At 50.4% G+C, this 70,389-nt stretch overlaps 5 long non-coding RNA genes across 6 annotated transcripts in view; 2 read left to right on the top strand and 3 right to left on the bottom strand.

Moving 5' to 3' along the window:
• Positions 1-586, top strand: part of LOC138430359 (uncharacterized) — an 18,170-nt gene extending 17,584 nt beyond the window's left edge. The window contains exon 8 of the long non-coding RNA XR_011253121.1: positions 1-586. This exon is cut by the window's left edge and continues 423 nt beyond it. This is a non-coding gene — a long non-coding RNA (uncharacterized lncRNA).
• A 14,262-nt stretch (positions 587-14,848) lies between these two features.
• Positions 14,849-17,485, bottom strand: LOC138430361 (uncharacterized). The gene is made up of 3 exons (XR_011253124.1): positions 17,275-17,485; positions 15,439-16,399; positions 14,849-15,137 (listed from the first exon to the last, which is right to left on the bottom strand). It is a non-coding gene; the product is annotated as an uncharacterized lncRNA (long non-coding RNA).
• Positions 17,486-36,871: 19,386 nt separating this feature from the next.
• On the bottom strand, positions 36,872-48,208 carry LOC138430362 (uncharacterized). The gene is made up of 2 exons (XR_011253125.1): positions 48,003-48,208; positions 36,872-37,879 (listed from the first exon to the last, which is right to left on the bottom strand). It is a non-coding gene; the product is annotated as an uncharacterized lncRNA (long non-coding RNA).
• Positions 45,477-60,438, top strand: LOC138430360 (uncharacterized). Of its 2 annotated transcripts, none has more exons than XR_011253123.1 (4): positions 45,477-48,234; positions 48,391-48,485; positions 49,271-49,365; positions 55,183-55,926. It is a non-coding gene; the product is annotated as an uncharacterized lncRNA (long non-coding RNA). The 2 variants fall into 2 exon arrangements; XR_011253122.1 differs by lacking the exon at positions 55,183-55,926 and adding an exon at positions 59,111-60,438 and having other exon boundaries at positions 46,181-48,234.
• Positions 59,022-60,747, bottom strand: LOC138430363 (uncharacterized). Its single transcript, XR_011253126.1, has 2 exons — positions 59,602-60,747; positions 59,022-59,299 (listed from the first exon to the last, which is right to left on the bottom strand). It is a non-coding gene; the product is annotated as an uncharacterized lncRNA (long non-coding RNA).
• Positions 60,748-70,389: the final 9,642 nt, after the last annotated feature.

Raw genomic sequence — 70,389 nt, 5'->3', positions numbered from 1 at the left:
GCTGTGATGGAACCTCCTTCCTCCTGGACCGGCACAAAGATGACTTGTCCATACCCGTGAGGGGGCGGGTAGGAGTGCACAGCGGCCCCGAGGGCCCAGCGCCCTGGGATCCTGGGGGTGGGAGCGGTGAGGGAAGGGGCCTGCAGGGTGGCTCGCCCGGGGTGGGGGCCGGGACGCCAGGCTGCTTCCAAGTGGCCACACCAGCCACAGACGCTGATGGGGACAAAGTGCTCCGGGTCTATGCGAGCCAGTCACGCAGCGAGTGCTCTCAGAACCAGCGCTTATGGTAAAACACCTGTGCTGATTGGCAACAGGGGAAGGGATGCCTGTGACCCAGGAAACTCTCCCCTAACCTTCAGGAAACACTCTGACAGGGTCTCTGAAGATGCAAAAAAAAAAAAAGTCTGCTTTGGTTAAGAAAACGTGGAAGGAATTGAACTTTGGCTGCAAAGGTACATTTTTGAAGAGGTAGAAAACAGCACCATTTCTAAGTTAAAAGCCTGTGTTTAGAACAAGCTTACTTAGATGACTAACTGTATACTTCAGGCATTGGTGAAAGTAAAAGCTGTGTTGTAGGCTGTTGTAACTCCCGCTTGCATCTTCCTGAATTCCGCGTTAGTCTAAGGCTGGGCGCCGCGGGGAGGCGCTAGTTCTGCGCCCGTGTGCTTCACTCTTTGGAAGTGATCACACCTGTTTACACCAGTGTGAGGCGTGGAGCACAGGGGGCTGGGGCCCCTGGGCTGTGGGGACAGAGGGAAGGGGGTTGGCCAGGGAGGGGGGGTCCTGCCCTCGGGCTTCTGCTTTGCCCAGGCACTCAGGGGCCCCTGGTTCGCTCTTGACCTGCTAATGGGGGAGACAGACAAGAAGAGCCGTAGGGGGAGCTGTGGTCGGCGCCTTCCATATACCCTCCATTTACCTCTTGGGCATCGAGCGCTCCCGAAGCTCTTCGGAGGCCCCGGTTCTTTGGATGCCTTTGGTCTTCACTAGTCTTCTCGCTCAGGTGTGTGTGTGCGCACCCATGCTGTAGCTGCAGTCAGGTCTGACTGTGCCGCTCTGTACTGTGGTCCCCCATGCTCCCTGTCCACGGGGTTCTCCAGGCAAGAATACTGCAGTGGGGAGCCGCTCCCCTCTCCAAACATCTCCACCCGGGGCTCGAGCCTGGGTCTCCTGCACTGCAGGCAGACTCTTTACCATCTGAACCATCAGGGAAGTAATTACTTAATTGTAGTTATTTTCCGGAAACACTATTTGGGGGTTGACCTCAAGTGTACCCCCGTGTTTTCCTTTCCCCTGTGATTTGAAGCCGCTGCTGACACCCTGGTGCTCCCACTGGGTACCTTATTATTCTTCGCCCACACGGCCTGCCCCAGTGCCGCCCCTGGCCAGAGACACTCTGTGAGCTAGCAATGGAGTTCAGTCAATGACCTACCAGCAAATCTAATGAAAACTGCCCATGAACTCATGGTTTTCAACCCATTCCTGAAATGTGAATTGATGCAACTTGAAGGACAAACTCTCACACAGCAAGAGCTCTGGGAAGGGCATGGGGAGAGGGGACATGGCAGAGACGCCCACCGGGCTCCTAGGAGGCTGGCCCCGTCTCTCCTGGGGGGACTGCACACTCAGCTTTGAACTGAGCACATGGCTGCCCAAGACTACAGACATTCCCAGCATCCTCTGAAGCGGGGATGCCGGTGAGACCAGCTCTCCCTCCAGGATGGAGGGAAACCACGTGTGCTCTCCCTTCTCCTGCTGTCTTGCTGTGGGAACGTCAGCCGAGAAGGGGAAGCTCCATTCTGCTCCAGGTCCACCCTGGAGGAGGCAAACGCCCCTGGGATGACAGAACAGTATTCCTAGGACAGGAGTGGAGCTTTCTGGAACAGCCCTGCCAGACCAACCCTGGGCTGCCTCCCTCCACATCTAAACGGGAAACAGAGGCACACTTCTCCTGGCTGTAATTTGGTGGGGACTTTTTTTTTTGTCCACAACCTTGACTGGCACGTCAGGCTCTGAGGGGTTTCTGTGCAGCAGCCTTGTCAGGCTGCCCAAACATGCAGAAGTCTGGTGTTTTCAGCTCTCCTTTCTGTGGGAGGACAGCCAAGCTCAGCTCCATCTGCTGTCCTCTCCAGCTGCGTCTCTGAAAACCTACGTGGAAAATAGATGCTCCTGACTCCGTGAATCAGGAGGTGATCCCTCTACCTTCCAGGGAGATGGACTTGTTCCTTCCCCCGCACTGCGCACCCCCCACTCTCCCCTAAACACATAACTGGCTTTGAGATGTGTGCTCTTTCCCTGATAATAAGGGCAGTTTCTAACTGCACAGCCTCGAGGCACAGGAATCTCATGTGTGGTGTAACTGGATTATCACAAGGAAGATGAGTTTCACTCTGGTAGGTCCCTTGCTAAACTGATGTATTGAAAACTTGAAGTGGAAATATCACTAAAATCCATTTTCAATATTAAACTAAAATGTGGGAAGTTGCTAAGTTTTGCCCTAAGTTCTCAGGTCAAGGAGACAGATATTTAGGATTTCCCAGGGGTCTGATCTTGTTTATGTAATTTCTTAGATGTCCTTCACCCTTATGGAACCTGCTGGTTTATAGAGAGAAAAAACCCATAGAGTGAAATATTAAACTGCTTCTGAACATGGTAATAAGTTCGATTATTCATTTGTGCTTGTCTGAAGAGTGTCTTCTCTTTCAGGGCTAGCTTAAAATATAATTTGTTAATAGAAACTGTCCTTCAGGTCAATGTGAGCCTTAGAAGAGGCATGTGGGGATGAGAGTTGACTCAGGCCAAGCTGTTCTGGATGATTCTCTATGAAATAGTGACAGTCTCACCCACAGATTACTGATGTCTCCAGCATCACAAGACAGGGCTGGTCTTTCTGGAGGAAGCTCACAACCACATCCTCACAGGTCACCGACTCCTGAAAACACAATGGGTGTTCCACATCAGGGGGTACTGTTGCAGGAAGGAGGCCCCTTCCAGGGCCCGAAACTGGGCTCCTGTCCAACACTCGGAAGTGAATTGTCCGAGGAGACACATGTGCTGACAAAGCAAGAGAGTTTATTGGGAAAGGGCACCAGCATGGAGAGCAGGAGGGTAAGGGAACCCAAGACAGCAGCTCTGCCACACGGCTCGCAGTCTCGGGTTTTATGGTGATGGGATTAGTTTCCGGGTTGTCTTTAGCCAATCATTCTGACTCAGAGTCCTTCCTGGTGGTGCACACTTGGTTCAGCCAAGATGGATGCCAGAGACGAGGATTCTGGGAGGTGGTCAGACATGTGGTGTCTCCTTTTGAGCTTTCCCAACCTCTTCCGGTTGGTGGTGGCTTATTAGTTCCGTGTTCCTTACCAGGACCTCCTGTCATAAAACAGCTCATGCAAATGGTTACCGTGGTGCCTGGCCAGGCTGGGCGGTTTCAGTCAGCATGCTTCCCCTAAGAGTCCCACTGTGGTTTTATAGATCAGGCCACAGCACCCTGCATCCCCGGGTCAGATTCTACCACAACCTGTGCTGGTTGGACCCACAAGCTAAGAATGATCTTTATTATCTTAAATGTTATAAAGTTGTGAGACATATGAATTCTATGGCTGCCAAATTTCAGCGTCTGCAAAGATACCTGGGGCTGCTTTCCTGCTGCAATAACGGAACTGCACAGATGCCGCAGAGGTAGTAGGACCGTCTAAGATACTCACTATCTGCCGCTTAGGAAGACTTGCCAACTCTGGCTCAGGAAAGTGGTATTTTAAATACGGTATGCCAGAGTTTTGCTTGAAGAAATGTAAAGTGTTAGTAAATTTTGCCCCATGAAATAAATCTTTTTTAAGTAATGTAAAACTGGCCACCTTACTCAGTAATCTCAGAATAAACACAAGGACAGCAAATATTTGTTAATAATTGAAAATTTGTTAAAGAATCAGGTCATTTAGGTGATCTTATTCTGCATGACACATTGACATGGTTGATTCCAGAGTTACATTTTCCCTTAGGATCAGGTGGATTCTATAGCCTCTCCTGTGTGTGTGTGTGTGTCTGGCCTGAATGATTGCATGCTGCTTCTTTATTCTTGCCACCCTGGCATTGCTTAGAGACCCTGGGTGTTTCATGAAAGCAATGGCCAACCATGCTAAGAGGCCTAACCCTGCCTCTGTCTCGTGTCTTCAGGAGCTAAGTGCATGCCAAATGCGTATGAAAGGTCCAGATGTAAAAGGCCAGGTGCCCATTGACCCACACCTCATGTGTAAAGGGAGTGTCCTTCTTTTACCCTCATGGGGGTAATTGGGGCCAGATGTGAGGACAAAGTGTACGATCAGTCCAGGTGCGAAAAGTCAGTTGTCCGCTTGCTTCACAGCTGCTGTGTGAAGGGAAAAGCCTTCCTTTGGGAAAACAGCTCAGATCTCATAGAGACAAGGGCTGCCCCCTGCAGAGTGGGGTCAGTAGCCTCTGGTGAGGAAGACTGGGGTGATGACTGACTGGCTGGGGGCCTCCAGGATGAGGCAAGAGGCTGAGGAGCCCAAGTCTGCAGAGCCAAGGTCATACCAACCCCTCCTTGGATCTGCGTCAATCTGAGTGGAGCCCTGACTTTAAGGGGCTAGGATGCCAGCTGCCTGCCTGGAGGCCACAGGAGGAGGGGGCCCGAAAAGCAGGCGGTGTGGCTCATCTTGGTTTCTGAAGACACTTCTTTCTGGCACCAGGTGCCAAGCTATGGCAAAGACTGTATTCTTTTTATAAAACTGCTTTAGCTGTCTAATTCATTTACCTTTCCATCTTAGTTCATGTAGAAGATAAATGTACAAATGTGTATATTTATTCTCTTAGCACCAGTGGAAATCCTATAACTTGGCTATTTTTATCCAACAATTCATCACACAGATCTTTCAAGTCAGTACCGATAAAAATTCCCTTACCAGATCCCTCTTAATGGCTGTTTCCTGAATGTTCTGTTTTTATACTGATACTAATATCAATAATCTCATTACACAAGTATTTGCACAAATGTTCCTCCCGGGCTGATGTGTTATCATGGGACCTTCCGTGTGGAATATGAAAAGGTGGGTTTATGGCTGTTTATCATTCATTCTTTGATGGCTTCTGGACTTAAAAAAATGTATCATGAGTCCATTCTTTTATTCCACAGAATAAAAGTCATTCATGCATGTTTTTACCGAATCCTTTCACGGTTTCAGCTTTACAGTCCACACAGTCTAAGTCTCACTAAATTCCCAAGTCCGCCCGGGAGCAGGGACCTGCCCTTGGGCCGCCTGGGTCCGACCCTCGGGGATCGCGGAGGAGCGCGCCTTCTCCCGCAGCTGCCCGGGGAGGTCTCCCCAGCTGCCGCCCTCCCGTCTGTTGTCTGGGTCTCCGCGCCCTGCGGGGCCGGGAGCCGGCTCCCAGGCGGACGCCCGGGACAAGCGGGGCGTCAGGGCGGCCCGGCGGTCGGGGTGCGCCCGGGGCCGTGTGCGCCGCTCGTCGGGAGCCACCCAGCGGCCGCCGCCAGCCGGTCCCTTCCTGGGGAACGCTGGCGACTCCCGCGAAGGCTTCAGCCTGTGACTTGTGACACCAGGCTGTGACTTGGAGTTCCCAGGAGGTGATTATCACTCAGGTTATGTGGCCAGTGGCAATAGGGCCTGACCCTCTGGAAGCGAGTGGAGAGAAGCCCAGTGCTCTCCTTCAGTGCGGTCCTGGCACCAGCTGCGTGTCTCTCGCTGACACCCTCACTGCTTCACCCAGACATTCCACTTACCACTCGTGTTCCAGGCTGGGATTCTAGCGGCAGCCTTCCCGGGGTTGCAGCCTTTCCCAGTGACCAATCCCAAGTACCTATGCCTCAACCTCTGCACCCTCACATAGGTAGTACCGCTATCAATGCTTCCTTCGGGTTAAAAGCAGCAGATCTCAGACGCTGAAGACTTGTCCTAGGTCTTGCAAACAGCTCAGAACTGAGGTCTGGGTCCTTTAATGCTGTGACCTGAGACCACGCCATCTACCAGCAGACACGTCAATCTCCAGATAATCAGAATCAGAGTGACTAAGTGCAAAGAGGGACAAATGTGCCATGTTGGGAGGAGGGGGGTGGGAACAACACCCTCTGCCTTTGTCCCCCTGCTCCCAGCTGCCCAGGGCCCCAGCCGTCTCCTCAGCATCCTGTGTTCACATGCGGTTCTCTTTTGACTCAGACAACATGGAGGGTCCCTGCCCCTCAAGTAGTAATTTTCTCAGTTTTGAGGGGTACACTCATGAAATGTCTTCCAGTGTAAAAATAAATGAAAAGCTAAAAATCGCCCCGACCACTGGAGTTCCATATGAGGTGAGGGTGATATAAGGTCCCTGGAACTTCTGTTCTGGAAAGAGGGAGGGAGGAGGAAGAAAAAGCTAATCTTCAGTGAATGTAACCTTCACCTGGACTCTGTTTAGTCATTTTATCTCTACAGTTATTCAGCCATCATAACATTTACTCAAGGTCTTTTCTCTTTCGGGCCTGATGTTCTCATGGAGCTCACAGGCTGAAGAGATACTCAAAGTGAGCGAGTCACTTCCTAGGCTGGTTGATAAGAAGTCCAGGGGTACCCGAGGAGAGAGGGGTCTGGGGTTCTCAAGGAGGAGGAAAGAACAATCACCTTTTTTCCTCTTTTTTCCTTAGTCTTAGTCACTTAAAACGTTTGTTTGTTTGTTTGTTTTTCTTTCTTTAGGCCCGGAACTGATGATTACACAACTCAGTTTAAACTCTGTGGAAGAAAGTGAACTTGCTCAGTCGTGTCCGACTCTTTGCAACCCCATGGACTGTAGCCTACCAGGCTCCTCTGTCCATGGGATTCTCCAGGCAAGAGTACTGGAGTGGGTTGCCATTGCCTTCTCCAGGGGATCTTCCCAACCCAGGGATCGAACCCGGGTCTCCGACATTGTAGGCAGATGCTTTACCATCTGAGTCACTTAAACTCTGTACTAGGGATTGTATACCAACAGTGTATCTGCTTGGGGACAGTTTCTCCTTCCTGAAAACCTTCTGATTAATCCTGATATCTTAGAATGTATATTATGGGAATGGGTCTGGCAGGATCTTTCTGTTAAATTCTAATCCTGTTCATCCTAAGACGTTAATTGTGAGAGTGGCTCTGGTAAAACTTTCACAACCCTGAGACCTTCTTTTGATTTAAAGTGAAGTCGCTCAGTCGTGTCCAACTCTTTGCAACCCCATGGACTGTAGCCTACCAGGCTCCTCCCTCCATAGCATTCTCCATTCCCCACTGGAATGGGTTGCCATTTCCTTCTCCAGGGGATCTTCCCAACCCAGGGATTGAACCCTGGTCTCCTGCATTCCAGGCAGACACTTTAACCTCTGAGCCACCAGGGAAGTCCAGTAACTAATTTTAAAAGTATATACAAAAAAAAAAAAAGTATATACCTCCCTTGCTTCCCGGGGTCCAGCCCTGGTGGATCCAGGGTGATTCGAAGGTGGGGACGCGGAGTCTGCGTCTTTGGAAAAATACATATTTAATCACAGATAGAGAGAGATTAGAAACGGATAGTGTAGTAGGAAGATTAGTGGAGAAAAGGAGGCTGAATAACTTGGATTACGTGGAATAGCATCCATGCTCCAAGATGGGAATTCAGCCAGAAAAACAGGAGCAAGAAAGAAGCCACATGGGGGAATCAGTCTTTCCAGAAACTGATCCGATTTCTTTATTTTTGGGTTTGCTTATATACCTTTTGTTACACGTAGGGATGAATACAGAGTCACGTGGGGGTCAGCAGTCCTGACCTTTATCAAAATCAGGTGCTTCGCATAAATGTATAAAAAAAAGGTCTTAGGGATATTACATCATCTTCTGGCCATGAGTGAGACCTGCTTACATTTTATGATCCTTTCTTTCTGATAACCAAAAAACTTATTTCTTCCAAGGGTGTTTTTTCTTAAACCAGGCACCACCCTCCAAATAAAGTTACATTCCTATAGGGTGAGGGTGTAGTGAGTTACAATCAAGAAAGGAATTTAACTCAAGGTTAACATGATTAGTCTTAAAGGTTAATACTTATTTCTTCCTATATGCTTAAAGGTTAATGCTTATTTCTCCTATAAGTTAGTTATATTCATTATAAGGGTGGGGAACATGGAGATTTAGCAGCAAACATCAGCCCAACAAATGAAAATCCTTTCACCAATGCTCCTCTTAAGATCTGTTTAGTCTTAAGATATGATAAAGTTACATTCTTACATAGCAAGGACACAGTGATTTATAACAAAGTACAGTGATCTATTACAAAAGAGAAAATCCATTAACTCAAAAAGTCTAGTATTGCTAACATCAAAAACTACTATATTTCTTTTACTATATTCCAAATACATCGATTAATATATTCCCAGGTGCCTAAGGATATAGAGGCCTGGCGGCAATCATTGACTCAACCAGAAGAAAAAGTCCTATGCTAATTAAGACTCTCAAAATACTCCAAAACTCTCTGTGCTGTTTATGGTTAAGAGGTAGTAAACAATCATGCGCCTAGTGGCAGCAGTATGGATAATCCTGCCACACAAGCTAGTCTGTCAGCAGAGAGGTTTGACCTGAGACATCCTTGTCCCACCCAGAGCAGGGAATTAGCAGCAATTATTGACAAAACAAATGAAGAACGCTTCACCAATATAATTCCTAACCAACACACTATACTAATAATTTCCAACTCCCCAAAAGATTTTGCCTTTAGTAAGTCTAAAACATCTCGTGCCTCTCAGGTTGGGAGGCTGTAAACAATCACATGTGGCCGGACGAACCTATACAGGCGGGCTAGATAACCTTCAGAGGAGTCCGTAAGCTGAAACACTCTTGTCACGCCCAAGAATTTTTATTGCCTTGGAGCTGCACGTTTACTCCTTCTCCGAGAGAAATGGTTATGGGGGAGAGCCCCCCGCAAAGTCAGAGGTGTAGGTGAGAGCATAAAACAGACTCTGGTTTTGGGGTTAGCTGCTCGGGAACAGGAGGTTTCCTGAGGCTTGATCACGCCTTTGCGTGTGCCAAGCCTCCTTCCTCATGACCTTTGCCATGGGCAGAGTTCCTCACGCTGGCCCCCGGCACTTGCTAACACTAGCAAGGGGGGCACTCTCCACCCCCCTTCTGATATCTATGTAGAAGCTTTCTCTGACCTTTTCCAACGGTAATAAAACTCTGCTACACAAACACTCTTGAGTGATCAATCCTGGCCCCTGGTCCTGAAGCTAAATCTTCTTCAGAGATCATGAATCTGACATCGTTCACAGTGAGCTTGACTGAATCTATAACAATCTCTTAAAAGCCAAGTATAATCTTAAAATAAGCTATGCTGCTACTAAGTCACTTCAGTCATGTCCGACTCTGTGTGACCCCATAGACATCAGCCCACCAGGCTCCCCCATCCCTGGGATTCTCCAGGCAAAAACACTGGAGTGGGTTGCCATTTCCTTCTCCAATGCAGGAAAGTGAAAAGTGAAAGTGAAGTTACTCAGTCATGTGCGACTCTGAGCAACCCCATGGACCACAGCCTACCAGGCTCCTCCGTCCATGGGATTTTCCAGGCAAGAGTACTGGAGTGGGGTGCCTTCTCCAAAATAATCTGTAAGCCCTATTAAAATAAAATAAAATTCAACTGAGTAAAAGTTTAAAATCTTAGTGCCTCTATTTACAGATTTGTGAATCAGGCAGCATCCAATTCAGCAGTTAGAAACTCTGAGGAGTTGCACACAATAAAAGACGTGTATAGGCTGAGGGATCAGGAACAAGGACGTTGTGCTGGGCCAAGAATCCAAGTGGCTACTGTGAAGTTACTTTCCATTAGAGGCTGGAAAGCTTTCTCAGGCAGATGGCTTAACTAGAGATAGTCAGAAGATTCCTGGCTGACTGGTTCAAGAGTTCATTTCTGGAAGAGCCAAAACTGCATTTCCGCCTATTCTGCTGGCATGGCTCCCAACTAAGCAACTCCTCTGGGGCTGTCATCTGGTTTCTAACAGCCCCCTGGGGGCAGCAACAAGGCTTACCGCTGCTGGTTCCCTGCTAAGCACGGTGGCGGGTGTGTCCGTCCCCAAATGCTGAGAGCGCATGTGCTCTGTGCCAGGCCGGGGCTGGGGGCAGGGGCCCAGCCACCACACCTCACAGCCCTTGACACGGGGCTGGTGCCCTGGGATGACCCAGACAGATGGCATAGGGAGGGAGGTGCGAGGGGCGTTCAGGGTTGGGAGCTCGTGGACACCCGTGGCGGACTCCTGTCGATGTGTGGCTAAACCGATACAGTATTGTAAAGTGAAATAAAGTAAAAGAAAAAATAATAAATAAATAAATAAAAGAGGAGAGTAAGACAGAAAACCCCCACACTTTAAAAAGAAGCGACCCTGCTGCTCCCGCAGAGCTGGCGCTGTGGAGGGAGACGAGGAATGAACAGAACCGCCTGTAGAAGAGGCAGCTCCAGGGAGCGAACGGCGGACGCGGCGCAGCGGGAAGGGGCTGGGGCGGGGGGCGGCGGGGAGGAGAGGAGAGGCGTCCCGGCCGAGGACGGATGGCTGACGAGCCCCAGCGGCGCTGACAGGGCCGGCCCTGGGCCGCGAAGGACCGAGGCGCGGAGGGCAGGAGACGCGGGGGAGCCGCCACTGCAGATGCACGTGGGGACGTGTCTCCGAGGAGGTGACATTTACGCTGCGCTCCGGGCCACCATCCCCTTCCCTCGTCACCCAGAGCCAGACGCCGAGGATGGCTGCTAACATCACGCACACTGGCCGGTCCTGAACCTGCACACCCAGCTCGCTGTTCCCTCCTGAGGAGTCACAGGAAAGGCCCCTGTACTGAATTCCCCTCCCTCCCTCTCCGGACAAGTCCAGTCCCTTCCCGTGTGGCCCAATGGCGTGGCCTGTCCCTCCTCTTGGGAACTCTATGTCATCAACTCTCTTCGATGACAGTTGTCTCCTGATCTGTTTGCCTCATTGTGCCTCCAGTTTCCCATTAATACACTGTATTTCAATTTCCCGTTAATACACTGTATTTTAAATAAGCGAAGAATGACAGCGCGCTCTGTAGACACAGAGCATCTTAACTGAGCACACTCAATTAGCTGTGGACAAAGGGAGAATGAATTATGACACTTCTTGCAATGTCCTCAATCAATTTAATGTCTTGTTGTGTGTTAAGTGTGTGTTTTGGAGAAGGGAATGGCAACCCACTCCAGTATTCTTGCCTGGAGAATCCCATGGACAGAGGAGCTTGGTGGGCTACAGTCCACCGGTCGCAGAGTCAGACATGACTGAGCGACTTCACTTTCACTTTCACTTTGAATCAGTAATTCTAAATCCGTTAACCATATGTTTGAAAGTATCTTCTGCTTCATTTTCTCTGTTTTGCTCTTGCAAATGTAAAAACAAAACCAAATATCAAGAGACACACTAAAACAGGTTTTGTTTTGTTTTTCCTGGTTGAACTTTATGCCAACAAATCCTAGGTAAGGACTTAGGAAGCTGCAGTAAGTCAAGGCACCAGCAAGGTCACAGGATCTGCGATCAGCAGGGGTCTTAATGGTGCCAGAGAGCCTTTTTTTCTTTTTCCATGCCATAGGAGGTGGATGCAGTGGCTGAGGGACCAGAGAGACCCCGGGGCCTTAATGACACCAGTGAGCCGGCTAAGATGCAGGAAGCTGGGCCAGGTACACCCATTAGGCCAATGAGAGCTGAAACATATTTAATTCTGAATTTCCAGAACCATTACCCCCCAAAAAATGTTCACCTTCTTCTGATACTCACATAGAAAGATTGCATAGACTCTTTTGCCTAGAAGTTCTGCTTCCATGGAAGAAAGCCACCGGGAAGATTGCTTGGAGAATTTAAGAGATGTGTGTTTTTTAGGTGGAGAAAAGGAAGTGAGTAAATGGCAAGTGCGGTTCAGAAACGGAAAGGGGTCTGTGCGGACCCAGCAGGCTCCCTGCGGTGGAAGGCAGGCCGTGCGCTCACTCTCCTTCCCCCTTTCGCTGAGGTCACGTTTATCAGGACTTAGGTAGCTCCAATGAAAACTTCAAGTACAGGGGCTGCCCTGGCTGTCCAGCGGTTAAGAATCTACCTTGCAGTGCAGGGGACACCGGTTCGATCTCTGGTCCCCAGAAGATCCCACGTGCCACAGAGAAATGAAGCCATAAATACTGAGCCCAGGCATTCTAGAGCCCAGCGCTCCACAGCAAGAGACGCCACCAAAGTGGGAAGCCCAGCCACCGCAACTAGAGCACAGGCCCTGCTCGCTGCAGTAGGGAGAGCCTGCAAGCAGCAAGGAAGGCCCCGTGCGGCCAGAAAGAAATGGAACTATATTTAAGCAAAACCCCTCCAAGTACAGTGACTCTCAGTGGCGCAGGTAACTCCTGCCCGATGTTCTCAGCACCCTGGCGTACGGGGTCTGCAGGAAGCCCTCCTCCCGGGAAGGCCCAGAGTCTCCATCAACCAGTGTCTCCCCACTGTGCTGTGCCATCTCCCCGCTCACCTCGGCGCAGAGCTGCTTCTGGTGGTGCCACTCTCTAGGCAGGGCAGTCATCCTTGTGAATCCTCATCTAAGAATTCATATCATCTCACCTGCACTTATTTCCATATTCCCTAAAAGGAGTTCCTTAAAATCCCAATTGTATTCCTTGCGTTTTGACACAATCTTGATTTGAACACCTGTGTTTTTATTTATCAACTTCCATGTCTCCTTCATTGTGTCCTGCTCTCTGGCTCAGCCTCTCTCTTGGGCTCTGCTCTTGGCCTCTCATGAAACAATGTACATTTAAGTCGCTTCAGTCATGTCTGACTCTGTGCGACCCCAGAGACGGCAGCCCACCAGGCTCCCCCGTCCCTGGGATTCTCCAGGCAAGAACACTGGAGTGGGTTGCCATTTCCTTCTCCAATGCATGCAAGTGAAAAGTGAAACTGAAGTCGCTCAGTCGCGTCTGACTCTTAGCAACCCCATGGACTGCAGCCTACCAGGCTCCTCCATCCATGGGATTCTCCAGGCAAGAGTACGGGAGTGGGGTGCCATTGCCTTCTACAACAACGTGCAGGATGTATTAATTGCATCCACGCTCCCCTCTCACTGGCTCCGTTACACTCTCCCTCGTCTCTCCGTGACCTGTGTCACTATGTGCACATCACTGTTACCGTGACACCCTCCCCTTCCCTTGGGAAGCCTGTTATTACTTTCCTGCTTCTTTCTCTGCTGCCCCATGTGTGCCCTGCCCAACATACAGCGGCTTCACAGCAGGCTCTCCCCCTCACTCTTCTCTTCAGGGTTCCTGCTGGAATTTCTGGACACCACCTCCCAAGTATTTACCTCTGACTCTGACTCCTTCTTCCCTGGTGTGGGCCCTGTAGCTTCTTCCCCTGAATGAAGACCACAGATAAAACCTAACTTCTCCTTCTTCCCCCGCTACCTTGAACTCCCCTGTGGATGTCTCCTTCTCATCCAGGCTCAGTGATTCAATATCATCCATGAACCATTTTTCTATACTCAACCACCTATCTGGCCGCATTGATACAGTCTCCAGGGCAGCGGGGGCAGTGATGCTGGACAATGCTGAGACCGCAGGGAGAGACCAGGCCAGGCGATGCGGGCGGCGAATGAAGGACAGTGCTGAGAAGAGCAGATTATAGGGAAGTCACAAGGGGAGAAGAGGCTGGAGAGTGTTTCTAAAAACAGATGAGGGAGAAACCTGGGGGAGGAGAGGTCGAGTCTCAGGGAAAGAGAAGTGATCATCGCATAGCTCCTCGGGGGCAGGGGGTGGGGGGATCCAGCAACGTGCTACTTTCCCAGCAACGTCCTATCAGATGCTATATTTCAGTTAGAAATCCTTCAGGCTACAAATCCATTAGATTTGTAGAAATTCCTAACGCCTTAGAAATTTATACATTTTCCTGCAATGGAATAAATTAGGCTAAGGTTTTGCATTACATTGCTTATTGTGATGTTAAGATGTCATTTTATATTAGTGTTTATTCCAGTGTGGACCAGTAAAGCCTATTATAGTACATCATCTATTCAGTGGACTGGTTTGTGGAAAATAGTGTCCCAAGAGAGACTATTCCCCAAGATATTGTCAGCTGAGTATAAGCAAGACACCATAAAGCACTGTGCTCAGTATGCGACCGTTCATGGCTTTAAATGTGGTGTCCTCAGCCACTCAGCCCTGCCCGACACTGTGTGACACCGTGGACTGTGGCCCACCGGGCTCCTCTGCCCACGCGATTCTCCAGGCAGGGATGCTACAGTGGGCTGCCACGTCCTGCTCCAGAGGATCTTCCAGACCCAGGGATTGAACCTGAGTCTCTCATGTCTCCTGCATAGGAATCCAGGCAGGGATGCTACGGTGGGTTGCCACGTCCTGCTCCAGAGGATCTTCCAGACCCAGGGATTGAACCTGAGTCTCTTATGTCTCCTGCACAGGGAGGTGGGTTCTTTACCACTAGCACCACCACGGGGAGTGAAGAAACAGATATTCACAGTTGCTTGTGCTTACACAGAGTGACACTCTGGGGCGTCTCTCCTGATCCAGGGGCTAAGACTCTGCACTCTCATTGTAGGGCCTGAGTTCAACCCCTTGTCAGGAAACTAGGACCCACATGCCACAGCTAAGAGTTCCCACGGAGAAGGTCCCGCAGGCTCAGCCAAATAAATACTTAGGGAAAAAAAATAAAGAAATAAACCTCTGGAAGGTATTCCTGAGAACAAAACACGTGGCTGACTGTGGACGCAGCAGGGCCTTGACAAGAAGGGAGGGGGTAGGAAGAACAATGCAATGTGAGCTATTTTATATTTCTAGTTCTTGAACCTTGTACATGTGTTATAAGTTTCTCAGAAATGCCAAGACATTACAAAAATTTTTAAACCTCCAAAGAATAAAACTCACAGCTTTATTTCTACAAACTGAATGAAAGTCAGGTTTGTTTTACTATCCGGCTTCTCTAAAACATCTGCTCAGGCTTTTCCCGCGCTGCCCAGGCAGCGGTCCATTCGGCACTGTCTGCATTCTTGCCATAAATTGAAGTGAATCTTCTACGTTCTCCTAGGTCCTTGCTGTCCGGCAAACGAAGGCCGGCGTCATCACGTTCCTGCAGCAGGAGCCCACTTAGGCGGCACCGGCCTTTACTTCCCAGGGGAGCAGTGCATCTACAGAGGAAACAGTGGTGGCGCCTGCATTAGGATCCGAGAGAGCCTGGGAGAAGCTTCTGTGGGCAGCTCATGCCACCGTTGCCCCTGAAACCCCAGCTGCTGTCCCTGCTGCGTCCTCCAGGAACCCTCGCCAGCGAGCCGAGCTGCTTTGCTGCCGCCACTCCTCTGCTCGGCCGCTTCGCTCCTGGAGCCTCCACTACCCAGACCCAGGCAGCTTCCAGGAGCCAAGACTCCTGCTGGTTCCGATCCCAGGGCTGACCGCCAGCCTCTCCCAGAGGCATGCCTGTGAACTTCTTACCATCGGTCTGTGTGACACGCGCTCTCCTCTGCGCTCTGGAGACCACCCATTCCCGGCAACCAGGGAGCTCAGTCGGTGGGTCTGACTTGGCGGATGCTCGCAGGGAAGTTCTGCCCGTGCGCGGCACCGTTTCCTGTGAACACTCCTGGGAGGTCGTGCCTGATCTCCACGTCTGCAGATTCTGAAGAGATTAAAAGGGGAGAGCAGGTGCAGCTGAGCAGGCTCTGAGCAAGGAGGGCTTCACCGTGAATGGGTCCCTTCAGCACCTGAGTGCAAGGCTGCTGGGTCTGAGGGGTGGCCTAGTCCACAGGCGGGCAGGCGAGCTCGCCGCCTGCTCCGCAGTTCCCCCTGAAGGCCGGCCTGCAGCGCCCACTGCTCAGGCCACTGGACGGTAGGCAGAGCACTGCGTGGGCTTCAGCTCTTCTTTCCCAGGCTCTTTTCTTGGGTGGGGGCTGTGCTGGGTCCTTGCTGCTGCACAGGCTTTGCTCTGGTTGTGGTGAGCAGGGCGCATTCTCTGGTTGTGGTGCCTGGCCTTCTCGTTGCAGCGGCTTCTCTTGCTATGGAGCGTCGGCCCCAGGGTCCCCAGGCTTCAGCGGTGGCAGAGCGTGGGCTCAGTGGCAAGTCACTTCCCAGGGACACATGGGACAGAGGCCTGAGCATCCTGAGTGCCCCACAAGGCGGTCTGAAGCGGTGGCCCCTCTGCGTGTCAGTGGAGATGGCAGCTGTATTGTGCGTCTGTAGGAGTCTGTACAAGGTGACCTTGCATGCAGGAAAGTAAATTTGACGAAATGGCAGATGGCCTCAGCTCTAATGGTAAGATCTTTTCTTACATCAATTTCTTTCTCCTCTCAGCTGCTCCGTCTGAAAGGTGTTACTCTTCATGAGACCCATTCTCTTTTCATTCCCTTCTCCAAAGCCTTAAATTTTGTAGCTTTTTTTCAGCATCTTTCCATGTTTATTCCTCAGACAAGATAAGCAAGAGTAAAATTGTCTTATTGGACTTTAAAGATAAACAAATACTTATAAAATCAGACTTTCCAAAAGTTCTAAATTCATTCATGTTCTCACTTTAGGATCCTCAATGCTAAGCCTGTAATGAGCGTTTTCACCTGATTCAAACACAACTCTGGGGGTGGATTGGTGGCGGGACTCCACAGACCCCTGGAATTTTGAACTTTGACAGTTAGATCTCCTTTTACAGAAGTGTTAGCAGCCAGTGGAACAAGGGGCATCTAGCGCCAGATTACAGGGCTGACAGCAGGGAAAGACAGTTTACTGGTGGTAGAAAGATCTGCCTTCTGACAAGCGGCCGCCGCTCACAGAGGCAAGCCGGAAGAGCCTGCAGACGCGGAGCCGCGCTCAGGGAGGGACGCTTCAGCCACTCCCTTATCAGCCCGGCACAAAGGGGTCCTTCCCTGACCTGACCCTGCTTCCTGTTCCTTTAACTCCCTGGGCTTCGGGGCTGCTCTGCTGAGAGGGGCGCCCCTTTGCTTTTCCTAGACCTCCATGGGCCTTCTCACCGCGCCGGCAGCAGGCAGGCAGCCGCGGCGCCGCGGGGCAGGCCTGCTCCGGTCACTCCTCTGGGGCCGAGCGGCTGGGAGAGCGCGCTGAGCGGCCACCGGCCCCCTCACGGGCCCAGGGGTCGGAATGTGATGGGACCGGAGGTCGGAATGGGGACGATGGAAGGGCTGCCTTTGCTTCCTTTCACTCCCGGGCCAGGAGCTCTTCACCTGAGGGACTTGGAGAGCCCAGGGAGCCTGTGGCCTCCCTGAAGTGATGCCTAAAATGCATCTGTGCACAAACTCGTTCAGATAAGAGTAAATGCCCTGGACTCACCCCTTCAGAATATTTTATCCTTGTTCCTAGTCTGTCCAGATCCTGTGCTTTGAAGCACAACACCGCTGTGGTGATTTCATCACACTTCCACTGCTGCCGGTCCCTAGAAAACCCAGCTTTCAGAATCAAGAGAAGCTGGTGGCTGGCGAGGCTTAAAAACACCCTGTGAAGTACCTGGAATCAGGAGCATTTGACTGTACTCTACTGGAACATTTTAAGGTCTAGCAGTTTTGTTAGGGGAAGCCCACTGATTGAGACCGCCCACCCTGGCCAGGCACCATAGCAACCATTTGGCATGAGCTATTTTATGACAGGAGAGCCTGATGAGGAACGCAGAACTAATCGGCCACCACCAACCGGAAGAGTTCGGGAAAGGTCTAAAGGAGACACCGCCTGTCCGTCCACTTCCCAGAATCCCTCTCGCTAGCACCCATCTTGGCTGAGGATGCGTGCACCACCAGGGAAGACCCTGAATTAGAATAATTGGCCAAAGACCACCCGGAAACTAATCCCATCAGCATAAAACCCAAGACTTCGAGCCATGGGCAGAGCAGCTCTCCTGGGTTCCCTCACCCTACTGCTCTCCACCCAGGTGCCCTTTCCCAGTAAAATATCTTGCTTTGTCAGCACAAGTGTCTCCTCGGACAATTCATTTCCGAGTGTTAGACAAGAGCCCAGTTTCAGACCCTGGAAGGGGTTCGCCTTCCTGCAACAGTTTGCTTTTCGCTTGTGAGCAGCTAGGTCAAATTGTTTCCAAACAAGAAAACCGAACTGAATTGTCTGACCAGGGTCACAGGACACAAACTGCTTTGGGGTGGGTCCCAGCTCGGACTGGGATTCTGTCATTCCAGGAATCAAAGCAGCAAAGGGCATCCGTGACACAAACCCTAAAAGCGTTTTATCACTGGATAATTTGGGTTGGGCCAGCTCCCTAGAAAAGGGAATGGCAACTCACTCCAGTATTCTTGCCTGGAGAATTCCATGGGCAGAGGAGCCTGGCGGGCTACAGTCTCAGGGATCGCAGAGTCGGACACGCCTGAGTGACTTTCACTTTCTATTTTCAGTTCAGATCCAGGGAGAGGTGGAGTCTTTCCTGCGGATATTTGTAAATGCTTCCGACGGATCCAGTTATGTGGCTTTGTGTTCTCTGGAATTGCTCCCATGACGTTGATCGGGACTTCATAGGCTTAGGCAGCGCATTACTTTGTTTTCTGTGCAATGGTGCGGAAACAGTTAAAAAGCAAGTGAAGGAGCCAAAGCCCGGGAACTGCTTTCCAAACAGGCTGAAGGCGCCACCTACTGTCCAATCTGCAGAGATGCCCGAGGAAGGGAGTCAGCCTTATGGACTGAGAGCCACAGGAACTGCTCACATCTAACTATACTTTCTACTTGTATGCTATTTATAACGAGTTATGTAGTTATATGTATGCTCTCTCCTGAGCATTCTCAATCTTTGGTTACAGAAAGTAAGATATGGAAAATCACTGAAGTGAGGCAGATGGAAAAACAGCATCAGGCTATCATATTTTGTTCATGGGTCCCGATTATCCAACGCCAAAATGCCTTTAGAGTTCTGGAGCAAAAATGCTCTTTGCCACTTTTATTCCTAGTAACGACTGAGGCCCAGAGCTCCCTGAGTAGCCCCTCCTGCTGGGGACTTGACTGTATCTATTTTACATGTGTTTAAGAGATGACAGAAAAAGAGAAAGCTCTAAAATGGCATAAGCTTTCAGGTACACTGAAAAGGTGGTTTTTAATGTTGGCTTGAGTGTTTTGTTTCTAGTGGAACGATCCATTATAGAGCAGGTCAGAATACGTTTCGAGAATAAAGCGTACATTTTCTACCTCTGAGAGATGCTAATTAGAACATGTCTTTACTATGGGCCTGGCATGAATTCAGACTTGCCTTGGGCAGGGAACTGATGTCCAGGCTGCCTTACACCCAGCAAGTGCTCAAGGAATGCTCTAGTGGCTGGAGGGGCCGGCGGCGTGCAGCCAGCGTCTCACTGCGCGAGCTGCTCGTGTGCTCATTCTGTCTCTGGCCCTTCAGCAGAGGCTCACTCTCCTCTGCGCAGCTCATCACTTGTTTGACTCTGAAATACATTGGTTCGGTTTTTATGATAAGCTGGTTCTGTACAATCATATGTAAAGTGTTTATCTAAATACAAACAATATACACTCTTGCTCAAGTTCCTCCTGAGTTAAAAGTGCACCAAGAAACTGGATAATTTGGAGTAAAAGCAGAATTTCTCTTTCATCCTTACAAAGTGTCTGTGGTTCATTTGTATATATTCCTCCAGCTTTTTAAGAAACATTTTCAAATGTGTATTTATTGACACGCAGATAACATAGGCTCACTTTCAGTTCCGTTAGACAAATAACGTGTGCTGTTTTACAGCTTGCTTTTGTCATGTAACAGTATGACTCTGAGGTGTCACCGTTTCCTGTTTTGGGGGTTTCCAGTGGTTTTAAATAGGAATATAAAACTCTTTCTTTAGAACCACATGATTCTGCTATAGGCAAACTAGGTTCATGTAGCATCCACATTCAGGGAAATTCAGAAATGTCTTCAGTTGCCCTGCGCATCCCACCATCAGGAATGGAGGAAACTGCGAGCAAGGAAACTCTCAGTAATGAACCCCAGGCACCCCGTTAACCTAGCTCTCAAGGAGGAGGGCGGGGCGAGGACAGCTCACTGGCTGGAGGGAAGGCCTTGTGATGCCTGAGTCTCCAGCCGGGCTGGTAGCAGCCGAGAGAATCCAGGAAAGAGAGAGGGTAGGAGAACAGCGGAGGGCAGGAAACGGGACTCAGGGCCGGCAAAGCACGAAGGTCGCAGCAGAGCCGGGGGAGGCGAGTGGGTCCGCGGAGGAGCCGTGGAGAGACCCCCAGAGGCGGCTCCCTCCCGCTCGCCCACCCCGGAGCAGAGACCCTCCGGAGGAGGTTCTCTCCCGTTCACCCACCCCGGAGGAGAGACCCCCCAGAGGAGGCTCCCTCCTGCTCGCCCACCCCTGAAGGTGCCGGTGGGCCGGGTGCAGAGTCACATCCGCTCCCCTCACTAAGACTGTGCGCTTCAGGCTGGTCTCAGGAACACACTTCTTGTTTCACTTGAGTGACTTAATTATGCCTCCCCTGTAATTTCAGGTTGGGTCTTCTCTGCCTGCCTTCCCCTCACTTTTCACTCTGGCCTCAGCGTTCATTTTTTTTCTGGCAAACAAAATACGGTCATCAGGCAGAGTTGACTGCATAAAAGGCAAAGGTCTGCCTCTGAGGAGTAACATATACTCATACTGCTATGATAGTTAACTTATATTTATTGATTTAAGTTAATATAACATAATGCTACATAAATATATGCATATATAATGTAAATAAATATTAAATGTCATGTACCATTATTTTCATATAATTTTATATATCAATGATATATGTTAATGTTAATAATATACAGGCTGATTTAGTTAACGACACCCCTGGTGAGAAGACTAATGAAGACTAAAGAAGTCAGAAAAAAACAGAAATTTGAAGATCTTTGCAAAAACTCCACGCTCTCGATGTAAATGGCGAGCCGTGCATGAAGGTTCTTGGCCAGGGCCCCTCACCAGCCTCTCCCGCCCCTGCTATGGTCAGCAGTGGACCAGGGAGCGGGGGTCCGGGCAGAGCCCCCAGGCTGAGGCCGGGCCGAGCCCCGTGCCAGTCTCTTTCCTTCTGCCACCGAGCGTCACTTCCTCGCTGACACTAGTGCACACGCGTGTCATCACTTCTCCCACAGAATGAAGGGTGTGTGTTGCAGGAGAGCGGGAGCCAGCTCACTGGTGACACAAATCTTAACACCATGGAGAGAGGGAGTTGGCGGGAGGGAGACAGATGAACGGACAGAGGTGCCTGGCTTCAGACTGTAGGGGGACATTTATGATGCTAAAACTGGTTAGCCTTTAGCTTGTATTTTTGCCAGTGCCTGTATTAGACAATTGATCAGTCACCTAAGTATCATTGATTCTAAATCATAAACTAGGATTCTAAAACACTGTGGTTTTCTGTATTACCAAAATGCACTTGTGAAGCCAGCATTCAAATCACCCAGTGTCTTCTTTTTGTGTTAGGTCACATGTTGTTTTCTTTCCTAACTTTCACTTTGTATTTAGGGTGTAGCCCGTTAACAAACAGTGTTGTGACAGTTTCAAGTGAACACCAAGGGGAACGGTTCAGCCAAACGCACACATGTGTCCTTTCTCCCCCAAACTCCCCTCCCATCGAGGCTGCTACATAGCATGGACATCCATGTGCCCAACAGTGAGTCCTTGTCGATTCCTAACCAAAGCGGACGCTTGTTGCATCGTCAGAGACTCTCTCAGAACATTTCCCAGAGGTTAGTGAGGAGTTTCCTGGAAAACACTCAGCCCAAACCCTGTTGCCAGAGGAAGAGTGTTTATATACGGGTGTTAGTTTAGAGAGAATTTGGTGAAATGGACCAGCTCATACAGAGATGGACACAGCTTGTCACCACCAACATTGTCACCATTCCCCAGCAGGTTCAGCCTTTCCCGAATGCGCCCTGAGTCCTGACCACTGAGCAGGCCAAGCCCGCGCTCAGCCCCCAGCGCCTCCTCCCGCAGGGCCGGGGCCTGCAGGAGATGGAGGGACTGACCGCTCGTTCCCTCCTCCCCCTACTCATGGGCACAGAAGAGCCCAGCTCCCTGCTCTGGTTGAAGGAGAAGGAAGGCGCGGCAGCAGCCCCGGAAGAAGCGCACAGGGGCCCCTCCATTCCCAGGAGTGCGGGCTCATCGTGCAGGGCCGAGGGGACACGGGGGCGGGAGGAGCCTCAGCTCTGGACACTGTGGGAGCTTGGCTGCTGAACAGACTCGGGGACAGTCTGTTGACCATGGGATCTGAGGAACAGGAGAGATTTGGATGGACTGGGGCTAGCTGGGAGGGTTCCCCATGGTCTAAAGCACAGGCTGTGTCTCTCTGGGCTGAAAATATTCACTGCTGAGCTCTAGCTCCCACCCAAAGGGGGTATTGGTTAGAGGCGTCCTGAGATGTAGGAGCTCCTTAGGCAGACAAGAGGGGATGCCAGGAGGATGTGAGCTGCCTGGTAGAGCCTGAACCACACGCCCAGCCTCCTGACCCCAGTTTGGGGAGGTAGCACTTTCTTATGCATGTCCTGGTGGCTCAGATGGTAAAGAAAACACCTGTAATGGAGGAGACCTGGGTTCCATCTCTGAGTTGAGAAGATCCCCTGGAGAAGGAAAGGACAACCCACTCCAGTATTCTTACCTGGAAAATCCCACGGACAAAGGAGCCTGGTGGGCTACAGTCCATGGGGTCGCAGGGACATGATTAAGAGACTAACACCCTTTCAGGTGAGGGCAGCTGGTTTGCTTGGGCCTGATCAGGGAGGGGCACAGGTGAGTGTTGCTTCTGATGAGTGAAAGAGTCTTTGGGCCTGGAAAAGGAAACAGCAGTCTCAAAGGCCCTTGCTGAATCATCTAACTTCAAGGAAAACAAAATCAAACTTTAGGTCCCGCCCTGATGCTCCAGGCTTGTTGCATCTACCTGGGACTTATCACCCCTCGTCCAGAGGATTTATCACCCCCTGCCCAACTGCAAATGCCATCTCAACTAAAGAATACCCAAAACATCCCGCCTGACTAACGTTTCCCTTATCACGTCCACAAACCTCCCTTTAAATATGAAGCCTCCCTGATCCCTCTCACGCTCAGCCTGGTCGTTAGGCCGACTGCCGCCCCTCCTTGCCTGAATAAAGGTAACCTGCTTCTGTTGAGGTCATCTCTCCTTTTCTGTGTCAGCCCAATGTATACCTTACAACCAGCACTGTCTGAGAGAAGAGGGCAAACAGGTGCCCCCAGGGAGTTAAGACACAGGCTGCTTAGTCAGCAAGACAGCTGTGAGGGAGTGGAGTGGGCGCCCTGCGGGGCCTCTGCCATCATCCCCCGGTGCCCTGCAGTTCCAAGCTTTGGCCTGAATGTGTCATAAAGAAGGACCCTTTGTACTCTACCTATTATGAGTTAACCACTAAAGAAATGATGCCTATAAGCTTGTACAGAAAGCCCCATCTCTGGGAGCCCTGCAACCCAGGTAATGAGCACCAAGCTAAAGTAACTTGTTTAGCTCACAGGAAACTTCCTGACCAGACTCACCTGTGAATCACAGTAGGGAGGCAGACATTAACACATCCCCTCTGGAGCCTGATCAGAATGAGGAAATATTTGACTTTCCTCCCACACCACCTTTGAGAATTAAGATAAAAGATGCCTGAATTCTCACTCAGGCAAGATGGGTCCCGGGACAAGAGTCGTGGGTTTCTGAATAAAGCCGCTGTTCCTTGCCCCAGGAACTCATCTCTCAATTTCTTGGCCTGTCATGAGGTGAGCAGTACGAGCTTGGGCTCAGTTACAGAGGAGCTGACAGTCTTGCTGAAGATTTCCATTTTCACTCATTTAGTCATTCATCGTGTATGTGAGTCCTGCTCAGAGCCAGGCCCTGCTGAGCTCACCCTGGAGACCCAGCGCAGACCTCAGTGCGTCCACGACACCTTTCTTGATCCCACGCTCTGCCCGCACCATTTTCTGCCTCACCCAGGACCCCTCGAGTCTTTAAGCACACTGTGATGAGCTCTCCAGCTTGTCAGCCGTGTGAGGACCTCGAACAGATGCAGAACGGGGCTCAGAAAATGTGATGATGACCAGTAATCAAATCAATGAGCTGGTTAGACACAAACCAGGCTCAGGTCACATTCACCAAAGGTCATCTCCTCCCTCCTTCCAGAGCCAGAGTTTCAGGGGGGCCTTTACCAGGAGCCCAGGGTCTTCTCTGACACTAACCTCATCCAAAACATTAACAGTCTGGGTGGATTTTATTTTCAATTTTATTTCTTTTTACACCTGAAGTCACTTCGTGACTATTCCACTGAATACTGAGTAACTGAATGATCACTTCTGTTGTGTCTGGGCCAAGAAAGCCCAATACGGGGGTAGGAAGCTGATGGGGAGAAATTCGGGGGAGGGGAGGTTGGGGGGAGAGTAGAGGCAGGGGGCCTATGCCCCCTCCCCCTCGGCCCCGTCCTCACTGCCCCGCCCCAGGGGTAGGATGCTGAGGAGGAGAGGGTCAGGGGAGTTGTGGGGGGTGGGGGGAACAGCAGAGGCAGTGGCCCCCACCCCCCGTTCTTACTGCCCCACCCCACCCTCTTTGTACTTAAGCAACCTGACTGTGATTACCAGGGTCCAGATATCTCCTTGGTCTGTCCTTTAGAGCCAGCTGTAGAGGGCACAAGACGAACCTAAGTTCTGGGGCCCCTGTGTGATCCAGGAGCAGTCACCTGTGCCTTCAGAGGGTCAGTTTCTGACCCACAGTGGTGCTCTCCCAGAGTCGGGCGTGAGTTGGTGGCCAGCCCTGCTCACCGTGAGATGCTGCAGCTCCTGCTCTGCCCTGAAACCCCTCCCTGCAGCCTGGCTGTGCTAGGGGACGCCTGGACACAGCAGGCATGAGCAAGGAGGAGAGAGTGGGCGCTTCAGGGGCAGAAGAGATACAGAGACACTTGATTTCACTCTGGCCACTTCCAGCTGGTCCCAGCCTAATGTTGCTTGTCATACACCCTGAGTAGACACGATCTCCTGGGAGCTCAGAAGACTCTCCTGAGAGATGGCATGCGCAGCTCTGGAGGATGGGGCTGGGATAGCCCCCACATGAAGCTGGGGCTCTGGGGCTCTGAAGCTGGCCCGGGGAGTGAAGCTGGGCCTGGCAGGTTTGCAGTGTAGACTGTTGGGTGTCTGGCTGAAGCTGCTGACATCCGTAGTCACACCTCCCTCACCCATCTGACTGTTTCTGATCCCAGCAGTTAAGCAGGGCTGGTCTGGCGGGCACGACTGAGACAGGAGCTCAGGGGGGCAACTCCTCCACCCGCCTCTCCTCTCCTCTCTCCTGGGTCTCTCTCCTTAGGTAACTCTGCCCCACCCCCCCATGTAGTTCTCTTCTTAGGCCACCGTGGGGAGGCCTGCGTGGAGTCCTGGTCGTGCGGGTGGCACGGAGGGTCCTGAGAAGGGGTGTTGTGGCTGGGCTGGTTGCTCTGTGCTCATCAGTGGCTGAGGGTTGGTGAGGAAAAGAGGCTCCCTGCACAAAGACGGTTGCTAGTGACGGCTGAGCGACAATGGTAATTCTATATTCTGTGAGTTTTTCACAATTAAAAAGAAAAGAACGTGGGTGTGTGTGTGTGTGTATTATCATGGCCTAGAAAGGAAAATTCTCAAGTCAAACAGAGGAATGAATCGTGTGCTAAACCAGAGATGAGTCTCAGAGACACAGCACCAAGTGTAAGAAACCAGCGTGCATGGCCACAGTGGTGCAGACCCATGTACTGTGAAAATGCAGAACAGGCCAATCATCAGGGTCAAAAAGCACCCAGACAGTTGCCCAAAGCCGGGGGAGGTGGGCGGGGAAGCGCCTGCTTAATGGGTGGTGGCTTTCTTCGTGAGGAGGTGAAGTGCTCTGATTTAGAGAGTGGTGATGGCTGCACAACCTTGCAAACAGATGATGAATCGTTGAGTTGTACATTTTACAGAGTAGATTTTATAATATGTGAATTAGATTCTGACTTAAAAATTGAGATTGCTAAAGGACTGGTTTTTTAAAAGAATTCACCCAAGAAACACATCTTATCCTGAGTTTTGTTTGGTTCTCACCCTTCTAATATCTGTAGGCAAACAGACATCTGGGCAGAGATGAGGATTCTGCTTTCCTTCTTCAGCGACTGCCTTCTCTGAGCTGCCCTTCATCACCAACCACGAGGACCCTCGGCCTCTGCAGGAGCTGCTCTCCAGGTTCCTATCTTCCCCTCTCCTTCTCCTCCCCCTGCTCTGAGGGGCTTCCTGCCTCCTGCTCCGCCTCCTGAGTTCAGTCTGGGCTCCTCTCCCTGGCGCTCTTGCTGGGCTCCTGGCCGCCCTCTGGCTGCAGCCTCTCAGCCCCCCTGTTCGCTTTCTCTCTGTGATAACTGACCTGCTTTAACTGCAGTTGTGAACATCTCCATTCTCTACTCACAGCATCTGAGTGGCGCCCACTTCCCAGGAAGGATAGTGGCATCCCAGGCCAGGCTCTACATGCCTTTCACTCTCTCTCCCCTGCCCCTTCCTCTGCCAGCCCTCACCCCCTGCGTCCACCCCGCAGTCCACACCGCCTTTGACATCATCCGGGAGCTTAGATGAAAGCTCTGCCTTCGCATCTGCCTTTCTGGGGGGAGCCTGCTCTCTGTTGCACCTGCCACTGGGCCCTGGCTCTGGATTCCAGGCTGCTGAACTGTACTCCTCCGAGGCCTTGGCTTGGAAACCATCTGCTCTGCTGATTTTCCTCTGACTCCCTCGGGCTGTGTCGTAACTCCTTGTCTCTCTTCTGGTCCTGTGTGCCTTTTCTCGGTGAGCACGTGCCACATGAGGTGGGGGGCATTTTGTCTCGTCTGATGCCCCTCTTAGGCCCAGGGCTTCCTGAGGACAGGAATCCAGGCCCCACGACTCTCCACGACTCTCTCAGGCCCGGAGGTGCTCCCTGCTCACCTGCACGGAGACTGGAGGCTGTGGCTCCCCCGCCAGGCTTGCGGGGCGATCTGGGTCTCATCTCAGGCGCTGTCCGCACTGTGGGGGAGCAGCTTTCACTCCAAGAAACTCCCCCGCCCTCTTGTTGCAGAGACAGGCTCTGGGAGGCACGGGCATCAGGGGCTGTGGCTCTGGGCCCTACAGGAGCAGTAGTCTGGTGTGTGCACTAAGCTGCTCCATGGCGTGCGGGATCTTTCTGGATCAAACCTGTGTCTCTTGCGTTGGCAGGCAGATTCTTTACCACTGAGTCATCAGGGATGCCTGAGATATCACATTTCTGACTTCTGCCAATTTTGCTGAGGCCCAAGCACCGTTGAAGAATCAAGAAACACCCAAGAGCAGCCGGGCCGCTTGTGTTACACACGTGTAAGCCGACACCAGCGGAGCGTGCAGATGGTGTCCCTCCACGCGGGGTGCTGCTCAGGCCGCGGGCCTCACTCACGCCCGGGGTCTCTCCTGAGCCCACCGTTTCCTCCCCCAGGTCAGAGGAGAACACTGGGACCCACACCAAGCCTCTCAGGGTCTGTGACCCTCGGGAGGCATATCTGAGGGTCAGGGGTCAGACAGAGCCTGTATCAGAGGGGCTGAGAGGGTCAGGAGCTCAGCTGGCTCCTCTCCTGCGGCCCAGCTGTGAATTCTACGGGCTCACTTTCTACTCCTCGCAGTGACGAAGAAGCTATAGCTTCCCAGGGAGGACCCTTCCATATTTTAACAAGAGTAGTAAAGGGTCCTTCCTGTCTTTGTATATTTTATTTGTCATCAGAGATTTGAACAAGCAGTAACGCACTCCGTCAAGCCCTCATGTGATTGTAGACGCTTCTAAGAAGGGTTCAAGATAAAACTTAAAAAAAAAAAATTGTCCTAGGCAATTGAACCACTTGAGCTGTGACATAAAATCTTGTCCTTGAATCTAGTTTATTCATTGTGGATAGCACTCCAAAATAATACTTTAAACGTCATAGTGGTCTTTTTGCCCTTATTTCTGAAGGTCTTTGCTGGTGGGCCCCATCTGTCTGAGGAGATCGGTATATGAACATGAAACAGCATCATTTCCTGTTGGTGAAATGGTGAAAGTTGCCATTCTCCTCTTCTCTGCAAGGGAAACACCACCTTGGCTCACCCCCAGCTATTTTGCACTGTCAGGAATGGAGGCCAAAAAAGCCCCTGTGCTGTACTCATAAGTGTAACTGGATCCCTTAGAAACCAGCCCAGCTAATCTCCACCCTCAGGAGCTTTGACACCTTGCTACTCAAAGTGCAGCCAGGGATCCGCAGGAACTGGCATTTCCTGGGAGCTTGTGAAAAATGCAGAGCCCCAGGCCTGTCCCATCTGCTGCCTCCAAGGCCATAAGTACCCTTTACTTTACTGAGAGGAAGGGAAGCCTGCAGACCCTGATGCAAAGCTCAAAGCTTTATCTTTCTCAGCAATTATGAGAGCGCATGTCATCCTTCCACCATTTTCTTTTTTTTTTAATTGATGCATAGCTGACATATCCCTTCATGCTCATTTTGGGTGTGCAGCATAATGATTCACTATTTGCATATATTGTGACACTATCACCATGGTAAGTCCATCTCACGCCCATCATCTCACACTGGGACATCTTCTGTGTGTGTGATGATGACTTTTTAGATCCACTCTTTCAGCAACTTTCAAATATACAAAATAAGTTTTTAATAGTACTATTAGCTATAGGTGCCATGCTGCACATGATGATCCCAGGAGTCACTTTCCTGTAATTGGAAGTCTGTGCCTTTTGAGCACCTTCACCTACTTCTCACACCCACGGCCCGCCTTCTGCAGACACCGATCTGTGCCCTGGATTGAGGACCTTGGTGCTTTGCTTTTCATTTATTTATTTTTTTAAGATGCCACATGTAAGTGAGCTCACCCTTTTCCTGTGCACCTGTAGGACTAGTGCAGGTCTTAGTAGGTCCTGGATCTGTTACCCTCTCAACATTCCATGTGGAGATGGGAATGTGATCTCCTCCCACCGCCTGTCATGGGGCAGATTCTCCCAGCCCTGGTGTGTGGCTCTGGGGCACTTCCCCTCCACATCAGTAAAGTGTGTGGTCATTCAGTAATGACTCTGTTTCCAACAATCATGATAATGGACATCACCTTTGATAAACACTTCATTAATTAGAGCAACTACTGTTTGGAAACACAAGTCCAGACTTGAATCTCGCCCTTTGAAATGTTAAACATCTGGCAGGAAAACACCTCCCTAGGAGACTTTCCCCCAGATTTTAGTCACAGAGTCAGCAAACCCTGAAAACTTCACCTGTTCTGTAGGCCTTTACAGAAGGTTGCTTTTACATTAATTAAACCACAGGAGTGGGTTTGAACCTGCCCTAATCCTAGGTGATGCAGAACTGACTTCTGTAACTCCGGGAACATTAATTGTGCTCTTGGAATCTATGGACAGATAGGAGTGAGAATTCACTCATATGAAAAGCCACAAGCAAAGATCTTAACCCTTTCTCAAAGTTTAATTGCAGGTATGGCTGGGAGAGTTTTGCCCTGTATATTTCCCATTTCAGAGATTGTTGAAAGCTTTGAATAAAGTGAGATTCCCTTGGGGAGGACCCCTTGTGTTTCTAGAGTACACGTTTCAACCTGATTGATTAGTCCCACCAGAGGGCCCTGGGGTGAGGGAATTAAAGCCAGGTGATCATCAATCACTTTCCAGTGTCAGCATTTACCGGAAGATAGAGGCTGCCGTAAGTTAGCTTCTCCATTGTGCAAGCATGGCTAGTTCCTAGACCTTCAGAGACAACACTTGGTTCTTTGGCTACAGTGCTTTGCTGCTGCTGCTGCTAAGTCACTTCAGTCGTGTCCGACTCTGTGTGACCCCATAGACGGCAGCCCACCAGGCTCCCCCGTCCCTGGGATGCTCCAGGCAAGAACACTGGAGTGGGTTGCCATTTCCTTCTCCAATGCATGAAAGTGAAAAGTGAAAGTGAAGTCGCTCAATCGTGTCTGACCCTAAGTGACCACATAGACTCAGCCTTCCAGGCTCTTTCATCCATGGGATTTTCCAGGCAACAGCACTGGAGTGGGGTGCCATTGCCTTCTCCAACAGTGCTTTAGGACCCAGGAAACTATGTGGCCAAGTGCATGACTATGTGATTTTGGTGGCTATTCTCTGAGCTCTGTAGCTGGAGAAAGATCTCAGAAATTATGCAGATTATTTTATGTGTGTACCAAGTAGCTGTCACTTTTAACTCTTTTATCCACAGCCTAACCTTGAATCTCAAGTTCAGTACAGTGAATGTTCAACCAAATATCTAGGAGCAAATGGAACAGGCTGGGGGTAAGCCTAAACATTAATAGATGTCCAAGCTGATAAACATTAGCGATTAACTCGTCCAGTCTCCAAATCCTCCAAAGATGTGTGGCATCTCCAGATCATTGCAGAGCCAGGCCCCTCCCAGCACACCCCCGTCACTCATCCTTCAACCATCCATTCAACAGTGACCGAGAATCAACTCGTGCCAGGAGCCAGGAAAGAACCATGAGCAAGACACAGCCCTGCTCTCCCAGAGTTTTCCATCCAGCAGGAGATTCCATAAGAACTGGCAATCTGATGAATGTGACAGAGGGGGAATGCAGGTGCTCGGGGAGCTGGTGGAAGGGTTAGGGAAGACGCCCCTGAACAAGGAGTACTGAACATGAAGATGAGATGGTGGGAGCTGGTGGAACAAGGGGTAGGGAGAAGAGCTCCCCAGGCAGGAGGAGCGGCATATATAAAGCCTTGACTCAGGGGGAAACGTACGGTGCCGGGCACTCAAAGAAGCCCAGGATGGCAGGGAGATTAGCATGAGGAGAAACACAGGGGTCATTCATGGAAGGTCTGGAATCGTGGGTCTGGTGGTAGTGAGAAATTACTGAAATTTTTAAGGAGGATTTGGGTGTTTTTTTTTGTTTGTTTTTTTAAGTTACATTTTCTACTGTAGGAAGGATAGGTTGGAAGGAATGCAGAGAGACCCTTTGGGGGCAGGGGGGCAGGCAGAGATGGAAAATTTGACAAATCAAGGCAGAAAAGGGTGGGAGATTCAATTAAGGGGTGGCATTTGAGACAGAAAGTAGAGTAAACATCACTCTGAGAACTCGATTCATCTTGACCATTCTCCTGAGAGGTTTCCCTGGTGACTCAGATGGTAAAGAATCCACCTGCAATGAGGGAGACCCGGGTTCGATCCCTGGGTTGGGAAGATCTCCTGGAGGAGGGCATGGCAACACACTCCAGTATTATTCTTGCCAGGAGAATCCCCAGGAACAGAAGAGCCTGCAGGGCTGCAGTCCATGGGGTCACAAAGAGACACAACTTAGCAGCTGAGTAGCAACTGAGTACACAGGCGCAGTGTTCATGCTGGTGAGATTTCTGAGAGCGATGTGACCAGCTGGACGTCTACCCACAGGAGGTTTGCTTCAAAGAACAAAATGCACAATGTAATGTGAACTAAATTCACAGTAATTTGTAATGTGAACAAAAAGTTCTCAGCATATGTGTTAAAACAAGCAATCAAACAAAAAGCCCTACCATATTTCTACAGTGGAGGTGGGAAAACTTCTAGAAAGATCCAGAGAGTGAATATTTTAGCTTTTCCACATGACATCTGTTGGATCCACTCAGTTCACTCGTTGTATCCAAGAAGCACCACAGATAAGAAGTACATGAAGAGCCCGTTTCAAGAAGACACTCCTTATAGGCAATGAAATCTGGATGAATGTGAGTATAATGAATAGAATTTTCATGCTGCAAATATTATCTGTAAGAACTATTTTCAACCATTTAAAGGTATAAAAACCATTTTTAGCTTTCAGGCCCTACCAGCACAATCTGGGAGTGGAATTTGGTCCATGGGACGTAAGATGCAATGGCCTATTCTATCCATTTATAGTGGACGCTCCCACCCATAGAGACCACCATTCCAAAACAGAGTGATTGAGCTATGTGCTGTAACTATGAAACCCTATTCAAAAAACAAAATCCAAATTACCAAAAGCTGCCTGAGGTGTGAGGGGTTCAAGTCCTCCCTTGCCCCAGGATACTCCGCCCCCCGCCCCGCCTCCCACTCATCAGTGGCCTCCTTGTTACTGCCCAAATCTCGCCTTTCTCGGCCCACCAATGCTCAATTAAAAAATACAAGACGGAATTTTGGAGGAATTAGATGGCTTTACTCCTCAGCAGCCAAGGGGAGCACACAGCAGGCTAGCCCCCCAGGAACAGGGCCCTGTCCCCTCCTGGGGGACCTGAGAGACTGTGTACAGCCTGGGTCTCCTGGGTCCGCCAACCTGCCACCTGCCTCCCGAAATGCAAACGGCTCTAAGGGGTGACTTGCTACAAGGGGGTGCAGGGAGAGCACAAACGTGGTGCAGGATGGAAAGTACGCAGGATCAGGGACTCCCGGTTACAGACACACAGGTTAGAAACACCTCAAGTAAAACTAGGAGTGATTAACTCTTTGGCGACCGGTCACGTTTCTTGTCTAGTCTTCGCTGTTTACTTTCCTTGTTCTCAGGACAGGAAACACTGCATTTCTGTTTTTGCTGCAACAAGCTCATCTGTGCGTCCCCAGCCTCCAGCAGGAGGGAAGCTGTCCTGTTCGGTACCCCTTTCCTGCTGCGCGCTGGCGCCCATCGAGTTTTGAGCAGCAGTTACTTGCTGGGCACAGTTCCTCACCCATCAAGCCGTCAGTACCTACTGAGGCTCCCAGCGGGACAGAAGCCGCCTTTCCAGCCCCAGCCCTGGAGCTGGAGTCCAGCCCTGAGAGTCTGATTCTCTGAGGGCTGAGAAGCAGCGGAGGCGGGCACTGCTCTGTGCTCCGCGCACCCACAGCGGGTCGGGCTCAGACCTGCCCTTCAGGCGCACCGCCAACAGCGTGGGTGACGGTGGCGTTTCAAATTACCAACCCTCTTATTTTGGCCGGGGAAAGAACGCCTTCTACAAAACCTTTATAGAGAACGTTTCTTCAGCCCAGGGTGGGAACTCTGGGTTCTTTCACACCAGAGACATAGATCAAAGAAGCGGCGCGCGTGCAGTTGACCCCGAGTCGTAGTTTAGGGCCGCCCCTGCGCTCGGCGGGCAGACGGCGAAGCTGCCTGGCTTGGTGTCCCCCGGCCCTCGGGCTGCAGCCGGGGCGGCCGGCGGAGCCAGAAGCCCAGGCGGCCCCGTGTCCGCGTCCGACGTCGCCTCCAGCGGCTGCATCTCCCTGGCTGGGGCTGCCGCTCGGCCGGCCGCTCCGGGAAGCTGCGCCCGCGGGGCAGGCGACGCGCACGGAGGGCCCGGGGCCGGGCGGGATCTGGGGTCCCGTCCCCGCAGGAGCTCCGGGCCCCTGGCCGCCGCTGGAACCCGGGAGCCTGGTGCGCCCGAGAAGCCGGGAGGCGGCGAGGAGAGAGCGGGGCGGTCTCCGGGCTCCGGAGACCGTTCCGATCCCCCGCGGGCGGGAGATGCGGAGGACCCGGGGATCCCGCGGGCGGCATAGCGTCCCCTTCGCCGGGCTAAGGGCTTCCAACCGACCGGGCTCGGCCCCGCGGGGAGAAACTGCACCCACTCCCCGCACGCGGCCACCGACGGAGCCGCGCGTCCCCGCCCGCTCACCTCCCCGTGCCCGACCCCGGGCCTCCGCCGCTGAAGGAACCGGGAGCGAAGGACCGGGAGAAGGGGCGCGCGGCACACCCGAGCTCGGGCGCGAGGCCCAGGGCTCAGACGTGCGGGCGCCCGGGCCCCTCTCCAGCAGAGGACCCGAGCGGGAAGCTCCGGGGCTGGGGATCGCCGACTGGCCGGGGCGGAAGGAGTCTCCCGGGGCTCCGGGCTCAGCATCGGTGCTGCTTCCCAAGTGCTTCTTGATCTCGGCGGGCCGAACCGCCCTCTGCAGTCCTGCCACGCTGCTGTTAATACGCTGCGCTTTTGTGTTGAATGGACGCTGTAGACCAGGACATCACGGGGTAACTAGGAGTTAAAGAGGGTGGGGCCTTTGCACAAATCGGTGGTGAGAAGACTCGGCGTCTCAGGGACCCCCACACCCGCAGCCACATCCTGCCCACCCAGCTCCCATCCTGACGTCCGGGGCTCCTCCTGCCTGAGCCTGCAGAGGCCTCGCTGTCCCTTGGATTCCGAGCCTGTGTTCACCGGGACCGTCAGCCCTGTCTCTGCAGACCGCACCCACCCTCCCCGACCTCATGCTTCAGGAAACTACGGCGACAGGTGTCACCCAAATGCAACCTGATCGTCGTTTCTCGCGGGTGAAAAATTAGGAAAGCATTCTTCTAGGCCTGTTTATTGAGACCTACATTATGACCCAACTGTTGTGTTATCTGTATGTCATATTTTAGCAGGTGATGCTACTCTGAGCTGTTGTGAAGGTACCTTGCAATTGTTTAAAGTAATTTTCTCTCAAGTTGCGCAGAGAGAGTAGTGTGATCAGCAGTTTCCCTCCCCGTAAAGATGTCCGGGTCCTAATCCCCAGAACCTGTGACTGTTAACTCACAGGGCAAAAGGGACGTGTGTGGGTGTGGTTAAAGAAAGGCTCTACACCCGGAGGCCCTCGGGTCACTGGTGAGGGTGCAATGTGGTCCCAAGCGTCCTCAGAAGGCAGAGAGGGAGTCAGGAGGGTCACAGCTGGTGCAGGAGCCGTGAGGACGTGAGCCACCGCGGGGCTGAAGTGGCTGCTGCGCCCGCAGGCGAGCAGTGCGGCGACCCCTAGGAAGAACACCCCCAGGTCCTCCAGAAGGAAAACAGCCCGCCGACACCTCGACCCCTAGGAAGAGCACCCGCAGGTCCTCCAGAAGGAATGCAGCCCGCCGACACCTCGACCCCTAGGAAGAGCACCCGCAGGTCCTCCAGAAGGAACGCAGCCCGCCGACACCTCGACCCCTAGGAAGAGCACCCCCAGGTCCTCCAGAAGGAAAACAGCCCGCCGACACCTCGACCCCTAGGAAGAGCACCCCCAGGTCCTCCAGAAGGAGCAGAGCCTGCCGACACCTCGACCCCTAGGAAGAGCACCCCGAGGTCCTCCAGAAGGAACGCAGCCCGCCGACACCTCGACCCCTAGGAAGAGCACCCGATGTCCACACAGCAAGATCCACATCGGACTTCTCCAGATGGATGAGAAAGTGAACTTGTGCTCGTTTGTTATACCAGCAGTAAGAAATGAAAACAGGTAGGGAAATGCATCTTTTTTAAAGATACATGGGTCCCTACTGGTAGGAAGAATTTCTTTAAAATTTAAAATGTTTCCTTGAAAAAATGTATCTTTTTAAAAGATACATGGCCCCCCTACTAGTAGGAAGAATTTCTTTGTATCAGGGAGTTAGAATGCGGATAGGTAATTCGATAATATGTATCCTCTGAAAAGCAATTCAGTAGGCACTCTCTGAGAAAGAGGGAAGGGAAGATGTGAGTAGATAAGAAAGGCCCTCCCTGGGGGCAGGAAGGGACTGCAGGCAGAGCAGCCTCAGGGAAACAGCTAGGAGGGCTGTGTGCTCGTGATCTTACTTAGATCTGGAGATGCTTTGGAGACAGCTGAGCTGAGAGAGGGTGATGCACAAGGGGGGTCCTGGGGCCTTGCGCCTGCATCTTCACCACCAGGTGAGCGCCAGCCCTCAAAGATGAGCATCCAGTACCAGGGGGGTCACCACTGGAGGAAAAGTGTAACCAGGAAAAAAAAGGACCTTCTATCACAACGTGCCCCATGCAGACTTGGCTCTGCATCTTTCTCTTTCTTCTGATGCCTAGCTGAGTGTGACAGCAATGTGTCATCAGATGAGGAGGTAAGAAGCCAGTCGTTCTCAGTGCACAAGCCTGAAGCAACTGTGCTTGTGTGAGCAGGGTGAACACGAGCTGGCTCTGAGTCACACAAACATCCACATCCTATTGCTGCCCCTGTCTACTTGTGTGATTTTGGACAGGACACCTAATGTCTTTAATCACCTGTTTCTTTACTTCCAGAGTAGAAATGACAATCCTATTGCACCATAGAGCTGCGTGGAAAATCACATGAGATAAGACACGCGTTGGCACTTCTATGAGGGGAGCTCAGTTCAGTTCAGTCATGCAGTCAGGTCCAACTCTCTGCGACCCCACGGGCACCAGGCCTCCTTGTCCATCACCCACTCCTGGAGTTCACGTAAACTCATGTCCATCGAGTCGGTGATGCCATCCAGCCATCTCATCCTCTGTCGTCCCCTTCTCCTTCTGCCTTCAATCTTTCCCAGCATCGGGGTCTTTTCCAGTGAGTCAGTTCTTCACATCTGTGAGGGCAGCTAGCATAGTGAGGGTAGCTAGCAATCCCCAAAAACCCCAGGGAATGACTCGTGATACTGAGCGCAGGGTGACCATGCTTAGTGTCCTCTGGATTCTGGTCCTGCTTTGGATTCTTTCCATCCGTCTGGCCTGTTTCTGCTTTGCATCCCCCTTGGTTCAAAAAGACCTCATTACTCTCAACTTTAAAAATCTACTTTTCACTGTACAAGGTTGGAGGATTTGGTGAGCAGCAGCCTTTCTCTGTGCCCACTCTGAGCCCTTTGAGTTCAGGAAACAAGGTTCTGAGGCAGCTGACAAAGCTCAGACTTTGGTACTTTTAGAAACCCAGCCAAGATTACAGAGCAAGTGAGAGTGACCAAGACTCAAATGCAGATGAGTCCTGTCCCTGGGTCTCAGGCCCACGGGTTCCGCTTCCCACTCTGCTCAGGTAGCCTAGGGTATCTGCTTCCCACTTTACTCAGATCCCTCATTAGCTCTTTCATGTCTCTTTGAAGTGACTGTATAGATTTCCTGCGCTTCCCTGGAGGCTCAGCTGTAATAAATCTGCCTGCAGCGCAGGAGACATGGGTTCCATCCCTGAGTAGGGAAGATCCCCTGGAGAAGGAAATGGCAACCCACTCCACTATTCTTGCCTGGGAAACCCATGGACAGAGGAGCCTGGTGCGCTACAGTCCATGGGTTCACAAAGAGTCACACACAACTTAGTGATGAAACCACCACCACAGTATTATCAAAGCCATCTGTATTTTATTGTAGCAAACTTTGAAAAATATTGATAACTAGGAAAGAAGACATTTAAATTTATTTGTATACAATTCAGAAAATCTACCTATCAGAGATGATCTCGCTTCCTATTTTGGTTTATTTCCTTTCCAATTTAAACATTTCCATGGTGTGAAAGTTGCTATACTTTGTTTAACCAAATCTTTATGTTGAGAGTAAAGATTATTTCTCATCTTAGAGTACATATTCTAATGTCAAAATATTTACCTAATTACTTGGTATAAATTCCCAGGAGTGAGACTTAAAATTTCCATGCCAAGCATAAATCATTTTTACCGCTCTTTGATCAGTATGTACTGTCAAAGGACCAAACCAGAAGGAGTGTTGAATGCTTAGATCTGCCAAGGATGATACCTACAATCTTTGTTAAATGTGTATGGTGTTCTTTTATGAGGCACTTGTCTCTCAATAGAAGACAAAATAATATATCAGCCTTAATTTGTTGAGGGAAGCTGACTTTTTTTTAATCTTCTAACAAGCATTTGTATTTCTTTAATGAGCATTTCAGTTTATGGATCTTGCCAAACTTTCTTCTAGATTGCTTGGTTTATTACACACTTCTAGGAGCTATGTGTTGGCAATGTCAGACTTTTGTCAAGCATATTATAATTTTGAGTTTATAACTTTCCATTTCCTTTTTGACATGTAAGTGTTTGGCGATGTCGTAGTAAAGCCCACGAAGACTTTCCTGTGTGCTCTGGCTTTCAATGGAATGCTTATTTATTAGTGTGCTGGGGCTGCCATGACAAAATAGTGCATCCCCAGAGGCCTGAAGGGCAGACATCTGTTTTCTTGCAGCTCCAGAGGCTGGACATCCAAGGCCACAGTGTGCTTGGGGTGATTCTCCCAAGGACTTGCTCACGTGCAGACAACGCCTTTCTCTGGGTCTCACTTGCCCCTCCTCTGTGTGCACCCATTCCTGGGGTTTCTTTCTGTGTTCAGTTTCCTTTTCCTACATGGACAAGAGTCATACTCGATTAGGGCACAACTCAAAGGCCTCCATTTATTTATCTCTTTAGAAACTCTGTCTGCAGATACAGTCACATTCTGAGTCCCTGCAGGTTAGAAAGTCAACACATCTACCTGGGGGGACACAACCCAGTCCACCAGAGTTTATCAAGCTCTTCCCCATCTCAAGACTGCATACATATTTTCACTTTATTCTTAAGGTTTATGGTATCAAATTTTATATTAAATGCCACTTGGAATTTATTTTGATATGTGACACAAATCTTACTGAGAAGTAGATTAAACAAAGAAAAGCTTGTAGGTAATATAAGTGCATAATTTGCAGAATATTAGTGAAGCAAATTCTCATGTTCTCAGCACCCACTCTCATTTAAAAAGATTCTAATTTTTCTGTGTATCTCAATTCCATGTCATTCCCTGCCTTTTATTTGAGATTTGCACATGCATATCAGTTCCTAAAGAGTACACAGGCTTTCCCTCTTTTGTCCCTTTATGTAAGCAGAATCACAGTGATTATCCTTTTGTGACATAATATTTATTTTGTGTGTGGTATTGGTTTCTGAGGTTCATTCATTTGTATGCATCCATTGAATTACTTTACTGCTATATAGTAGTCCATACTTTAAACGTACCAAATCCATCCATTCTATTGTTGCTGGGTGCTGGAGCTGTTTGCAGCTCTTTGCTGTTAAGAATCTCATTCACATGTATCTACTTTATGAGCTGGATGGGAATTAATGAAACCTGGGCTGTGCACTCGTCCAGCTGTGCTATGTTACAACAGTTGCCGTGCTGATTAACAAGGAATGACAGCTTCTTCTGCTCCACATCTGGGCCAGCCTTTGCATAGTCACTCACGAATGTTTGCTCAACTGTGAGCTGTGAGATAATTGGTGAAAGACCTTCACACTTGTTGCACCTTCACTCCCACTCCCCGGCTTCTGCTTTCCTCATTTTGTGATGTCTTTTGATGAGCGGCAGTTGTTACTTGTAACATGATCATATTTATCCATCTTTTGCTTACCCGTCTGTTTGGCTTTTTAAAGTTCTTCACCCCCCAGACATCATATAGCCTTCTGTTAGGGACGCTCCAAAGGTTTCATGTTTGTTGTCTTTCACAGTTAATGTTCAATTTATTAACACCTTCAATTTAAGTTTCAATTTCCCTGCAATTTATATTCATGCCTTGTCTGAAGAAAAACAGTTACTTTTCCAGCAAAGCCTGTGGAGAGAAGATACCACCCTACCCTCTCCCCGCTTCTCCCTTCACCCACAGCCCCATCCCTAGAGGCTGTCAGAGATGCAAGAAATAAGAGAGAGCGAGAGGGCAGGACAAGTGGAAGAGAAGGATGGAGCTGATGCCTTCCATGTGTGGTGTGGGATCTCTCCCCCAGGAGGGAGCATTTAAGTAAAGGCCTGAAGCCAGTGGAGGAATGAGCTGTCGCTGGGAGAGAAGCGTGTCTCAGTGAATACAGAGAGAAGGGAAATGCTCTGTGACTGGGGGGGTTGGGGTGGGGGAAGCATGGGGATTTCACAGAACAGCCCAGGGTGCCATGTGGTCCAGCACCTGAGAGGAGAATGCGGGGAATGAGGTTCATTTTCACAAACGTTCCTGTTCTTCACACCACCTCCCTCCACCTCCAGGTAAAAAAAAGTCTCACTTTTAAAGACTCACCTGAACCTCCTCTCCCCATGGGACTATCAGGACTTCTAGACCCCTGGGCGGAGCTAGTGGACTCTCCACTGCCCTGTGATGGGGGTTGCTTTCTGTATTACCAGCAGAGAATGAGCTTCTCAAAGAGAGATTTTGTTCTTTATCATAGTGATAAAAATGTCCGGTAAATATTGGATGAATTTACAACTGAATCCAAGAAGGAAGGATGCTAACGTTTTCCTCCATCTTCACCTTGGCCCATTAGAAACGGTACAGTAGGAACCCTGGGCTTCTGTTAAAAAGAATCTAGCAATGGTCAGGTCAGTCTTTAACCTTGTAGGTAGGTCCTAGGAATGAGACTCAGGCCAAAGCTTCCCGCCCTCCCCCTCACTGAGAGTTGGTGACCGGTGAGCCCTTCTCTCTGTGCTCCGCCCAGTGGGTGTCAAGGTCCGCAGGCTCCGTGGGCTGATCTTGCACCTGGCTTGGCTCTCCTTGGCCATCCCAGATTCCCAAGTGCCCGCCTGGTTCAGGGACCGAGGAGCTGGTGTCATTACCTGCTGTGAGTCACAGCCCTGGGACCCCGGCTGAGCCGCGCTTGCTTCTGGTGACAAGGGCACCCGCCTGTCCCTGAGCAGAGGGGCTGGCCGTGCTGCCCTGCTCAGCTTCCCGCACGGACCGCCTCCCGTCGTTTCTCCTTGACTCGGCCTGTCCCTTTGCCTTATCGGGACGCCCTGCCTGTCACAGCCACTGCTGTTCCTCACCTGAATGGGGAAGTAGGTAAGTCCTTACGACCCCGAGAATCCCCGGGTGGTGAGTTATGTGGCCAGCCCTGGCCTTAGCACCCCAGGACGATCAGCGACCTAGCCCACACTGCATTCATGCTGCCTGAGAGAGAGGAGGAGAGGGTGGACTTGGGGTGGGTCCTAGGTATTTACTGAGTCAGAGATGCTGAGATCTGGCCTGGTTTTCCTGATGGGGAGCCTGAATCATCACTGAAAGACGGCAGCCTTCCCCAGCAGTCTGGGGGCTCAGGAAGCCCAGCCACCCTCTGGGTCCTCTGCTGCCCTGAGTGAGCCCAGCAGACAACAGCTCCGGGATCCATGGGCTGCTCTCCTCCTGGGGTTTTCTGGTGGTTTTGGTTCATTGTTACCCTCACATCTCCTTGGACTATTCAGCAGAAGTGATGTGTGCCTGTTCCCTGAGATGCTGAACACACTGGGAATTCCTCCTTTTCTGTGACCTGGAGTTTTGTAAGCATCCTAAATATCTAACAGAATCAGGTGCAAAATGTCAGAAGAAGCATGAAAATAAACAGAAATGAAGTGTCATTCTTTTTTTTTTTTTTCTGGGGTCAGTCTTTTAAAATTTCAACCAGTTAATTAATCTCTTCTGGCTGCACTGGGCTGTCGCTGCTGCACGCCCGCTTTCTGTAGCTGTGGCCTTCATGGCCTGAGAGGCTGCTCTTCATCATGCTACTTGGGCTTCTCACTGTGGCGGCTTCCCTTGCTGTGGAGCACCGCTTCCGGCTGTGTGCGCTTCAGGAGTCGGGCACACAGGCTTCCTTGCTCTGTGGCATGTGGGATCTTCCCAGACCAGAGGTAAAACCTGTGTCCCCCTCCACTGCACATCCAGGGAAGTCACTGGACTCAATCTTTTTGAAAGAACTGAATTTCGTTTCAGAAGGGAAGTACAGAAGTGGCAAATGAGGCCAATGGTGGTTGGGGAATCTTTCAAGAACTCTAAAGGAAGTCCTAGGATGGCTGGAAAGAGCCCTCGTGGTAAAAGACACAAACAAAAAAAGAAACCAGACCCAGAATTAGGGCTGCTGGGGAGAGGGTAGGCCGTGCTGGGCCTCTGGAGACCCTCTTCTCTCTCACAGCAGCTGCTGCCTACAGACATCTTTAGGATAATAACCCAGAGGGGAGGGAGGCTTGGCAAAGATTAGTTGGGAAGGAGACCCAAGGTTTCTCACCACAGTAGGGACAGCTTCTCATTCTCCTGGGGCCTCTAGGTCATCTGAGGTATTTATGTCAAAGGCTGAATTTATGGCTGAAGCCTGAGCTCTCTTCTGAATATGAGAGAGTAGGTGGGACTTGTACTCTGAGGAAGCACACCCTCCTGGACAAATGGGACACCTGGAGATGAGCAGGCTGAAAGGAAACAAATGACTATATTTCTTATCTTTTTGGAAGATGGGGAGCATCAACTAATGTCAGAATATGCTTTGAGTGGGCACACAAATTTGTTCAATGAAGAATATAATTAGTTTAATTTTTTCCTTAAAGACAAATACTTTCCGAAACAAAAATTATGAAATGATGACTGTTTCTGCGAATAATATTTAGAAGGGCAGAAATCCATGGAGTATTTCACCATGTCTCTGAAGGTGTCAACTAGATTTCACCCCAAAGTGAGCTTCCTCTGCATTTGATGAGCGTGTCTTCCCTGTGGGGCTGTGACACCCGCCGGGGGACTCATGATGTGCCTGCTCCTGCTTCTTTCCTGTGCAGGGGGGTTTAAGAGCTTATCTGTGCGACCAGAGTGCCTGACCTTCCACCAAGACATGACCCCTTAGGTTGTTTCACCCACCATTGAGAAGATTCAGAGTCGCTTGGCCCATATCTGAGGCCATGGATGATGGAACTAAGGTTAAGGCTCCAAAGCTGCCTGATTCCCACATGGGGGGCAGTCAAGAAGACAGAAGGCAGTTGCATCCAGAGGGTCAGGGGAGGGCACAGCAGGAAGGATGGCAAACTGTAAACCACTTTGGTGGGTATTGGAGAACAAAGCCTGAGGCATTTGATCAAGAATTGGTTATTGAAATGTTTGAGAGTGGTGTTTGTTCTGTGGAGTCCAGATTCCCCAAGTGATCATTGTGAGGGTTTCCTGGGATTTGATGTAAATCATAGGAAGGGGATATTATTTAAATAACTGAACAAATAGGTCTAATCAGAGTATAATAGCTCATGACTTTTGGTTTTTTCTGTGTAAAATGGAAATATTACTACCTTGTTTATGTGGGGAGTAGCCCATAGTGTTTTCAGAGAAGGCAATGGCACCCCATTCCAGTACTCTTGCCTGGAGAATCCCATGGACGGAGGAGCCTGGTGGGCTGCAGTCCATGGGGTTGCACAGAGTCGGACACAGCTGAGCGACTTCACTTTCACTTTTCACTTGCATGCACTGGAGAAGGAAATGGCAACCCACTCCAGTGTTCTTGCCTGGAGAACCCCAGGGACGGGAGAGCCTGGGGGGCTGCTGTCCATGGGGTTGCACAGACTAGGACATGACTGAGCGGCTCAGCAGCAGCAGCAGCCCATATGTTTTCCCCTTGACCCCAGAGAGAGCAGGGTTCCCCTTATCTCTGCATGCCCGTGGTTTGGTGGGAGGGGTCACCCCCAGGTGAGTGTTGGGGACTCAGCCTGGAGTATCCAGCAGGGCTTTAGAGGCTTGGCTCTCATGACGGCTCTCCGTTTCCTCAGCTTTATCTGGTCAGTTTCAACCGTCCTGCGTGAGGATGCAGAGGAGGACAGTGGGGGCTGAGTTCTTGACCTTGAAACAACGAGAGGGACTTGCTCTCGTTCCTGGTTTGATCTGTGTCTTGCCAAATTGTCCAGTTTCTCCTTTTGGCCTGGATCTTCTAACACCACCCAGGAAATATTGATGCCAGTGACACCCACCACTCTGTTAGGCACGTGGCAGCTCAGGGACTGATATGGAAACAGCCTCTTTCTGTCACTCACACCCGCTCGCTACAGCATCTGTAAAGGTTGTGAGTTTACAGGACAGACGGGAGCGGTTTCTATTAAAAGAAAACAACAGCACCGCTCAGGCTCACTGGAGAAAACCCCTGATTCACCATGGGAATGGCCCCCGTGGCCGCAGGTGTGCAGCGGGCATAGACGACAGTGATGAGTGTGAAAAAGGTCCCCAACCAGGAGAACAGGCGTGTCGTCAGGCGAGCCCAGTGTGATGGACGCTGGGGCAGAGGTGGTGATGGGCAAGGAGGAGTAATGAGGGCCTATTTACTTTTCCTAATTTTAAAAAATGTTAAGCTTTTATAGACTATATTTGAACATTTTGGCAGCTACAGAACGGATAAATACAGTTTTCTCACTACCTTCTTCACAAGAACTCAGTTTCTCTCTGTTCTTGAACTTTGTTCAGATTTGAAGGCTGAACGCAATGTGTGTCGATTCTCATTTCTTAGTGCTGAGTGTGCATTGAGGAGAGAGGGTAGAGTGGACCGAATAGAGCGCAGGGCGCGGGACAGCAAACTACAGACCAGGGCGCTCCAAGCCCGCACTCTCCACAGTGAAATCAGTGAAGCCACCAGGGTCTGTCAGCGCAGGGGACCCGAGAAGTAGCAACAGTGATCTCTTCTCTGCTCCCACCATTGCCAGCCCTAGCAGGGGTCCAGAGTGGCTCCTGGGGTATGTGTGTGCTTCTGTGTTTGTGCATGCGCGTGTGTGTGTGCGCGCATGCGTGTGTGTGTGTGCCTCTATGTTTGTGCATGTGTGTGTGCGCGCGTGTGTGTGTGTATGTGTGTGTGTGTGCCTCGTATTTCTCCCTGCCACAGAAGTGAGTCTGGATGCTTCAAGTAAGCAGTGGCCATGCCACCCAAACAGCGCGGTGAACAGGGTAGTGTCTTTGGGAGCTGAGTGTGCACAGAGTTTGTATAATGGGTCCAGGTGCAAACTTCCCGTTGTTCCCCTGGTTCACAGCTGTTTTGTGAGGGGAATGGTCTTCCCCTGGGATATCAGCTCAAAGCTGATGGAGAGAAGGACTACACAGGTGTGTGTTAGAGCCAGCAGCTCTGGGCACGCATGATTGGGCAAGCTAAGTGAATGGCTCGAGGCTCCTGACCTGAGGGATCCCAGGCCTGCAGAGTCAGAGCTCTGATTGCCCGCAGGGGCTCTGGGTGTTAGTGGAGCAGAGAGGTGGAGGGGCTGAGATGCCAGCTGCCTGTCCCAAGACCAGAGTGGGAGGGAGCAGAAAAGCACGTCGTGTGGCCCATCTTTGTTTCTGCACGTCTTTCTGTCCAGACATCAGGCTATAGGGAAAACTCAATTCTTGCTTTTGAAAACCTCTTTAGCTGCTCTAACTCTTTACTTTTCCACTGCATTTTTTAAAAAGGTAAATGCATGTATATATGGTACCGCTGGAAGTGCTAGAACTTTCTGTTTTTATTTAACAATTTGCCATAGATACCTTTCTAATACCTATAGATCTAACTCACTTAAATAACCCCAATAAACCAAAAAGCAAATTGATGCTGTTGTTATGTGAACACACTGAAAGTTTACTTAACTGGTCTCTTGCCACGTTTTCTAAACATTCTGATTAAGTAATGCTGACGTCAACATCGCTGTTATACGTGTAGTTGCACACGTGTTCCCGTACACCCGTTTCTTGTCATCTGACTCTGCTTGCTAAAGACTCAAAGACCAATCACGTAGTCGAATTTTCAGTCCTTTCCTTTATGGCTTTCGAGCCTTGGGTTTTATTCTTCAGCAGCATCTGGACTCTGAAATTACAGAATGCAGTGTCTCCCGCGCTCTCTCTTTGTGTTGCCGTCACTGTTTCAGCCTGCAGTGCACACAGCCCAGCCCCCTGCAGAATCTCCCTTGCTCAGGTTCGCCTGGGCCTTGCAATCTCGCGGGGAGGGCCTCTCCGCCGCGGCCTCCCGCTCTCCGCCCGCCCTGGGCCGCTCCGCGCCGTGCTGTCCCGAGCGGGGAGCCCCCTCCGAGGCAGAGGCCCCCCGGCGAGCTCGGGCGTTCGGGCGGTAGGCGCCACTGCGGCCTGCCGGCGACGGCGCCTCGTCCCGAGGACGCTCGAACCGGTTGTCGTGCGCCCCCGGGGGCCGCCTGCAGAGCGTTCCCGTCCTTCGGCGACCTTCACAAGGGCTGCGATTCAGCCGGCAAACGCGGAAGGGAGCTCCAGAGGCCGGCAGCACTGTCGGCGATATCCTCGGTGCCGCTGAGGCCTGGGCAGGCCTGCTCCTGCTGAAGATTGGATCTGCAGTGTTTTGAGAGGCGGCCTGGCGCCGCAGTTGGGGGGTTGGTATGGCTGCTCGCTCGGGTCGACCAGCATCTCCCCGCGCCCATCCATATGTGTGATTTCGGAGCGGGCAGAGAGAGGGTCTTGCACGCCGGAGCGCTGTTGGTTCGGCGGCTAGGCTCTTGGGTCGCCGTTTGGGGCGTTCGTTTTCTTTCCGCGATAACCCCGCTCCAGGCTGCGGCGTCTGGCCAGCCCGCGTGAGTCCTGCTCGGAGAGCTCGTTGGCGGGCGCGCCGGGGCCCCGTCTCCGGGCCTGAACGCGTCCTGCTCTTGCTTGAGTTGAACGGGCAGGCTTGCGTGGCAAGGCCGGGCCGTGTCTCCAGGAGCTGGAGAGCGGTCGGGACGTTTTCCCTGGTCTTGTGTACCGCCTGGGCTATAGCTGGCGGCTGAGGTTGACCGTGCCCCGCGGGATGTTCTGGGCCACATTGTTCGGTTTCCGGTTTTGGTTGTGAGTTGCCGTGTCTCCGGCGGCTACCGCGCTGGGTTCCCCGGCCGTCTCTGGATTCCCTCCTACCTCCCCGGGAGTGAGGACGGAACGAACGCACGGAACAAGGCGGCTCTCGCCGCCTGGGGCTCAGGTCTGCAGCAGAGTCGGGAGGTGGGGAAGCTGCTCCCCGACGCCCACTGTCGTTTCTCCGGGCTCTGCGATCGTCCGAGGCCGGGCTGCGTCTTCACGGGGCCCGTCTGTGGTCCCTTCTGCTCCCTTTGCGGCCTTGGATCGCACACTCATGGCTTCCCTCACCGCGTGTGATAATAGGGAACGTGGCCCAATGCCCGGCTCCAGTCCTGTCCGGGCTTTGAGGTCAGAAGCGCCGAACAGATGTGACACAGAAAGCGTCCAGGGCCGTGCGTTGGAGGATGCTGGGGGCTCGGTCTTTAGTTAGAAGAGCCTCTGAACACGGGAGGATGGGGAGGAGAGAAATGCAACCTCCGGCGGACTCGGAGGGAACGCGTGCATAGTGGTGATACTGTGCCTTCCCCCTGCGATTTGGATTTGTCCTGGTGGCGTTTATGCTGTTAAGTTGCAGCTGGGGGTCATCGCCGTCGACCAAATGCCAGACAACTTTGGTGCTTTATCAAAAATTTGCTATAATGCAGGTTTTGGAAGTGAGCAGGCAATGGCAACCCAGTCCAATATTCTTGCCTGGAAATTCCCAGGGGCGGAGGAGCCTAGTAGGCTGCAGTACACGGGATCGCACAGAGTCGGACAGGACTGACTTCACTTTCACTTTTCACTTTCATGCATTGAAGAAAATAGCAACCCATCCCACTGTTCTTGCCGGGAGAATCCCAGGGAGGGGGGAGCCTGGTGGGCTGCCATCTACTGGGTCGCACAGAGTCGGACACGACTGAAGCGACGTAGGAGCAGCAGCAGGTTTTAGTAGATGACAGTAAAATCCATAATGAAAATTACTATTATCGTTGTTACTGGACGTTACTGTAATTATTACAGTTGTCTGTAATTATAAAGTTTATCTACAGAACAGCTGCTCAGTTGAAGATGACCCACGAGGAGTTTCAGTATGTCTAAATATGGGAGAAAACTACAACCCACGAGGACTTGCCCCCTGCCCCCTGGCAACCATTGTGGAAATCCACATCCCCAAACTGCCGCGTTAGGCGTCAAGGTCCCGTCTGGGTCAGTGACTTTGCTCCCATGTGTTTTTCATTTAGAAACAAATCGGTGGGAACATGTTCCTCTAAGCAATCCCAGGGCCCCCTCTCTTCCCCGCAGCCTGCCTCCAGCTTCCCTACGTCGCAAGCTCTGAGCAGGACATGCCTTCCTGGTTTGCTACCACTCCTCTGCGTACCCCTAGCCTCAGCCTAATGCAAGTGGTGCTGGCTGACCCCTTGCAACGCAAATAGTAGCGGGGAAAGGCACGTCCTGGTCTATATTTTAAGATCTTTATAAACATGATAATGGAAGCGTAGTTGAGTGAGGAACATGGGTAACAGGGTCAGCGATTTCTTTACTAAAGCTGTTCAAGGAGGGGAGAGAGGCTCAAGAAGCAAGTGATAGACAAATATATACATACAGTCAATAATTATGGCTACTTTGCATTGCATGGCAGAAACCAACACAAAATGGTAAAACAGTTTTCCACCAATTAAAATTTTTAAAGGAACAATACTACAGCTATTCCAATGCCTTTTGTATGCAAAGAGTATCCACGTTACTCTGCATTTTTTCCGTAGAATTCTAAAACTGGCATGACGAGGTTTCTTGACATCTTCAAAACATTGCTTTCTAGAAACATCCATTTATGTATGTGTACTGCTCACTAGCCTTCATTTAATTACCATACTTTGAAAAAAATTTAATGTGGAAAGAATTGTTTTATTTTTTGCTTTGAGACCAATATTTCGTGTTTTTATTCATTACGGAATCTCACCTCCGTGTCCTCCGATGGACAGTCGATCGACTCAAAGGGATCATTCAGCAGCTGTGGAACTTTTTCTCTGAGTAGCTCCCTCCTTTCTGATGCCCTGCCGCACAGATCATAGCCTCGGTGGCCTCCCAGCTCACCCGTGTTCTCAATCCAGATTCTGCCAGAATGTTCATGGGCTCCTCTGCCTGCAGTTGCACCGTGAAGACCGCCTGAAAGCAGAGAGCGGAGTCGTCAGGTTGGTGTGTGTGCTCACCTTCACGGGAGGAACCCACCCCTGGAACCCCCACACTGCCTGCTGTTCAGGGTCTGAGAATAGTTTCCTGTTTTGTTCAGCTTTCTAATTCCCAATGGTAGGTGAGCAAGTTAGACACTGTTTCTACTATCGTTGCAGGAAGGGGAACCCTCTGCAGGGCCCTAGAGTGGGCTCACACGTGCTGACAAAGCAAGAGACTTGGCTGGAGGCGCGCCCGGGAGGACAGCAGCAGGGTGAGGAAACCCAGGGGCCCTCTCCACCACGTGACCTGCGGTCTCAGGTTTTATGGTGATGGGGTTGGTTTCCAGGCTGTCTCTGGCCAAGCATTCTGACTCAGGGTTCGTTTCATGCATTTTGTTCAGCTTTCTAATTACCAGTTACTACTGCTGAGGAAGTCCATACACTCTTTGTATTTATTCGGAAGCAGAAATCACATTTTATTTTAGGAGAAAATTATACTTTTGATCAATTTAAAATCACCTAACCACCCGTGTGTGAAGGTGTCTTGTTTCATAGTCTTTGTTTTGCTCCTGAACATGTTAAAATAAAATGAAATATCAGGAGACACACTTAGATGGCTTTCCTCACCCCCTAGAAGAACTTTATGCCAATAAATTGGGGGTAAGGTCTTAGGAGTCTCTGAATTTGAGTCCTTCAGATACTATCGAGTCACTAAGGCAGTTTTTGCTCCTGTTTTCATAAGATCTGTTGGTGTAGTAAGTCACACTAAATTTTCCCACAGCTTATACTGTGGAGAATTTTTTTTTTCCTGAATCCCAGTGTCCATCTTCTTGCATATCAGTGTTCATCCCCATGTGGATGGGCAAAAAGCATTATAATACTACATCATCCACCCAGTGGCCTGCTGTGCAGGAAAGTATGTCCTGAGGGAGGGCAGTTCCCACGGCATTGTCAAATAAATGAAAGCAACATGTAACAAAACACCGTGCTTAATACACACTATCTGTGTTTTTAATTAGGGCATGGAGGAGAAATATACTTTCATGTTTGCTTACAGGGAACTCTAGAAGGACCCGTAAGAAACAAACTACTACTTGTGGAGGGCAGATGGCCCTGGACACACAGGCTAAACGATAGGAGGCACAAATTAAGGCAAGTATATAATACATCTCTATTATAACCTCTTTGGAATTTTCCGTAAGTTGAATTTTTTTTAACCTCCAAAGAATACAATGCGTTGTACTGTTTTTATGTTACGATATTTACTGTTTTTACCAACTGAACGGATTTCTGGTTTGTTTTACCAAGGCTGCTGTTGGGCTTCTCTAAAATGTTTATTCATGAGTTTTTTCTGGTGGTTTTGATGTTTTTATTTTAACTTTGGTAAAGAAAAAGATTTTTCTCAACACCGAGGTGGTTCATCCTTTTCTTCCTCCTTGGATACTTTGCATACTTTGTGTGTTTGGGCACTATTTTCATAACTTTTGTTTGCAAGAAAGAGGATAAAGCTTCGCTAGTTTGCTAGGGTCGCCAGAATAAAACACCGCTGCCTGAGGCTTAAATAACAGCGCTGCATCCAGGTTATCCAGCCTCGTAGCATCCGGCTGTGCAGAGCTCTCTCCCGCAGTGCTCTGCTTTGTGTATCAGCAGTTATGTTTCCTCTGCTGTTACTGATTTTAGTTGTCTTTTCTCTTAGTCAATGTAGCTAAAGATTTGTTACTTATGTCAACCTGGTTGAAGTAACTTTTGTTTTAAATTGATTTCTTTGGTTTTCCTCTTCTGTGTATTTATCTGAGAGCTAATCTTTACTATTTTCCTTCCTCCTTCTAGCTTTGAGTTTGGTTTGGTCTCCCTTTTCTGCCTAGGTGTAAAGATAGGTTGCTTATTTGAGCTTTCTTTTAAACGTATGCATTACCAGCTTTACATTTCATTGTTGATGCTTTTGCAGAATCCCGTATATTTTGGTATGCTCTGTTTATATTTCGATTTGTCTCCAGGTATTTTCTAAGTTCCTTTTTTATTACTATTATTTTTTAGCCTACTGGTTATGTAAGAGTGTGTTTAATCTTCACATATTGTGGATTTTCCCACCTTTCCTTCTACTATTAACTTTTTGTTTCATTGCATTGTGACAGGAAACAGTTCCTTTGCATGATTTGAGTCTATTTATAGTGGACTTATTTTCTGGCCTAACATCTGGTCAATTTTGGAGAATGTTCCCCGTGCACTTGTGAAAAGTATGGAGTCTGTCTGTCTCTGCCCGGGTCACACGTGCCCTAGGAGCACGGTTCTCAGGGGTCACCTCTCACTGTCGGGTGCGGCTGTTGGGTCGGGAGGCCATTTTCATGCATTACTAACAGGGGAGATCACTGGGACAAAAGGGATGCCTTTCTGTCAGCCGCTGACTCTGAGTACCCCATTCTATGGCAGATAGGACAAGAGTGCGCTCTGGTACGTCCTGGGATCCTCTCTCAGACTCACCCCTTGGCTACATTCTCAGAAACTGGAAAATTTAGCCCTGCAAAAGGTCTGGCCCAAATACAAACTCAGTTCAGTTCAGTCGTTCAGTCGTCTCCAACTCTTTGTGACCCCATGGACTGCAGCATGCCAGGCCTCCCTGTCCATCAACAACTCCCGGAGCTTACTCAAACTCATGTCCATCGAGTTGGTGATGCCATCCAACCATCTCATCCTCTGTCGTCCCCTTCTCCTCCTGCTCTCAATCTCCCCCAGCATCAGCGTCTTTTCCAATAAGTCAGCTCTTCGCATCAGGTGTCCAAAATATTAGAATTTCAGCTTCAACATCAGTCCTTCCAGTGAACACCCAGGACTGGTCTCCTTTAGAATGGACTGGTTAGATCTCCTTGCAGTCCAAGGGACTCTCAGGAGTCTTCTCCAACACCACAGTTCAAAAGCATCAATTCTTCTGCGCTCAGCCTTCTTCACAGTCCAACTCTCACATCCATACATGACCACTGGAAAAACCATAGCCTTGACTAGACGGACTTTAGTCGGCAAATTAATGTCTCTGCTTTTGAGTATGCTATCTAGGTTGGTCATAACTTTTCTTCCAAGGAGTAAGTGTCTTTTAATTTCATAACTACAGTCACCATCTGCAGTGATTCTGGAGCCCCCCAGAAAATAAAGTCTGACACTGTTTCCACTGTTTCCCCATCTATTTCCCATGAAGTGATGGGACTGGATGCCATGATCTTAGTATTCTGAATGTTGAACTTTAAGCCAACTTTTTCACTCTCCACTTTCACTTTCATCAAAAGGCTTTTTAGCTCCTCTTCACTTTCTGCCATAAGGGTGGTGTCATCTGCATATCTGAGGTTATTCATATTTCTCCTGGCAATCTTGATTCCAGCTTGTGTTTCTTCCAGTCCAGGGTTTCTCATGATGTACTCTGCATAGAAGTTAAATAAGCAGGATGACAATATACAGCCTTGACGTATTCCTTTTCCTATTTGAAACCAGTCTGTTGCTCCATGTCCAGTTCTAACTGTTGCTTCCTGACCTGCATACAGATTTCTCAAGAGGCAGGTTAGGTGGTCTGGGATTCCCATCTCTCGCAGAATTGTCCACAGTTTCTTGTGATCCATACAGTCAAAGGCTTTGGCATAGTCAATAAAGCAGAAATAGATGTTTTTCTGGAACTCTCTTGCTTTTTTGATGATCCAGCAGATGTTGGCAATTTGATCTCTGGTTCCTCTGCCTTTTCTAAAACCAGCTTGAACATCAGGAAGTTCACAGTTCATGTATTGCTGAAGCCTGGCTTGGAGAATTTTGAGAATTACTAGCATGTGAGATGAGTGCAATTGTGTGGTAGTTTGAGCATTCTTTGGCATTGCCTTTCTTTGGGATTGGAGTGAAGACTGACCTTTTCCAGTCCTGTGGCCACTGCTGAGTTTTCCAAATTTGTCTGCATATTGAGTGCAGCACTTTCACAGCATCATCTTTCAGGATTTGAAATAGCTCAACTGGAATTCCATCACCTCCACTAGCTTTGTTCATAGTCATGCTTTCTAAGGCCCACTTGACTTCACATTCCAGGATGTCTGGCTCTAGATGAGTGATCACACCATCATGATTATCCGAGTCATGAAGATCTTTTTTGTACAGTTCTTCTGTGTATTCTTGCCACCTCTTCTTAATATCTTCTGCTTCTGTTAGGTCCATAACATTTCTGTCCTTTATCGAGCCCATCTTTGCATGAAATGTTCCCTTGGTATCTCTAATTTTCTTGAAGAGATCTCTCGTCTTCCCCCATTCTGTTCTTTTTCTCTATTTCTTTGCATTGATCACTGAAGAAGTCTTTCTTATCTCTTCTTGCTATTCTTTGGAATCCTGCATTCAAATGGGAATATCTTTCCTTTTCTCCTGTGCTTTTCGCCTCTCTTCTTTTCACAGCTACTTGTAAGGCCTCCCCAGACAGCCATTTTGCTTTTTTGCATTTCTTTTCCCATGGGGATGGTCTTGCTCCCAGCCTCCTGTACAATGTCACGAACCTCATTCCATAGTTCATCAGACACTCTATCTATCAGATCTAGGCCCTTAAATCTATTTCTCACTTCCACTGTATAATCATAAGGGATTTGATTTAGGTCATACCTGAATGGTCTAGCGGTTTTCCCTGCTTTCTTCAATTTAAGTCTGAATTTGGTAATAGAGTTCATGATCTGAACCACAGTCAGCTCCTGGTCTTGTTTTTGTTGCCTGTATAGAGCTTCTCCATCTTTGGCTGCAAAGAATATAATCAATCTGATTTCGGTGTCGACCATCTGGTGATGTCCATGTGTAGAGTCTTCTCTTGTGTTGTTGGAAGAGGATGTTTGCTATGACCAGTGCATTCTCTTGGCAAAACTCTATTACTCTTTGCCCTGCTTCAGTCCACATTCCAAGGCCAAATTTGCCTGTTACTCCAGGTGTTTCTTGACTTCCTACTTTTGCATTCCAATCCCCTATAATGAAAAGGACATCTTTCTTGGGTGTTAGTTCTAAAAGGTCTTGTAGGTCTTCATAGAAATATTCAACTTCAGCTTCTTCAGCGTTACTGGTTGGGGCATAGACTTGGATTACTGTGATATTGAATGGTTTGCCTTGGAGACGAACAGAGATTATTCTGTCATTTTTGAGATTGCATCCAAGTACTGCATTTTGGACTCTTTTGTTGACCATGATGGCTACTCCATTTCTTCTGAGGGATTCCTGCCCGCAGTAGTAGATATAATGGTCATCTGAGTTAAAGTCACCCATTCCAGTCCATCTTAGTTCGCTGATTCCTAGAATGTTGACGTTCACTCTTGCCATCTCCTGTTTGACCACTTCCAATTTGCCTTGATTCATGGACCTGACATTCCAGGTTCCTGTGCAATATTGCTTTTTACAGCATCACACCTTGCTTCTATCACCAGTCACATCCACAACTGGGTATTGTTTTTGCTTTGGCTCCATCCCTTCATTCTTTCTGGAGTTATTTCTCCACTGGTATCCAGTAATGTGTTGGGCACCTACTGACCTGGGGAGTTCCTCTTTCAGTATCCTATCATTTTGCCCTTTCATACTGTTCATGGGGTTCAGGTATGACCTAAATCAAATCCCTTATGATTGTACAGTGGAAGTGAGAAATAGATTTAAGGGCCTAGATCTGATAGACAGAGTGCCTGATGAACTATGGAGGGAGGTTCATGAGATTGTACAGGAGACAGGGAGCAAGACCATCCCCATGGGAAAAGAAATGCAAAAAAGCAAAATGGCTGTCTGGGGAGGCCTTACAAATAGCTGTGAAAAGAAGAGAAATGAAAAGCACAGGTAAGTGCTTAGTACAGAACAAAACTCAAATAAAAACTTCAGACTGTATGTCACTAGTTATCCAGGAATGTTGTCATTAAAAACTGGGGTCTTGATGCAATATCCACAACTCTGCACTACTGAAGGTTTATACTAAACTTGGGGTCAGGAGGCGGTGCCTGCATCGTCTCCACTGTGATCAGGTGTCTTCATCAGATGTGAGGAGACAGTGCATACCCTGTGTCCAGGAGCCAAGTCCTGTTGTCCCCTTGGTTGGCACCTGCTGTGGGAAAGAATGTCCTTCCACTGGGAAAACTGCTCAAGGCTCACGGAGAGAAGGCTGCACCCACGTGGGGTGGGGCCGGCAGCCCCTGGGGGAATGATCTGTGGCGGGGGGCTTGAGGACTGATTGAATGGCTGGGGTGGGGACACCCAGGACGAGGAAGCAGGCCCTGGGGGGAATGATGGGGGGTGGGGTGGGGACTGAGTGAATGGTTGCGGGGGGAGCACCCGGGAAGAGGAACGAGGCCTGAGCCCAGGTCTGTAGGGTCAGGGTTGCCTCCCACCCCACTTGGCTCTGGGTGTGGAGCACAGACACTGAGGGGCTGGGATGCCAGTTGCCAGCCTGGAGGCTGTAGTTGGAGGGGGCAGAAAAGCAGGAGGTGTGGCCCATCTTTATTTCTAGAGACGTTCACCTTTCTGACTCCAGAGACTAGGTTACAAGGAAGACTTGATTTCTGTGGTTTTTTAAAATTGGTTAAGCAATTCTGATTCCTTGGCCTTTCCATCCAGATTTCCTTAAATGACGGATGTTCTATTTTTTGAGCGATAACACCACGGGGAGTTCTACAGCTTATTTGCGTTGAATAGTTCATCTCCAACTTCCTTCCAAGTCCCTGAAGATTTATCTCATTTTAAAAACATCAATAACCAAAACACAAGTTGACGATTGCCTTGTGTGGTTGTATTAGAGTTTACCTACCTACTTCCTCTTAATGGCTACAATTCCAAATGCCCTGCTTTTATATTAAGTAATACTGGTCTCAATTTTTTTTTATTACACATAAATTTGCACACGTGTTCCCCAGATACCCGTTTGTTATCATGGGTCTTTGTGAAATATGTAAAGATCAGTTTGTAGTCAAGCTTATGGTTCATTTCTTTGATGATTTCTAGACTTAAGAAGTGCTTTACAAGGACTCCGTTCTGAAGCCAGGGTGTGAATGATTCGTAGATGTCTCCGATTACTCTCATGGTTGCAGTTTTACAGTCCACGCAGTTCAAATCCGCCTTGTTGCACCCGCCGCGCCGGGAGTCTCGAGGGGGGGCCCGTCTCCGCAGAAGCGCCCAGAGAGCTCTTTCCCACTCCCCGGCGTCCCCTCCCGCTCCAGGGTCCCGGGGCGTCCCCGAGGCGCCTTGTGCGGAGCTGGGAGCCGCTCCAGGGCAGAAGGCCCGGGACGAGCTAGGGCGTTTGCCGGTGCCGCTGCGTCCTCCGCGTCCTGCCGATGACAGGGATCCACCCTGGGGCCTTCCAGCAGGCTGTCCGGAGCCACCCGACTGCCGCTTTGAGATCGTCCGTTCCCTCTGGTGGCCCTAATGGGAAACAGCCTGCCTGCCAGTGCAGGAGATGGAAGAGACGCGAGTTCGACCCTGGGTTGGGCAGATCCCCTGGAGGAGGGCATGGCAACCCGCTCCAGGATTCTTGCCTGGAGAATCCCACGGACAGAGGAGCCTGGTGGGCTACAGTCCACGGGTCGCAGAGTCAGACATGACTGAGCTACTTCGCTTTCACTTTCGCTTTGAATCAGTAATTCTAAATCCCTTAACCATATGTTTGAAAGTATCTTCTGCTTCATTTTCTCTGTTTTGCTCTTGCAAATGTAAAAGCAAAACCAAATATCAAGAGACACACTAAAACAGGTTTTGTTTTCTGGTTTTCCTGGTTGAACTTTATGCCAACAAATGCTAGGTAAGGACTTAGGAAGCTGCAGTAAGTCAAGGCACCAGCAAGGTCACAGGATCTGCAGTCAGCAGGGGTCTTAATGGTGCCAGAGAGCCTTTTTTTTTTTTTTTTTTTTTTGCCATGCCGTAGGAGGTGGATGCAGTGGCTGAGGGGCCAGAGATACCCCGGGACTTTAATGACACCAGTGAGCTAGCTAAGATGCAGGAAGCTGGGCCAGGTACACCCATTAGGCCAATGAGAGCTGAAACATATTTAATTCTGAATTTCCAGAACCATTACCCCCCAAAAAATGTTCACCTTCTTCTGATACTCACATAGAAAGATTGCATAGACTCTTTTGCCTAGAAATTCTACTTCCATGGAAGAAAGCCACAGGGAAGATTGCTTGGAGAATTTAAGAGAGTGTGTTTTTTAGGTGGAGAAAGAGGAAGTGAGTAAATGGCAAGTGCGGTTCAGAAACGGAAAGGGGTCTGTGCGGACCCAGCAGGCTCCCTGCGGTGGAAGGCAGGCCGTGCGCTCACTCTCCTTCCCCCTTTCGCTGAGGTCACGTTTATCAGGACTTAGGTAGCTCCAATGAAAACTGCAAGTACAGGGGCTGCCCTGGCGGTCCAGTGGTTAAGAATCTACCTTGCAGTGCAGGGGACACTGGTTCGATCTTTGGTCCCCAGAAGATCCCACATGCCACAGAGAAATAAAGCTGTAAATACTGAGCCCAGGCATTCTAGAGCCCAGCGCTCCACAGCAAGAGACACCACCAAAGTGGGAAGCCCAACCACCGCAACTAGAGCGCAGGCCCTGCTCGCTGCAGTAGGGAGAGCCTGCAAGCAGCAAGGAAGGCCCCGTGCGGCCAGAAAGAAATGGAACTATATTTAAGCAAAACCCCTCCAAGTACAGTGACTCTCAGTGGCGCAGGTAACTCCTGCCCGATGTTCTCAGCACACCTGCGTAAGTGGTCTGCAGGAAGCCCTCCTCCCGGGAAGGCCCAGAGTCTCCATCGATCAGTGTCTCCCCACTGTGCTGAGCCATCTCCCCGCTCACCTCGGCGCAGAGCTGCTTCTGATGGCGCCACTCTCTAGGCAGGGGAGTCATCCTTGTGAATCCTCATCTAAGAATTAATGTCATCTCACCTGCACTTATTTCCATATTCCTTAAAAGGAGTTCCTTAAAATCCCAATTGTATTCCTTACAAGAGCGTTTTAACACAATCTTGATTTGAACACCTGTGTTTTTATTTATCAACTTCCATGTCTCCTTCGTTGTGTCCTGCGCTCTGGCTCAGCCTCTCTCTTGGGCTCTGCTCTTGCCTCTCATGAAACAACGTACAGGATGTATTGACTGCGCCCACGCTCCCCTCTCGCTGGCTCCTTCCACTCTCCCTCGTCTCTCTGTGACCTGTGTCACTATGTGCGCATCACGGTCGCCGTGACGCCCTCCCTTCCCCTGGGAAGCCTGTCATTACTTTCCTGCTTCTTTCTCTGCTGCCCCGTGTGTGCCCTGCCCAACATACAGCGGCTTCACAGCAGGCTCTCCCCCTCACTCTTCTCTTCAGAGTTCCTGCTGGAATTTCTGGGCACCACCTCCCAAGTATTTACTCTGACTCTGACTCCTCTTCCCTGGTGTGGGCCCTGTAGCTTCTTCCCCTGAATGAAGACCACAGATAAAACCTAAATTCTCCTTCTTCCCCCGCTACCTTTAACTCCCCTGTGGATGTCTCCTTCTCATCCAGGATCAGTGATTCAATATCATCCATGAACCATTTTTCTATACTCAACCACCTATCTGGCCACATGGATACAGTCTCCAGGGCAGCGGGTGGAGGGATGCTGGACAATGCTGAGACCGCAGGGAGAGACCAGGCCAGGCAATGCGGGCGGCAAATGAAGGACAGTGCTGAGAAGAGCAGATTATAGGGAAGTCACAAGGGGAGAAGAGGCTGGAGAGTGTTTCTAAAAACAGATGAGGGAGAAACCTGGGGAAGAAGCGGTCGAATCTCAGGGAAAGAGAAGTGATCATCGCATAGCTCCTCGGGGGGCGGGGGGCGGGGGGATCCAGCAACGTGCTAGTTTACCAGCAACGTCCTAACAGATGCTATATTTCAGTTAGAAATCCTTCAGGCTACAAATCCATTAGATTTGTAGAAATTCCTAACGCCTTAGAAATTTATACATTTTCCTGCAATGGAATAAATTAGGCTAAGGTTTTGCATTACATTGCTTATTGTGATGTTAAGATGTCATTTTATATTAGTGTTTATTCCAATGTGGACCAGTAAAGCGTATTATCGTACATCATCTATTCAGTGGACTGGTTTGTGGAAAATAGTGTCCCAAGAGAGACTATTCCCCAAGATATTGTCAGCTGAGTATAAGCAAGACACCATAAAGCACTGTGCTCAGTATGCTACCGTTCATGGCTTTAAATGTGGTGTCCTCAGTCACTCAGTCCTGCCCGACACTGTGTGACACCGTGGACTGTGGCCCACCGGGCTCCTCTGCCCACGGCGATTCTCCAGGCAGTGATACTAGAGTGGCTTGCCACGTCCTGCTCCAGAGGATCTTCCAGACCCAGGGATTGAACCTGAGTCTCTCATGTCTCCTGCACAGGGAGGTGGGTTCTTTACCACTAGCACCACCACGTGGAGTGAAGAAACAGATATTCACAGTTGCTTGTGCTTACATAAAAAGACACTCTGGGGCATCTCTCCTGATCCAGGGGCTAAGACTCTGCACTCTCATTGTAGGGGCCTGAGTTCAACCCCTTGTCAGGAAACTAGGACCCACATGCCACAGCTAAGAGTTCCCACGGAAAAGGTCCCGCAGGCACAGCCAAATAAATACTTAGGGAAAAAAATAAAATAAAATAAACCTCTGGAAGGTATTCCTGAGAACAAAACACGTGGCTGACTGTGGAAGCAGCAGGGCCTTGGCTAGAAGGGAGGGGGTAGGAAGAACAATGCAATGTGAGCTATTTTATATTTCTAGTTCTTGAACCTTGCACATGTGTTATAAGTTTCTCCAGAAATGCCAAGACATTGCAAAAATTTTTAAACCTCTAAAGAATAAAACTCACAGCTTTATTTCTACAAACTGAATGAAAGTCGGGTTGGTTTTACTATCTGGCTTCTCTAAAACGTCTTCTCAGGCTTTTCCCGCGCTACCCAGGCAGTGGTCCATTCGGCAGTGTCTGCATTCTTGTCATAACTTGAAGTGAATCTTCTACGCTCTCCTGGGTCCTTGCTGTCCGGCAAACGAAGGCTGGCGTCATCACGTTCCTTGCAGCAGGAGCCCACTTAGGCGGCACCGACCTTTACTTCCCAGGGGAGCAGTGCATCTACAGAGGGAACAGTGGCGGCGCCTGCATTAGGATCCGAAGAGAACCTGGGAGAAGCTTCTGTGGGCAGCTCATGCCGCCGTTGCCCCTGAAACCCCAGCCGCTGTCCCTGCTGCGTCCTCCAGGAACCCTCGCCAGCGAGCCGAGCTGCTTTGCTGCCGCCACTCCTCTGCTCGGCCGCTTCGCTCCTGGAGCCTCCGCTACCCAGACCCAGGCAGCTTCCAGGAGCCAAGACTCCTGCTGGTTCCGATCCCAGGGCTGACCGCCAGCCTCTCCCAGAGGCATGCCTGTGAACTTCTTACCATCGGTCTGTGTGACACGCGCTCTCCTCTGCGCTCTGGAGACCACCCATTCCCGGCAACCAGGGAGCTCAGTCGGTGGGTCTGACTTGGCGGATGACTTGAAGTTCTGCCCGTGCGCGGCACCGTTTCCTGTGAACACTTGGGAGATGGTGCCTGATCTCCACGTCTGCAGATTCTGAAGAGATTAAAAGGGGAGAGCAGGTGGCAGCTGAGCCGCTCTGAGCAAGGAGGGCTTCACCGTGAATGGGTCCCTTCAGCACCTGAGTGCAAGGCTGCTGGATCTGAGGGGGCGGCCTAGTCCACAGGCGGGCCGTGAGCTCGCCGCCTGCTCCGCAGTTCCCCCTGAAGGCCGCCTGCAGCGCCCACTGCTCAGGCCACTGGACGGTAGGCAGAGCACTGCGTGGGCTTCAGCTCTTCTTTCCCAGGCTCTTTTCTTGGGTGGGGGCTGTGCTGGGTCCTTGCTGCTGCACAGGCTTTGCTCTGGTTGTGGTGAGCGGGGCGCATTCTCTGGTTGCGGTGCCTGGCCTTCTCGTTGCAGCAGCTTCTCTTGCTATGGAGCGTCGGCCCCAGGGTCCCCAGGCTTCAGCGGTGGCAGAGCGTGGGCTCTGTGGCTGTGACCCCCAGGCTGTGGAGCACAGGCTTGGTGGCTGTGGTTCACGCCTTAGCTCCTCTGAGGCACGTGGGATCTTCCTGGACCAGGGATTGAACTCGTGTCTCCTGCATTGGCAGGATTCTTTACCCTGAGCCATTATGGAAACCCCACAAACTCGTAAAATGGAAATTGGTTGACAGAAAATAAGCAGTTTCTAAATAAATAAATATGTCTACTCATGAGAATGTTCTGTGACTTTTGCTTTTTTCCTTTTACATAAGAGGAAAATTCCTAATTCATAATTCACTATGTTCTTCCCTCAAACAACATTTGCAACTGCTAATTTCATTAGCTAAGCTTGATCCATTTTTTAAAATCCTTCTCTCCCACTTTCCCCTATGCACTGTGCATTCATTATCAACTGAGACAATAGTTTTATCATTGTGCAGCCGCTGAGTCAGGTCCAACTCTCACGACCCCATGGACTGCAGCACCCCAGGCCTCCCTGTCCTTCACCATCTCCCAGAGATTATATTTATCTACTTCATGTGCATAGGAGGATAAGCATTTGACTTTATACTTGAATCATTTCTCTGATCTAACACATTAATACACTAGTAAGATATAAAACACGTGACTGAGCTCAGCATAATAAAAAATAATAGAATCAGGGGACCATATCTTAAGACTGATTATGAAACCAGCCGCCATGTTGATGAGGAGCAGTGACTCACGGGGGACGTTTTATGTGGTGAGAGAGAGGAGTGCTGGCCCCAGGGATTTAAAGGGCTGTTTGAAAACAGAGTGGAACTCGGCTCAGTGGCTGGACCTCCTGGGAGTCACTTCCCAGGGACACATGGGACAGAGGCCTGAGCATCCTGAGTGCCCCACAAGGCGGTCTGAAGCGGTGGCCCCTCTGCGTGTCAAAGGAGATGGCAGCTGTATTGTGCATCTGTAGGAGTCTGTACAAGGTGACCTTGCATGCAGGAAAGTAAATTTGACTAAATGGCAGATAGCCTCAGCTCTAATAGTAAGATCTTTTCTTAAATCAATTTCTTTCTCCTCTCAGCTTCTCCGTCTGAAAGGTGTTACTCTTCATGAGACCCATTCTCTTTTAGTTCCCTTCTTCAAAGCCTTAAATTTGGTAGCTTTTTTTCAGCATCTTTACATGTTTATTCCTCAGACAAGATAAGCAAATACTTTTAAAGATAAACAAATACTTTTAAAATCAAACTTTCCAAAAGTTCTAAATTCACTCATGTTCTCACTTTAGTATCCTCAATGCTAAGCCTGTAATGAGCGTTTTTACCTGATTCAAACACAACTCTGGGGGTGGATTGGTGGCGGGACTCCACAGACCCCTGGAATTTTGAACTTTGACAGTTAGATCTCCTTTTACAGAAGTGTTAGCAGCCAGTGGAACAGGAGCATCTAGCGCCAGATTACGGGCCTGACAGCAGGGAGAAGACAGTTTACTGGTGGTAGAAAGATCTGCCTTCTGACAAGCAGCCGCCGCTCACGGAGGCAAGCCGGAAGAGCCTGCAGACGCGGAGCCGCGCGCGCAGGGAGGGAAGCCTCAGCCACTCCCTTATCAGCGCGGCCGGCACACAGGGGTCCTTCCCTGACCTGACCCTGCTTCCTGTTCCTTTAACTCCCTGGGCTTCGGGGCTGCTCTGCTGAGAGGGGCGCCCCTTTGCTTTTCCTAGACCTCCATGGGCCTTCTCACCGCGCCGGCAGCAGGCAGGCAGCCGCGGCGCCGCGGGGCAGGCCTGCTCCGGTCACTCCTCTGGGGCCGAGCGGCTGGGAGAGCGCGCTGAGCGGCCACCGGCCCCCTCACGGGCCCAGGGGTCGGAATGTGATGGGACCGGAGGTCGGAAGGGGGACGATGGAAGGGCTGCCTTTGCTTCCTTTCACTCCCGGGCCAGGAGCTCTTCACCTGAGGGACTTGGAGAGCCCAGGGAGCCTGTGGCCTCCCTGAAGTGATGCCTAAAATGCATCTGTGCACAAACTCGTTCAGATAAGAGTAAATGCCCTGGACTCACCCCTTCAGAATATTTTATCCTTGTTCCTAGTCTGTCCAGATCCTGTGCTTTGAAGCACAACACCGCTGCGGTGATTTCATCACACTTCCACTGCTGTCGGTCCCTAGTAAACCCAGCTCTCAGAATCAAGAGAAGCTGGTGGCTGGCGAGGCTTAAAAACACCCTGTGAAGTACCTAGAATCAGGAGCATTTGACTGTACTCCACTGGGACATTTTAAGGTCTAGCAGTTTTGTTAGGGGAAGCCCACTGATTGAGACCGCCCACCCTGGCCAGGCACCATAGTAACCATTTGCATGAGTTGTTTTATGACAGGAGAGCCTGATGAGGAACGCAGAACTAATAAGCCACCATCAACCGGAAGAGTTCGGGAAAGGTCGAAAGGAGACACCGCCTGTCCGTCCACTTCCCAGAATCCCTCTCGCTAGCACCCATCTTGGCTGAGGATGCGTGCACCACCAGGAAAGACCCTGAATTAGAATGATTGGCCAAAGACCACCCAGAAACTAATCCCATCAGCATAAAACCCAAGACTGCGAGCCATGGGCAGAGCAGCTCTCCTGGGTTCCCTCACCCTACTGCTCTCCACCCGGGTGCCCTATCCCAGTAAAATATCTTGCTTTGTCAGCACAAGTGTCTCCTCAGACAATTCATTTCCGAGTGTTAGACAAGAGCCCAGTTTCGGCCCTGGAAGGGGTTCGCCTTCCTGCAACAGTTTGCTTTTCGCTTGTGAGCAGCTAGGTCAAATTGTTTCCAAACAAGAAAACCGAACTGAACTGTCTGACCAGGGGCACAGGACGCAGACTGCTTTGGGGTGGGTCCCAGGCTGGCCTGGGATTCTGTCATTCCAGGAATCAAAGCAGCAAAGGGCATCCGTGACACAAACCCTAACAGCGTTTCATCACTGGATACTTTGGGTTGGGCCGGCTCCCTAGAGAAGGGAATGGCAGCTCACTCCAGTATTCTTGCCTGGAGAATTCCATGGGCAGAGGAGCCTGGCAGGCTACAGTCTAAGGGATCGCAGAGTCGGACACGCCTGAGTGACTTTCACTTTCTCTTTTCAGTTCGGATCCAGGGAGAGGTGGAGTCTTTCCTGCGGATATTTGTAAATGCGTCCAACAGATCCAGTTTATGTGGCTTTGCGTTCTTCTGGAGTTGCTCCCATGACGTTGATCGGGACTTCATACGCTTAGGAAGCGCATTGCTTTGTTTTCTGTGCAATGGTGCGGAAACAGTTAAAAAGCAAGTGAACAAGCCAAAGCCCGGGAACTGCTTTCCAAACAGGCTGAAGGCGCCACCTACTGTCCAATCTGCAGAGATGCCCGAGGAAGGGAGTCAGCCTTATGGACTGAGAGCCACAGGAACTGCTCACATCTAACTATACTTTCTACTTGTATGCTATTTATAACGAGTTATGTAGTTATATGTATGCTCTCTCCTGAGCACTCTCAATCTTTGGTTACAGAAAGTAAGATATGGAAAATCACTGAAGTGAGGCAGATGGAAAAACAGCATCAGGCTATCATGTGCTTTCCACGGGTCCCGATTGTCCAACGCCAAAATGCCTTTAGAGTTCTGGAGCAAAAATGCTCTTTGCCACTTTTATTCCTAGTAACGACTGAGGCCCAGAGCTCCCTGAGTAGCCCCTCCTGCTGGGGACTTGACTGTATTTATTTTACATGTGTTTAAGAGATGACAGAAAAAGAGAAAGCTCTAAAATGGCATAAGCTTTCAGGTACACTGAAAAGGTGGTTTTTAATGTTGGCTTGAGTGTTTTGTTTCTAGTGGAACGATCCATTATAGAGCAGGTCAGAATACGTTTCGAGAATAAAGCGTACATTTTCTACCTCTGAGAGATGCTAATTAGAACATGTCTTTACTATGGGCCTGGCATGAATTCAGACTTGCCTTGGGCAGGGAACTGATGTCCAGGCTGCCTTACACCCAGCAAGTGCTCAAGGAATGCTCTAGTGGCTGGAGGGGCCGGCGGCGTGCAGCCAGCGTCTCACTGCGTGTGCTGCTCATGTGCTCATTCTGTCTCTGACCCTTCAGCAGAGGCTCACTCTCTTCTGCGCAGCTCATCACTTGTTTGACTCTGAAATACATTGGTTCGGTTTTCATGATAAGCTGGTTCTGTACAATCATATGTAAAGTGTTTATTTAAATACAAACAATATACACTCTTGTTCAAGTTCCTCCTGAGTTAAAAGTGCACCAAGAAACTGGATAATTTGGAGTAAAAGCAGAATTTCTCTTTCATCCTGACAAAGTGTCTGTGGCTCATTTGTATATAGTCCTCCAGCTTTTTAAGAAACATTTTCAAATGTGTATTTAGTGACACGCAGATAACATAGGTTCACTTTTAGTTCCGTTAGACAAATAACGTCTGTTGCTTTACAGCTTGCTTTTGTCATGTAACAGTATGACTCTGAGGTGTCACCGTTTCCTGTTTGGGGGGTTTCCAGTGGTTTTAATAGTAATATAAAAATCTTTCTTTAGAACCACATGATTCTGCTATAAGCAAACTAGGTTCATGTAGCACCCACATTCAGGGAAATCCAGAAATGTCTTCAGTTGCCCTGCGCATCCCACCATCAGGAATGGAGGAAACTGCGAGCAAGGAAAGTCTCAGTAATGAACCCCAGGCACCCCGTCAACCCAGCTCTCAAGGAGGAGGCCGGGGCGAGGACAGCTCACTGGCTGGAGGGAAGGCCTTGTGATGCCTGTGTGTCCAGCCGGGCCGGTAGCAGCCGAGAGAATCCAGGACAGAGAGAGGGTAGGAGGAGAACAGCGGAGGGCAGGAAAGGGGCCTCCGGGCGGCAAAGCAGGAAGGTCGCAGCAGAGCCTGGGGAGGCGAGCGGGTCCGCGGAGGAGCTGCGGAGAGACCCCCGGAGGACGCTCCCTCCCGCTCACCCACCCCGGAGCAGAGACCCCCCAGAGGAGGCTCCGTTCCGCTCGCCCACCCCTGAAGGTGCCAATGAGCCGGCGCTGAGTCACATCCGCTCCCCTCACTAAGACTGTGCGCTTCAGGCTGGTCTCAGGAACACACTTCTTGTTTCACTTGAGTGACTTAATTACGCCTGCCCTGTAATTTCAGGTTGGGTCTTCTCTGCCTGCCTTCCGCTCACTTTTCACTCTGGCCTCAGTGTTCATTTTTTTCTGGCAAACAAAATAGGGTCAGCAGGCAGAGCTCACTGCATAAAAGGCAAAGGTCTGCCTCTGAGGAGTAATATATACTCGTACTCTTATGCTAGTTAACATATTTATTGATTTAAGTTAATATAACATAATGCTACAGAAATATATGCATATATAATTTAAATGAATATTAAATGTCATGTACCATTATTTTCATATAATTTTATATATCAATGATATATGTTAATGTTAATAATATACAGGCTGATTTAGCTAACGACACCCCTGGTGAGAAGACTAATGAAGACTAAAGAAGTCAGAAAAAAACAGAAATTTGAAGATCTTTGTGAAAACTCCACACTCACGATGTAAATGGCGAGCCGTGCATGAAGGTTCTTGGCCAGGGCCCCTCACGGGCCTCTCCCGGCCCTGCTATGGTCAGCAGTGGACCAGGGAGCGGGGGTCCGGGCAGAGCCCCCAGGCCAAGGCCGGGCTGACCTCCGCCAGTCCCCTTCCTTCTGTTACCGAGCGTCATCTCCTCGCTGACACTAGTGTACACGCGTGTCATCACTTCTCCCACAGAATGAAGGGTGTGTGTTGCAGGAGAGCGGGAGCCAGCTCACTGGTGACACGAATCTTAACACCATGGAGAGAGGGAGTTGGAGGGAGGGAGACAGATGAACAGACAGATGTGCCCTGGCTTTAGGCTGTAGGGTGACATTTATGATATTAAAACTGGTTAGCCTTTAGCTTGTATTTTTACGAGTGTCTGTATTAGACAATTGATCAGTCACCTAAGTATCATTGATTCTAAATCATAAACTAGGATTCTAACACACTCTGGTTTTCTGCATTACCAAAATGCACTTGTGAAGCCAGTGTTCAAATCACCCAGTGTCTTCTTTTTGTGTTAGGTCACATGTTGTTTTCTTTCTTAACTCTTACTTTGTATTTAGGGTGTAGCCCGTTAACAAACTGTGTTGTGACAGTTTCAAGTGAACACCAAGGGGAACGGTTCAGCCAAACACACACATGTGTCCTTTCTCCCCCAAACTCCCCTCCCATCGAGGCTGCTACATAGCATGGACATCCATGTGCCCAACAGTGAGTCCTTGTCGATTCCTAACCAAAGCGGACGCTTGTTGCATCGTCAGAGACTCTCTCAGAACGTTTCCCAGAGGTTAGTGAGGAGTTTCCTGGGAAACACTCAGCCCAAACCCTGTTGCCAGAGGAAGAATGTTTATATATGGGTTTTAGTTTTGAGAAAATTTGGTGAATCCGACCAGCTCGTACAGAGATGGACACAGCTTGTCACAATCAACATTGTCACCATTCCCCAGTAGGTTCGGCCTCCCCCGAATGCGCCCTGAGTCCTGACCACTGAACAGGCCAAGCCCGCTCTCAGCCCCCAGCGCCTCCTCCCTCAGGGCCGCGGCCCACAGGAGATTGAGGGACTGACCGCTCATCCCTTCCTCCCCCTACTCATGGGCATGGAAGAGCTCAGCTCCCTGCTCTGGTTGAAGGAGAAGGAAGGCGCGGCAGCAGCCCCGGAAGAAGCGCACAGGGGCCCCTCCATTCCCAGGAGTGCAAGCTCATCGTGCAGGGCCGAGGGGACACGGGGGCGGGAGGAACCTCAGCTCTGGACACTGTGGGAGCTTGGCTGCTGAACAGACTCGGGGACTGTCTGTTGGCCATGGGATCTGAGGAACAGGAGAGATTTGGATGGACTGGGGCTAGCTGGGAGGGTTTCCCATGGTCTAAAGCACAGGCTGTGTCTCTCTGGGCTGAAAATATTAACTGCTGAGCTCTAGCTCCCACCAAAAGAGGGTATTTGTTAGAGGCGTCCTGAGATGTAGGACCTTCTTAGGCAGACAAGGGGAGATACTAGGAGGATGTGAACTGCCTTGTAGAGCCTGAACCACATGCCCAGCCTTCTGACCCCAGTTTGGGGAGGTAGCACTTTCTTATGCCTGCCCCTGGTGGCTCAGATGGTAAAGAAAACACCTGTAATGGAGGAGACCTGGGTTCCATCTCTGAGTTGAGAAGATCCCCTGGAGAAGGAAAGGACAACCCACTCCAGTATTCTTACCTGGAAAATCCCACGGACAAAGGAGCCTGGTGGGCTACAGTCGCAGGGACGTGATTAAGAGACTAACACCCTTTCAGGTGAGGGCAGCTGGTTTGCTTGGGCCTGATCAGGGAGGGGCACAGGTGAGTGTTGCTTCTGATGAGTGAAAGAGTCTTTGGGCCTGGAAAAGGAAACAGCAGTCTCAAAGGCCCTTGCTGAATCATCTAACTTTGGGAAAACAGAACCAAACTTTAGGTCCCACCCTGATGCTCCAGGCCGGCTGCATCTACCTGGGACTTATCACCCCTCGTCCAGAGGATTTATCACCCCCTGCCCAACTGCAAATGCCACCTCAACTAAACATCCCGCCTGACTAACGTTTCCCTTATCACGTCCACAAACCTCCCTTTAAATATGAAGCCTCCCTGATCCCTCTCATGCTCAGCCTGGTCGTTAGGCCGACTGCCGCCCCTCCTTGCCTGAATAAAGGTAACCTACTTCCATTGAGGACATCTCTCCTTTTCTGCCTCAGCCCAATCTATACCTTACAACCAGCACTCGCCCAGAGAAGAGGGCAAACAGGTGCCCCCAGGGAGTCAAGACACAGGCTGCTAAGTCAGCAAGAGAGCTGTGAGGGAGTGGAGTGGGCGCCCTGCGGGGCCTCTGCCATCGTCCCCCGGTGCCCTACAGTTCCAAGCTTTGGTCTGAATTCGTCATAAAGAAGGACCCTTTGTGTTCTACCTATTACAAGTTAACCGCTAAAGAAATGTTGCCTGTAAGCTTGTACAGAAAGCCCCATCTCTGGGAGCCCTGCATCCCAGGTAATGAGCACCAAGCTGAAATAACTTGTCGAGCTCACAGGAAACTTCCTGACCAGACTCACCTGTGAATCATGGCAGGGAGGCAGACATTAACACATCCCCTCTGGAGCCTGATCAGAATGAGGAAATATTTGACTTTCCTCCCACACCACCTTTGAGAAGTAAGATAAAAGAAGCCTGAATTCTAACTCAGGCAAGATGGGTCCTGGGACAAGAGTCCTGGGCTTCTGAATAAAGCCACTGTTCCTTGCCCCAGGAACTCATCTCTCATTTTCTTGGCCTGTCATGAGGTGAGCAGTACGAGCTTGGGCTCAGTTACAGACGAGCTGACAGTCTTGCCCTTTTTGGGAAGATTTCCATTTTCACTCATTTAGTGATTCATCGTGTATGTGAGTCCTGCTCAGAGCCAGGCCCTGCTGAGCTCACCCTTGGAGACCCAGCACAGACCTCAGCGGGTCCACGACGCCTTTCTTGATCCCACGCTCTGCCCGCACCATTTTCTGCCTCACCCAGGACCCCTCGAGTCTTTAAGCACACTGTGATGAGCTCTCCAGCTTGTCAGCCCTGTGGGGACCTCAAACAGATGCAAAACGGGGCTCAGAAAATGTGATGATGACCAGTAATCAAATCAATGAGCTGGTCAGACACAAACCAGGCTCAGGTCACATTCACCAAAGGTCATCTCCTCCCTCCTTCCAGAGCCAGAGTTTCAGGGGGACCTTTACCAGGAGCCCAGGATCTTCTCTGACACTAACCTCATCCAAAACATTAACAGTCTGGGTGGGTTTTGTTTTCAATTTTATTTCTTTTTACACCTGAAGTCACTTCGTGACTATTCCACTGAATACTGAGTAACTGAATGATCACTTCTGTTGTGTCTGGGCCAAGAAAGCCCAATACGGGGGTAGGAAGCTGATGGGGAGAAATTCGGGGGAGGGGAGGTTGGGGGGAGAGTAGAGGCAGGGGGCCTATGCCCCCTCCCCCCCGGCCCCGTCCTCACTGCCCCGCCCCAGGGGTAGGATGCTGAGGAGGAGAGGGTCAGGGGAGTTGTGGGGGGTGGGGGGAACAGCAGAGGCAGTGGCCCCCACCCCCCGTTCTTACTGCCCCACCCCACCCTCTTTGTACTTAAGCAACCTGACTGTGATTACCAGGGTCCAGATATCTCCTTGGTCTGTCCTTTAGAGCCGCTGTAGAGGTCACAAGACGAACCTAAGTTCTGGGGCCCCTGTGTGATCCAGGAGCAGTCACCTGTGCCTTCAGAGGGTCACTTTCTGAGCCACAGTGGTGCTCTCCCAGAGTCGGGCGTGAGTTGGTGGCCAGCCCTGCTCACCGTGAGATGCTGCAGCTCCTGCTCTGCCCTGAAACCCCTCCCTGCAGCCTGGCTGTGTTAGGGGATGCCTGGACAAAGCAGGCATGAGCAAGGAGGAGAGAGTGGGCGCTTCAGGGGCAGAAGAGATACAGAGACACTTGATTTCACTCTGGCCACTTCCAGCTGGTCCCAGCCTAAGGCCGCTTGTCATACACCCTGAGTGGACACGATCTCCTGGGAGCTCAGAAGACTCTCCTGAGAGATGGCATGTGCAGCTCTGGAGGATGGGGCTGGGATAGCCCCCACATGAAGCTGGGGCTCTGGGGCTCTGAAGCTGGCCCGGGGAGTGAAGCTGGGCCTGGCAGGTTTGCACTGTAGACGGTCGGGTGTCTGGCTGAAGCTGCTGACACCCGTAGTCACACCTCCCTCACCCATCTGACCATTTCTGATCCCAGCAGTTAAGCAGGGCTGGTCTGGTGGGCATGCGACTGAGACAGGAGCTCAGGGGGCAACGCCCCCACCCGCCTCTCCTCTCCTCTCTCCTGGGTCTCTCTCTCCTTCACCACCTCTGCCCCCCACCCCCCATGCAGTTCTCTTCTTAGGCCGCCGTGGGGAGGCCTGCGTGGAGTCCTGGTCGTGCGGGTGGCACGGAGGGTCCCGAGAAGGGGTGTTGTGGCTGGCCTGGTTGCTCTGTGCTCATTGGTGGCTGAGGGTCAGTGAGGCAAAGAGGCTCCCTGCACAAAGACGGTTCCTAGTGACATGGACTGAGTGACAATGGTAATTTTATATTCTGTGAGTTTTTGATAATTAAAAAGAAAAG

Source organism: Ovis canadensis, chromosome 25 (assembly GCF_042477335.2).
Source record: "Ovis canadensis isolate MfBH-ARS-UI-01 breed Bighorn chromosome 25, ARS-UI_OviCan_v2, whole genome shotgun sequence".
NCBI classification, from domain to species: Eukaryota; Metazoa; Chordata; class Mammalia; order Artiodactyla; family Bovidae; genus Ovis; species Ovis canadensis.
This window is presented reverse-complemented; position numbering and strand designations above follow the sequence as displayed.